This window comes from Anastrepha obliqua, chromosome 1 (assembly GCF_027943255.1).
Source record: "Anastrepha obliqua isolate idAnaObli1 chromosome 1, idAnaObli1_1.0, whole genome shotgun sequence".
NCBI lineage: Eukaryota > Metazoa > Arthropoda > Insecta > Diptera > Tephritidae > Anastrepha > Anastrepha obliqua.
In genome coordinates, this window is record NC_072892.1 from 142,098,300 (window position 1) to 142,149,634 (window position 51,335).

The window sequence follows — 51,335 nt, forward strand, 5'->3', positions numbered from 1 at the left end:
AATTTCAATAAGTCTTTATCTTCTGGTAAATTCACAGATGCTTGGAAACTCACTTCTATAACTCCTATATTCAAAAGTGGCAATAAGAGTGATATACGTAATTATAGACCTATCTCGAAGCTCAATAATGTAGCTAAGCTTTTTGAATGCGTCATCAAAGGTAAAATATATTTCTTAGTTAAGGGAAAAAAAATTTTTTTTTTCATAAAATGTTAATATAATCCTTTAAGAATATGTCAAAAAAATTTTATAACGTAAATTTAAATATTTCTTATATTATATATCGGCAACCGTGACGACTCTATTATTTGCGTTCAAGTGCTGAGAGAGGTAAAGTTACGTTGTATTCAAACTTTAGACGCGTTTTTCTCAAAACTATATTTTTTTAATTGGCGTACACGATAACTCGAAAAGTTATTGACCGATCTCTCTGAAAATTTGCACACATCTTTTTTATCATCTTACTTTCTATGTAAATTTACAAGTTTTCGAAATTTTTTCGAAGCAAAAATAGTAGGAAAATTCGTCCCTAAATTCAATTTTTTTAAGCATTTTACTCCGCGATTTTTTTCCATTTATTGTTAATTCGTATAGAAATTATGACATTAATAAACAAAAAAATTTTAGTTTTTTGTATTCAGGTAGAATTGAGTGATTAAAATAAAAAAAAAATATTTATATTATTTTAATGTATAAATAACCTAAAAAAAATGTATTGACTTCTTCATTTTATATAAGTTTAATGAAAATCAGAGAAAATATGGCCGTTTACAGGTATAGAGTCCTTAAGAGTTCAATTTGTTCGAATCTACACGGATTTGTATCGGGTCGTTTGAGACTTTTTTTTTGTTTTTTTTTTTTTTTTGTCGGGACAACTAGCAAGTGCAGCACTCAGACATTAATTGAGTCCATTGTACTACACTTGGATTCCGTTTTAATTTTCTTTAAATCTACCCGATCTCCGAAGAAATCTGAGTAGATCTTGTGGTGCCAAGGAGACAAGATGGTCGCTTCTTAACACATCGGTGCCAAAGACCTCAAACCTGATTCGAACGAAGACGGGGCAGACACACAGGAAGTGGTCCGCCGTCTCATCCTCCTCTTCACAAGCTGGGCAGAGTACACTGTCTGAGATGCCCAACTTTTCCATGTGCTTTGCCCACAGAAAGTGGCCCGTCATCTGGGCTTCCCTATCCAGGGCTTCCCTATCCACCACCTGGGACGTGCCCGATGGGAGATCAGGCAACTCCTCACGGGCGTTTGAGACTTACAAATCTGGCTGTGGATATTATATCTCATCATTCTCTTCTACTACAACAACTTTTCTAGAGCCTTCTACTTTTCTGCAATGGCTTTAATCCTATTTCAAACGAAAGCGGTGCGTTGCCACCCTTGATGAAGTTCAATTTGAATCTTTTTTCATCACCTCGGCGTACCACAACGTAGTATTCTGGGTCCATTGCTGTTTATCCTGTTTATAAATGACATTGGTTCTTGCTTTTCGTTCGCAAACTTTCTATTATACGCCGATGATCTGAAGATTTATTCAGTCGTTAAGAATACTCCGGACTAGATGCGTTATATTCTTGGTGCTTGAGATCTCATCTTTCTTTAAATATTAAGAAATGCGTCCATATTTCTTTTTCAAAATCACACAGTTTATTAAAAACTCTTTGGCGGAATCTTTTAATCTTCTTCTTCTTAATTGACGCGATAACCACTGAAGCGAATTTGGCAGAGTTTAACAAAGCGCGCCAGTGGTTTCTTCCTCATGCTAACTGGCGCCAGTTGGGCACACCAAGTGAAGCAAGTCCTTCTCCACCTGATCTTTCCACGCAAAGAAGTAGCGCATCGAATACTTTCAGAGCCGGAGCGTTTGTATCCATTCGGATGACATGACCCAGCCAACGTAGCCGCTGGATCTTTATTCGCTGCGCTATGTCTATGTCGTCATAAATCTCGTACAGCTTATCGTTCCATCGCCTGCGATATTCGCCGTTATCAAAGGTCCAAAAATCTTCCACAGAATATTTCTCTCAAACACTCCAAGCGCCGCTTCATCTCATGTTGCCATCGTCCACGCTTCTGCGTCATACGATGGGACGGGCATGATGAGAGCCTTGTAGAGTGTAGGTTTTGTTCGTCGAGAGAGGAATTTACTACTCAGTTGTCTACTTAGTCCAAAGTAGCACTTGTTGGCAAGAGAGATTCTACGTTGGATGTCAAGGCTGACATTACTATCGGTGTTAATGCTCGTTCCTAAATAAACGAAGTCTTTTACAACCTCCAAATCATAACTGTCCACAGTGACGTGGGTGCCGATACGCGAGTGCGCCGATTGTTTGTTTGAAGACAGGAGGTACTTCGTATTGTCCTCGTTCACCACCAGACCCATTCGCTTTGCCTCCTTATCCAGTTTGGAGAAGGCAGAACTAACAGCGCGGTTGTTAAGGCCGATGATGTCAATATCATGGCATTTGCCAACAATTGTTCGGTATTATAAAAAATTGTGCCTGAGCGATTAAGTTCTGCGGCTCGCACGATCCTCTCCAACATTACGTTACCTCGTTTGGTATCAAACGGCTCGGCGAGGTCCTTCCGAATTCTGACGGCGCTGCTCGTATTGAGTAACGTCAACTTGCATAGCCGTATTAGTTTTGCGGGGATACCAAATTCAGACATCGCGGCATACAGGTAACTCCTTTTCGTACAATCGAATGCAGCTTTGACCGCTTACTTCCTTACTCCGGAATCGTGTAATCCCTTCAAGAATTTAAGAATCTTGGCGTTATTTTTGACATTAAATTTTCATTCATCAGTCGTATTAATTTTGTCGTTTCAAAAACCTACGCTAGGCTTGGTTTTGTATGACGTAATGGCACTGAATTTACCGATCCCTACAACATTTAACTGATTGACGCCCTTTCCATCAGTTCCACATTGATAGGATAGAGGGTGCGCAGAAGGTGTTTCTAAAATTTGCCTTACACTCATTGGGTTTCTCGGATCCTATGCCTTCGCTCTACAAAAGAAGGTCAATATTATCTTCAACTTTTATTTTCTTATACAAGGAGTTTATGACTGTCACCACTCACAGATGAGTAAAGCCATGTCAAGTGATCCTCGAAAATTTCACTAAGTCACGGATTTTAGGGCAAGATGTCTTGTTGTGTAGTCAAGGTCATGTTAACGCTGTTCTATGAATATTTCGCGCAAATTCCAATTTTAGCAATTGTTATTAACAATCAAAGTTTTAAGCAAGGTTAAATTGAAAAATTAATTACTCCAAAACTACAATAGATAATGACGTGAAATTTTGCATACCATTCAAGTATTGTCTGTACTATTTTTCAAGTGTTAATAACTCTTTTTATTGTGACAAATAGATAAATAAATAATAACTTTTTGTAATCAGTTGCATTTTTTCATGTTTTCTTCACGCTGTTAAACAATCGGACTTACGCATAATTGTGCGGAAAACGTTTACCTTCAATAATCTGAAAATAGAATTTTGTACTTTTACTCCATTTCCGAGATATTGACTGTTTTGTAACTTGATGCGCTCGACGGCGGCATTGCTGCCATCGGCTGATCGGTCGCGCGGCGGCTTGAGGGACCGCGCAAACTGAAGCAGCGTACAACTAAATTCATTAAAATATTTATATTGTATTAAAAGTCCGAAAGATTCCAACTATAGTACATTTTAACCATAATATGACAGTTGTACATATTTACTTTTTTTACTTTTATTTGCTGATAGTATTTTCGAACAAAGAATCGTCTTTTGAAAAAATTCGACTTTGAATTTTTTTTCCAATCGTAGGTTGAAACTGATGATATTGCTGCCGCGTGTTTTTTATCGCTACAGCTCCTTTGATGCGGTTTTGATCCTTTTTTCATGAGCACCATGCTCAAGTTGAGAGCAAAAATCAAAATCGATTGTTTTGAAAGCACTTTTCGCCCATTCATAGAGAGTTTCAGGGTTACTTATATGATCCCCGCTTACACGTTGCATACTTGCTTCATGTGCTAATCTCTTCACAGCTCCTCCAACTCCATTGCACGCTATTTTCCATGAGACGTTGCTAAAAGATTCCATTCAGCGTCGATCGCAAAATCATTCTTCTGATGGTATAAATTTAGAAAATTAAATTTGTTTTTGTACTGTGAACCTGCCCCATCGGAGAAGTAAAAAATTTTTTTCACATTTCTACATCCAAATTTCTTTTTCAAATACTTCGCAAGTCGTGCATTGAATAAATGGACAGAATCCGCGTCATGAGTCAATTTTCCAGATATTATCACAAAACTAAGATGATAAGCTACTCCATATTTCCGATAATATATAACATAAGGATGGAGAGTAGCTTGAGTATTAGACCAATGATGGGATTGGATTGCATCTTGAATCTGGAAAGTGTAATTTTCGGCAAAATCTAGTCTGCCAACATATTCTCCATCGGATACAGCATTTTCTTTCTCAACAAAATATGCCGCTTGAATTTTCGATAAAAAATCATGTTTAAGGACTGCAGATAAGTCGGCACCAAGCGTTTCTATAAACTTTGCTGCTTTCTCAGTTTCTTGCACAATATCGCATCTGTAATGGAAATATTCTTAATCATGCATGATGTACTATAATGAAAATGCAGATTTTTTTAGTAAGCCACTTCCCACAAAGTGCTTTGGAACGCCTCATAAAGGTTTACAAAACACCCTTCATGGGCACGTGGAATTTTTTGAATTACGCAGTTACCGGTCAGTGTTCACCCATTGACTGTATGTGATTTGTTTAACTTCATTTTCGGTCAAAGTTTGTTTAATGTGTTCCATGACTGCTGATACTCCGGGACATGCTTTGCAATCACGCAAAAAACAATGGGGCGTCGAATTTTGGCAGACACACTGTTTTATCAAATCGCCCATATTCTCCTTGAAATTTACTTTACATTTTTTTAATTCATGCCTGATTCCATAAATTTTCAAAGCCACATTCTGATGCGTTTTACACACGCAAACATTGTGCGTCCCACTTTGCCCAGCGACAAAGCATTCGCGAGGCCGAAGTTCTTTGAATTTTGATAGACCTCAGGGTATTCCATTCTAAATTAGTCGTATAGATCATTCAGATTAAAAAGTAACAACCTTTTTTGTTCTTCTGTTTTTTTGCCGTTATGAAAAACTGTTTTCCAGTCTTTTATTCCAGGTAACATTGAATAATCAGACAAGTAGAAATTACGCACTTTTTCGACAGTCAAGTCTGAAATTTTGTTCCACGTTTTTTAGCTGGCACAAATGCAAAGCCATTTTTTCTTCTCAATTTTTTAGATTTCGATGCCATTCTTTTTGAAACAGAAAATGTATCGCAAATTTTTTTCACGGTCCAATTGTCTGGAATTGTTGTGAGAATTTGAATTTTATGGTTGATACTGTTCTTTTTAAGGAAAGCGTCTTTAATATTTTTCACGAAAGCTGAGTATGGATTTTCTGTTTTTTTCTGATTTTTTAATTCTGCATTTTTTACAATAATATTGAAATATGAAAATATGCTCTACCACCAATCACCACTTAAATCAAACTGACACAAAGCAGTGTCGAATTCAGTCAATAGGCAATAAATCCTGTGCGAGCATTTTCAAACGTGCACGCTGCTTCAGTTTGCGCGGTCCCTCAAGCCGCCGCGCGACCGATCAGCCGATGGCAGCAATGCCGCCGTCGAGCGCATCAAGTTACAAAACAGTCAATATCTCGGAAATGGAGTAAAAGTACAAAATTCTATTTTCAGATTATTGAAGGTAAACGTTTTCCGCACAATTATGCGTAAGTCCGATTGTTTAACAGCGTGAAGAAAACATGAAAAAATGCAACTGATTACAAAAAGTTATTATTTATTTATCTATTTGTCACAATAAAAAGAGTTTTTAACACTTGAAAAATAGTACAGACAATACTTGAATGGTATGCAAAATTTCACGTCATTATCTATTGTAGTTTTGGAGTAATTAATTTTTCAATTTAACCTTGCTTAAAACTTTGATTGTTAATAACAATTGCTAAAATTGGAATTTGCGCGAAATATTCATAGAACAGCGTTAACATGACCTTGACTACACAACAAGACATCTTGCCCTAAAATCCGTGACTTAGTGAAATTTTCGAGGATCACTTGACATGGCTTTACTCAGATGATGCCAGAACGAATTATGCGCGTAATGTTGGAAGGACTTTTTGCGTATTTTAATTGTTAATTAGTCTGTAAGAAATGATTGTATCATAGACTAAAAATGCATATAAATAAATAAAATCATTTTTTTGCATATGGCGAGAATGAATTCGCAAGGAAAAGTTCCGTTATTTTTGCGTTTGTTCATTGCATTGTCTACTCATAAATTATATTGAGTTTCGTGGCAAATTTCGCTTGCTAAAAATGGAGTGGGGAGCTAAGAAAAATTGCATTGCCTAAGTGAGGTAAAATTGCAAGTGAGTTTTAGGAATTGCTGAAAAAACTTAAAATTTCGAGAATTTCAATCGTTTTTCCCAATCGTCTGAAGCGACAGACAGAAAACGAAGTGGTCGTTGTATTTGCGAGACTTTACTGGGGTCAACTTCTTTGTCAGATTGGAAGGTGACTTGAGTAATGTAAATTTGCACATAAATATGCAACTTCTAGCGGACAAATAACTGTTAAGGCAACAACGCAGGCAGAGATATGATCATATCTACCAATCTCATATACATACCGCGCGGCATTATTAAATGCCACATTAAGTTTATGGCAGTATGTGGAGACAAGTTTGCTGTATACTACCTCAGAGTAGATAATGAGAAGCATAATTAGCTGGAGAACTAATTTTCGTCTTTGCAGAGACTTTCAGCTTACGCAATGTAGCAAAATATTCCCCACAACCCTATTTATATGGCCAGCACATATAAGTTTTGTGTTAAGAATAAACCCCAAATTGTTTATCTTATCCGCAAAGGTAAGGAAACTAGTACCTATCCACAATTTAGGGATATTGTCAACATACATCACACTATTACATATAGGTAAGACATATGACTTTGACTCGTTCAAACATGAAGAGTTATCATTAGCCCAAACAGAAATAGCAAACAAATCACTGTTTATTTTAAAACATAAATCTTCAACGAGACCAATACGACTGGACAAGTAAAATTGCATATCATCAGCATACTCATGGACATTCACATACTGACAAACGGTAAAACCATCATTGGCAAAAAGACTGAATAGAAGTGGACCTGGGATAGACCCTTGCGGAACAGCAATGTGTACATATCGAGGTTGAGATGTTAATTTTCTGGTCTTAACCTTCTGCGTTCTGCCACCAAGGTAGGTGGCCATGAGCTTCACCACACTGTCTTTGAAGCCGAAATAGCGCTTAATCTTCAAACATAACAATTTGTGACCCACATAGTGGAATGCTTTAGAAAAATCAAGTAAACAAAGTAGAGTCAAGTCTCCGTTGTCAGAATTACTTCCAATATCGTCCAGTATTTTAACCATTGCTGTCGAGCAACTGTGACTTTGTTTGAAGACAGATTGTAGTGGAGAGAGTAGACGATTGTCCTGTACAAATGATGAAATTTTCGTGGCCATTAAGTTTTCGCAAACTTTGGAAAATATGGGCAGTATGCTGATAGGTCTATAGTCACCAGCATCAATTTGTGCGAAAAATTCCCATCTCGCTCGATCGGCTCCAGTCCGTTCCGCCGAAAATATTGCTGTCGCGGCATCAACTCACAGCTCAACATTACATAATCACACTATCCTGATAAAAATTCTGCATAGATACTTCACCAATACACTTATAATGTTCTAAATTTCTGCCGTTTGGCGCAGCTGAAAAATATTTGGATGAGCTCGGAAAACTCCTGTAGCAGAACAATATAAAAAAGTGGAGGCAAAAACCTATCGGTCGTCACAGCAATTCTCTATTATGGCACAGGAGAGCGGTGCAATGAACTCGACGTTCTCAACAATTAGTCAATCAGAAAACACCTGTTTGATAGATTTTACCTGCAGATGTGCTCATGATGGACATTTAAATGTTGTAATTTTTCACATAGAATTGTTGGAACCGTATTTTGATTAAATATAGTGAAGCCTGAAAGAATTTACATTTTTATATGTTTTATTTGAAAACAACATTTGGGCCCGTTTTTGAAAGACTTTTCATATATGCACGTACATATGTATGTGTTTGAGATACTGAAATAGGTTTAAAAAATAAATAACTATGTAGAAAATCTATATCTATAATAGTTTCTAAATTACTATGATTAATGCCACATTACCAACATTAAGAGTAAATTACATCTAATTAGAGCAACTCCACGAAATTCTAAAGAATATTTACTACTTCAAATTCGACTTCTTCTTCCATAAACACATATGGCATATATGCACCTATGTATACATACAGCTGAAAAGCGGCCAGTCATCAACCAGATATTAGTTGGAAGCAAACCAAGCATACCAGTATTGCGAACTTAGCTATGCATGTATAAGCACATCCCTAAGTACGTATGTACGTACATGGGTTATTGGAGTAAGTACCTTAACCGCCGCATTAGCTCAAGTGTAATAACCGTTAGGTGTAAGTATAAGTAGGGCTAGCAAAAATATTTTTGGCAAAATAAGCATACACGCACACTGAGCGACTGAGCGCCAAATGGAGTGGGCGTATACACAATTTTTTTCTTGTCATGTTGTGTCGTGTTTTGGAGCTGTAAAACATTAGCAATATTCGCGAAGTTGCTTGCTGCTAGCTATTGTTACTTTTACTTTCATCAAATTTGTACTCAAATTTCCTCACATTGTTTGTATTCCTCAGTAGATATGTATATAAATATTGTATAGAATATACACACACATCCACATGCACAAGCAAAATGCTAAGTTTATTGTTGCCATAGTTCTAGCGTAGTCTGGGCTTTGTTAGTCAAATCGCTTAGCCGCTTAACCACTGAGCCGCTCATAGTACCGTTATTATGGAGGCCACATTCACCTTTTGCATTTTTCCTTCGCCTTTTGCCTTTTGCCTTTCGTCATTGCCGTCAACATCGTCAACATCGTCATCATCATCATCACCACGCTCGATTTCGGGTTTTCGTAAGCGCGCATGTAATTCGTTACCCAGGACGAGGCCGAGGTCGTAAGACGTGAAGCTACGAATACATGGTAATCATGCGCCTAGGCGATACGAGTAGTACAATCGCTTTAACGGTAATGGCAACGACGACGGCAAAGGCAACAAATGAGCGCTGCAAAGAAGGAGGACAATAATAATAATAAAACAACAAAAATTCATTAAAAGAGTTGGTAGGCACACAAATGTAAGTGAAAAAGTAAAAAAGCAAAGGCTAAATCTTTCACTTTCTTGCACTCAAGTAACTTCTTGTGAAACGATTTATAGCCGATATATGTATTCGTACAGACTGCCAGTGGAACTGCAGGGGAAGTACAGGAGAACTGTGCACTGTGGACGACCCCCTTTTGTCCAGCTACTTGTTTGCCTACCAGTTTTATATGAGTGCCTACCAGCAAATTTATGAACTCGCACATTTGTATTGGTGAGGTACTACAATTCTCGCCTCGGTGCGTTGGTTGGCATGGCATGGCGTGGCGTGTCAAGTACACCAGGAAGGCGAACGGCGGCAGAGCGGCAATGGTGCGCGCGTTAAGACGAGAACCTACAGAACAAACCGAACTTAAACTTAGAGTTGATGGCGAAAATATTCACTTGCAATCAGAACGTTCAAGCGACAAGTAATAATTCAGATCGACTTCTCCGCAATTAAGAATTAAACAATTTGACACTCTACAGATTTTTGAATACTTGAGGACTCAGGTGAAAAATATAAGAATATTAAAGTAAACAAATATAAATATAAATAAAGTGTAAAAGTATAAAAAGCGCAAAATAATAAGCAAAAAAAAAACTGTGTTAACAAACAGCATAGAAATTAGTTCAAGCTTCCTTCTTGGCTTAAGTGCTGTTTGAACAGAAACAATAAAAATTTTAACAAACCAAAATCAGTAAGCACTGGGTAGCGAAAAAATACAAAAAAATCGAAATATAATTATTTTACGAAACTGTGTTTCATCCATTTGACATACAAACATCGTCGTTAATAATTGCTGGACGAAACTACTCTGCGAGAACAATTTTGCGCGCCAGCCACCTAAACGCCACAACGGATGTGTTAGCTCATTAAATGCGGCGCTGCTGAGGAAACAGAAATTTGCATTAACGACATTGGTTTATACTCGTACAAACATACATACACGCAATTTTTCGATTTATGCGATTACCTAACACAAACAAATAAAAAACGAAAACGAAGGAAAAGTTTTATAGAACCAATAATAATAAAGAAATTAACAGTTATACTCTACTTTTAAGTTAAATTTGAAAAAAGTTGTACGAACCAGTTGCAAACAATGCAGCCTCTAAAACGTTTCACACAATGCGGCAGTCTGACTATGCTATTTGGCGTTTTCATTGTACTCTTCGGTGTCAGCTCAACAGCTTTGACAACATTTGGCAAGACGAATAGTGACAAACCAACACCAACACCAATCAGTAAGTTTCAAATATTTTTAAATAATAAAAGTTCGCTCGCTCACTTAATAATCATTTCAATTTTAGTGTTACGCATAAAATCAGAACACATTCAGGCTAGACTAGGCGCTACTATTTATTATGGCGCAAAATTAGTCATCCACTTTGTTTTTCAATATCTTTTTTAATAAATAAAAAGTAATCATTTTCAGTGATGGAAATCTTTACTTTGACCTTTACGCGCTCCACTACTTCTCTGTTTGTATACTGCCGCTGTGTAGTTCTCGAGTGTTAAATGTGACTGACGTACGAAACTATTTGGCAGCTCTGAAATCGCTTCAATCATGGAAACACTCTTCAAAAACAGTGGTAGAGTATTATTAACAATTAAGAATACTCGCACATTTTCCTCTATATTGTACTATGGATGCAGGGCCACAGTAACATTGAGGGTAATTGTAAGGCGGGTGAGTTAGCTAGACTGAGCACTACTGGGCTCCAAATTACTCAAGACAGAGTTGGTACATCTATGCCCTTCATTATCTTGGCGTTGCAGTCCGGGGTGAATCATTGCCTCCTCTACAATACGCCTCTATTGTTCTCGACAATCCGCTTTCGCTGTATGTTGTGAGATTTTCATCTTTCGAATGTCGTCTTCTACATCTTGCCACCGTTGTCGCCTTGGCCGGCTTCTCCTTCTTGCTCCTTCCTTTGCTTCGAAAATTTTGTTGATCTTTCGCTGATTATTCTTAACACGTGTCCATACCACCCTAATCTTTGCGACTTTATAAACCGCGTTACATTGCGTCCCGCGAATAAAGCACTGAGCTCATGGTTATACCGTATATACGTGTAGGACCGAATATTCTTCTAAGGTTGTTTCTTTCAAATCGCATCAGTAAATTCACGTCATTAACTTTAAGGACCCATGTTTCACATCCGTGGGTGAGAACCGGCCATATTATAGTTTTGTACATCTGTAGTTTTTGTTCCTGTGATATCAATGAAGACTTCATAAGTTTGATATGGCCAAAATATGCTCTGTTAGCTGCCTGAATACGGTCTTGTATAGATAAGGACATATTCTTATTTATGCTGAATACTACGCCTAAGTACTTAAACGCTTGCATGAACTCAAAAACTTAACTTCCGATTCTGATGTGACTATCATAAGAGGATCGTGTCATGTACTTCGTCTTTTTTTTCATTTATATTGAGGGCCGCTGGTTTTGTAGCTTGCACTGAGCGCATGAAAACATTCTGAAGAGCCTCCCTATTTCTCGCAAGAATCACAGTGTCGTGAGCGATGTGCACATTTGTGTCGATTTATAAAATATTGTGCCACCTTGAGCTATTTCGTTTATTGCTGAATGCATTGGTTAATTAAGTAAAAGCGTTGATAGTGAGTCATCTTGCCTCACGCCGGATATCATTTCAAATTCGTCAGATATTTCGCCATTCATTATTACTTTAGCGTTTGAGTGTATAAGAGTCATATTGATCAAATTTATGAATTTTTTTGGTGTACCTTCTGCTCAAATATGAACGAGACGTCAGCAATAAAACGGTCCGCGGATGACATATGGCAAAAATATATTTTTTGTGTTTTGGTAGGACTGTTATAAGCTTACATGGCAAATTTCAGTGTGATATGTCACATAGTTTGTTTTCTGTGCTACTGTAAACGGTCCTCTTTGAACTATTTGTACCACTGGAAAACACGTGCACGCGATAGAGCAGAGTCCCCATAGGTTGTCTGCAACATTTTTAAGGCGTCTGAAGCCGAAATTTTGTTGGAGTAACAAAATCTCAAACAAATTCTTTGTTCAACTTGAATTTCCATCGTTAAATTCGAAGAACACACTCGAGCTTGACTTATTGATAACGTCTCGTTCATATTTGAGCAGAAGTTATATCCAGTATTTTTAGGTGATGGTCGATATATTTTTTGTTGAGTTTATCAAACGCTTGCTTAAAATCTATAAAGAGACAGTGTAGATTAAGGTTGAACTCATAACATTTTTCGAAGATCTGCGACATGATAAAGCATTGATCTGTTGTCGAGCATCCGATTCTCTCCTATGATCTCTTCTGCATATACATTTAGTTTCTCATACAGTATGTTTGATAGAATTTTGTAGCTCACATTGAGAAGAGCTCTTCCTCTTCCTCTATAATTTACACTATTTAATTTGTCCGCATTTTTAAAAATTGAGACTATTAAGCTTGTATGATATTCTTCAGGCATTTTTTCTGTTCTCCAAATTTGAAGTTTTATTTCAAGTATCTGTCTTATCAACTCTTCTCCGCCATATTTTATGAGCTCTGCATTTATACGGTCTCCACCACCTGTCTTGTAGTTTTTCAGCTTCTTTATTGCTCTTTTCGTCTCATTAAAATTGGGATCTTCCAGCCTATTTTCTGCTGTGTATACAGTACCAATAGGCGTGTCAACTTCATTATTATTTAAGAGATATTTCAATGTTTCCAGATATTTCCAGATATTTCAATGTCCTTGGCAATATGTAAGCTGCAAATATATTAGTTAGATACACCTCAAGTATTGCCAACAATCGCTAGAGACAGTACAGACATACCTGTAGCATTAGTAGGCAGACATGGCCAGAATGGAATATGAGTCGCATAAGCAATCTACTTAAATTTAAAGGGGAAGACTTAAGAATATTAGTATGTGTCCTATCTGGCCACTGTCTTATAGGAAGGCATGCCAGTAGAAATGGGGCACCATATTTAGACTTTTACAGAGGCTGTCAGGATGCAGAAGCGGAAAAAACAGTTGAACACCTTCTATACGGAAGCATGGCTCTGCGTAGAAGAAGGCTGAATTTTCCCGAAATCGCTTTTCTGGACAGCATCCCGTATGTTACACATATAAAATTAGCTAGACTAACTAGATTTATAAAGTTCACAGGATGGTTTAAAGAGGACGAGATGAAGTAAGGATGAGATAGGTCTATATTTGGACTAGGTGCGTCGTAAGACAGCCACTTCACCTAACTATTTGCAAAAATTATAAATCTTCTCATAGGGTGACTAGTTTGGCGCCATCTTGTGTCGGGTGTTTTTTAATTGCATTAGAGCTATCGATATCCTGCAATATTCAACAGGCGAGAATGACAAACAGTGTTGACTTTACTGTTCAGTAAGGTTTGGCAATCATCATGAGTCGTTTAAGGTCAGAACAAATCGTCCAGATTGTGGCAATTCATTTAAGAAAAAATCTGTGCGGGAAGTTCATAGAGCACTGGCGGCATCATCGGTCCTTATTTCCATTGAATTTCGGTATAATAAAGTGCCAGTTAAAAAGGGCTTAAAATTCGCGTTGATTTTTTATAATTCTTATTTGTTAATAAAAAACATTTGCATCTAACTCGATTGGATTAGAGTGTCGTAACACTTTTTCGTCTTTTATTGAATCGAAATCTTCTTCACTAACTTGAAAATTTATTTTGATTTTAATTTGCTTAAAACCAACTTTAGTACCAGCTGATGGTGGGTTTAAATTTAAACTGTGGTCTAAATTAGAAGTCAGGTACTAATTTGTCTAAGATTAAAATAAACTATGGGTTTTCTTCAAGCTATTTTTAACAAATATAGAACAACCGTCTTATTTTCAGCCTTGATTACAGGGTCCGGTACTCGAAGTGTAACCAATTAAAATGGCCATAAATTTAGTTTGGAAAATTACTTTTATTCAATTCTAAGTAAAAAATGTGTAAAAATAATACAAAATTAAGAGTTAATTCATTTTTGCTCGATATGACCACCTTTTGCCTGGACTATGGCCTCGCGACGGTCCAGAAATGAATCGCAAGCTGCGCGAATGTAACTTGCAGGTATTTTGGCATACGCGCGGCCAAGGAATTTTTTAAGCGCCTCGAGACTGGTGAATCTTTTAGTTCAGACCTTGCTCTCCAAAATGGTCCAAAGAGAATAGTCCATCGGATTCGAATCTGGGGAATTTGAGAGTCTGGTGAAATTTGAAGTTCGCAACGTTGTTTTTTAGCTATTCTTGGTTCCCTCGAGCTTTGTGAGACGATGCCGAGTCCTGTTGAAACGCCCATGGTCTGCCACCGAAAGGTTTGTCTGCCCCTGGATTCACAGCAAATGCGTCACGGTTTCGCGGTAAAAGCTTCCGTGCTCTTGTAAACAATACTCTGTGCTGTCACTAACAGACAGCTGATTCCCGTGCATTAGCTGCGCGAGCGCTCTGAATTTGGTTACACGTCGAGTGCCGGACCCTGTATACGCCAGTAATAATTGTCTTTCTGCTTTCAAGGGACTATCCTTAAGTTCTGTTAGAGGTTCGTCATTCCTTTGCAGATACTTGCACATTAACTAAAACGTGTGCGCATTTTCCAAAGCTGCTGAGTATTGATGCTTCCTTCTTAAAAATTATCCATTTTACCCTGTTTGAGCGGAGTTTTTTTTATTATCAGCTGACCAACCGCATTTTCTCATGTTTGGTAAATATAGGGGTTTTCAGTAAGAGCGCTTCAACTTTTGAACTTTTTTGAATAAAACACAAACGGTTTGACTTTTTTAACTAATTTTTTTTTTATTATCGAGTTTGAACATATACATTTAAGTATGAAATTCGATTTCTTTTGCATGACCACCGCGTGCACGTTTCACGAAGTCCAATCGTTGAACCCAATTTTCGACCACTCTTTTGCATAAATCGGCCGAAATTCCAACAATTTCGCGTTCAATATTGGCTCTGAGCTCACAAATCGTCGCCGGCTTGTTACTGTAGACCAATGACTTCACATAACCCCAAAACGGGACGGCTTGTTAAATGGACCGTAAAATGGCCGTATTGCTCTTAAAGTAGCAGCAACAGAACGATTATTTTCATAAAAAATTTGCACGATTTGCAATCGTTGCTCAAGTGTGTAGCGTTCCATGATGAAATGTATACTAATGAAGTTTACAAATGACAAGCGAAAAATAAAAAATATTGCGTTGTTCGCCCTCCCTATCGGAAAAAAGTTGAAGCGCACCTATTGAATAACCCTATATAACTATTATATGGAAGAGAAGCGTGAGAGTTCCAGAAGAGAACTCACATTTAGTTAATACTCTTTAAGAGTGGAGTATTTCTCTACGCCATAGCCTTACCGGTGTATGCGAAAAATATTCATATTTGGGCAGCGAATTAGCAATAAACTGATACTGTGACGTCGACGTGATATTACGTTGATTGCGGATGGCTCGCAAAGGAATTCGCTTAGCACATGTCTCAATTTGCTTATGAAATGGTAAGTTGAAAGCAGTCGTCAGATCGTAGCTCTCTGAGCTCTCTCTGAATATATAAGTACATATGTTCCTAATTTCCTCATGATGAATAAGAGTAAAGACGCTCACTAGTAATTATTATATTTATTATGCTACAGCAGCAGCAGAGCATGATTTAAAAGAAATTAGAAATATTTATTTTACATACAAGCATAGGTATGTACATATATGTTTTCTTGCATCAATGATCCGCAGGTACAAAAGGTTAGGTTAGGTTAGGTTATACTGGATGGCCGAAGTCACGAAGAGTACTTTTGGCTCATTGTGATACCAGATCAGAGTCCTATTTAGCGAAAATATCCATCACTCAAGATGCGCGTACTGTTCGCGGATTTTCGGAGTCACTCAAGCTCTTGTTCAGGGATAGATTCTAGTCTTTTAAAACTAAGATCACACAGGTAGCATAGTCTAGTTTTCGAGAGAGCCTAACAGTAGCAGTAGGAAGATGCTCCAGGGTTTCTCTTGTACCTGGCTCATTACATTTCCTGCAAACGACGTTAATGGTTAAATTCTCTTTGTAAGCGTGTGCTGCAACTAGCCAGTGCCCTGTTAGTATACCAACTAAAGCTCTACAGTTTCTTCTATCGAACGATGTAAACGACATAGTATGCCTCTCATCATGTCCGTGTTTACACATGATCCTGGCAAGTGTGCAATTGATTAGACTAAACCATTGCCTTTCGACTGTCTTAACATGAGCTCCTCTATTTCTTTGTGAGTTGTGCGCAGAGATGAAATTATCTGACCTGCAAGTTTCATCCACTCGTCTCGTTCCCCTCCATGCCTTTATGCCCAGGAACCCAATAATCACAAAGCCTGCGGTTACGAGCGAGCTTGTTGATTGCTTCCTTGCATTCAAGGACATTTTTTGGATGATACACAGTATGATATTATCGCTTTTATAGCCGCTTAACCATTCACGTCAAAGTTTATTGCGCAGGTAATTGTTGCGTCTGTGCATATATACAACCTCTGCTGCTTTCTTTGCAGCAAATATCTCAGCTTGAAACACAGTACAACAGTAAGGGAGTTTAAATGCCTTATTGATGCTTAATTCTGCACAATATATGCCAGCGCCAACCCCCTCTTCCATTTTCGATCCATCAGTGAATTGACTGAAAAGTAATGAGCCTTCCCGCGCGGAGCGTTTGCCAAGCGATCAACCGAATCGGCAGGTAGGGGAAAATGATCGTTGGACCTTCCCCTTCCACTAGAAACCGGTCCCAGTTCGCAGGCAACAGCGGTGCAGTCAACATCGCTCCGCGCGTGAAATCTGTTTTAAAAGTGTGTTAGGATTTTGCAGTGGCGAAAATGCAGCGATCGTTGGAGCAACGTTACTCGATCAAATTTTGCGTAAAGCTAAACAGTTTGTACCTCCAGGAAGCACTGTAAACGCGGCATTTTACAAAGAGGTGCTCCTTCGGCTGAAAAACCTCTTCGCTGGGGTTCGGCCCGACCTCGTCAACAATTGGACCCTTCATCATGACAATGTACCGGCGCACACCGCCTTCCCCTGCACCTCTGCATTGGCCAAGATGAGGGTTCCGGTGCTTCCCCACCCTCCTTATAGCCCAGACCTGTCCCCTCCGGACTTCTTCTTGTTCCCGCGCCTGAAAAGAAAGCTGAAGGGGGGGCGTTTAGACTCCATCGAGGCGATCCAAAAAACTGTGACAGCCGAATTGAATGCGATTCCGGCGGATGAGTTTAAAAATGTTTCCGGCAATGAACTCATAAATGGAAGCATATATTCTGAATTGACCTAGTAATAGAGCTATGTGCGAAAGTTCTAGAGGTAAGCTGTTCGGTTGCTTGTAGCCTCACAGCTGAGTTTGCAGCCCGATTCTCTGCATAGAGATCAATCGGTGTTAGGTTGAGGATAGCCTCGAAAGCTGCCGTTGGAGTTGATTTCATAGCTCCCGCAATGCAAAGCGCGTAGAGTCGTTGAACTTTCACCAATGGCCTGAGATATGTTTTCTTCCTTACTGCCTTCCACCGCACCAGTATGCCATGTAGCAACACAAGTCTAACAATTGCAGTGTAGCACCAGTACATAAGAGCGGGTGATAGCCCCTATGTGCTTCCAAGCATCCTTTTACATGCATATAAAGCATGTGTGGCCTTATTCACCCTCTCCTCAACATTGGATTTCCACGTCAATTTATTGTCCAGTATTACTCCTAGGCACTTGGTGCAGGATTTACGCGATAGCGAGACGCCGTCGTGTTCTTCTTTGTAAAGTGTAGTAAGTCCATTTTTTCAGCATTGTCACTGCTGGCCCAGTTGTATATTGTTTAAGAGCATCGCTCATTAGAGCGCTTAGCATAGATAGGCACTTTCCTGTAATAACTATACCAATGTTATTTGCATATGCAATCAGTTTTTTAGCTCTACCTTCAAATCGAGTGAATATTTGGTTTACGACTAGCAGCCAGAGAAGTGGCGATAAGACACCCCGTTGAGGAGTCGCTCTGCGTGCTTCCCTCATTTCATTCCGCCACAATCCTTCTGCAGTTCAGGAGACTTGCAATCCGGTGATATATGGTACAATAGGTAGGTACAATAAGAAAAACAAAATCGCATATCAGTTCCGTGTTATTTAAGGCGCTAGCACATCCCCCTTTTGAATTCAGCGCCTACCCCACAGCCTCTTTGCTTTAGCATGTTATCGGCTGAGGATGAAAAATCACAATCAGTTAATTCTGTATTATAACTAAAAACTTTACCCTTCTTAAGAGCTACTTTACTCTTTTTAATATTCGGAAAATTGAGATTATTCATAGCTCTTTATATTTTATTTATTTTATTATTAAAAATGAGGCCGGATCTGTAAGACCTTTTAGTCTTTTACAATACAAAACCTAGAGATAAATTTAGGAACAGTGAGACACATAAACAGGAACATACAAGATGAGGTTTAATAGTAATTGAAGAGACAGAGAAATGGTGACAGTTTAATTGCAACCACCTGATTACAGCCTTGACATATTCAAGAATTGAATTCCATACCCTCATAGCATTAAGGAAGAACAGCCTTGATAAAGAGAAATAGTTAGACAAATTTGGAAACAATCTGACTTAGACGCCGTTCGGAAGTAAACAAGTTCGAAATAGAGGTAATGAAACACCAAATGATAGAAAACGTTTTTCTCTAATAGCGATCACCCCTCGGCAGGCAATTGCAAATTTCCGAGTGTATTTCTATCATTAAAAGCTCTGTAGGTCCCTTTATTTGTGGAAAAACAGCAAGACGCACACTGCCAATTAGAAAAGGAGCTCGACAAAACAGCCCATAAAAAGTGTAAGCGCCAATAAGAGATATACAAATATATATAAGATTTTACGAAATGATTTGTCTACCAATTTGGCTTAATAAGCTACTTCACAATTGAACATCATTAGTCACTAAAGTGACCTGACTTTGATTTGGTTTTAATTGCTATGCTAATATTTTATTTAAATCATTAATACTTCTTGTCCGATTTACAAATAACTGTACCCACCTCTTTACCTACTGAGGTGGTTATCTCATTATATTTACATCAATCAATATCTGACAGTTAATTAAATATTTTGGTGAACACCATTCCAGACAATAGGTACTTAAGTGTGGCAACTAGCAACTCAAAGGAAATCGAATTTGACCCATAATTCTTATAAACAGAAATTTAGGAAAGGAACAAAATATAAAAACTCATGCAAAATTGAGAGTATGGCTCAGACAACCCTGCAGCAGTTGTAAAGGTCACTATTATCATAGTGAAATGATATAAAGTGTGCCAGCCAGTAATGACATTATTTTTCAATACCCAGATTTGGCAGTCATTTTTTTCATTCTACTTAATTTTCAAAAAATATGACAACATATTACGACAAAAATTAATAAAAAATAAAAAAATGCTCAATTCTACTTTTCTAATAAGTAAAAATAAAAAAAATAAATAATTGGCGCGTACACTTCTGTTAGGTGTTTGGCCGAGCTCCTCCTCCTATTTGTGGTGTGCGTCTTGGTGCTGTTCCACAAATGGAGGGACCTACAGTTTCAAGCCGACTCCGAACGGCAGATATTTTTATGAGGAGCTTTTTCATGGCAGAAATACACTCGGAGGTTTGCCATTGCCTGCCGAGGGGCGACCGCTATTAGAAAAATATTTTTATTAATTTTGCTTTCACCGAGATTCGAACCAACGACCTCTCAGTGAATTCCGAATGGTGATCACGCACCAACCCATTCAGCTACGGCGGCCGCCTAATAAGTGCCTACATATTTTTTGTCAATATACAAGGTGAAGTCCAAAATAAACAAGACTGAGCTGTTATGATAACTTCGAGTTTATTTATTCAAAATAGTCCCCTCTTGCCCGATCTAAAAACTTTTAGAAGTGGTGTTTCAGGTAAGTGACGGGAATGTCATTCAGGACGCCGGTACAAGCGTTTTGGATGGCCGCTACGGACACAAAACGTTTTTTTTTCATGGTCAAATGCAATTTTCTGAATAGGTAGAAGTCACAGGGAGCCATATCAGGCGAATACGGTGACAGAATGATGGTTCAAATGCGATTTCTAGTCAAAAAATCAGGCACAAGAGTGGATCGATGAGATAGTGCATTATCATGCAATGAGCGCCAGCTTCCCGCGGTATTCAGGGCGAATTCGACGAATGCGATGCAAAAAAACCGAAAATTTCATTGATGGTTTGGTCCCTATGGCACGAACTCCTGGTGGACAATTCCCTTGGGGTCGTAAAAACAAATGAGCATCGACTTGATTTTTGACTTCTCCAAACGGTGGTGGGTGGTGGGTCGTCTGGGGCCTTCCATTCGGCACTTGGGCGCCTGTTGGAAACACCACGTTTCATCACCAGTTACAATGTCGTAAAGGAAGGTCTCGTCTTTTCTTGCCTCTTTAATGAGGTCTTTCGATGTTGAATTCTGAGCAATTTTTGGTCCTCAGCTAACTTGTGCGGAATGAAACGTGCACAGAACGTTTATGCCATAAATCGATGTTTTGGAGATTTTCAACTCCGATTCCATGAATTTCAACTACGATTTCGGTTCATTTTTAATAAATTTACGAATAATTTCGATGGAGTTTGCGGTGGTTACTGATTTTGGGCGGCCCGTATGTTTATTGTCATTTATGTCCTCACAACCATCTCTGATACGTGTAAACCACTCATGAGTTCTGGCACGAGATAGACAATCAACGCCATAAAGTGTTTTCATCAATTCAAATGTTTCGGTAAACGTTTTACCGATTTTAAAACAAAATTTGATATTAGCTCTTTGTTCGAAACTCAGTTTTGTATCGATGGCACAAACATACTGACACTTTAGACGCAATAACTTCGCTTCCACTGAACCGAATGTTACCAAGCTTTAAATGGATCTTTACGATCATTTCAAATTTTTAGTGTTCCGCCAGGATGGCGGGCTTCCTACACATTGGGCCATCTCAGATCCATTTCTGGATGCGCCTTTTGAAATGCACGACCTGGCCTAGAACGTTCTTTTATAAATATGCAGCAGAAAACTTTTTGTACGAAATATTATCGATTTTCAACAGAATATTAAAAAAAAGCAAATTCCTACCTCGCTCTGAAAAGCCGTAATTGTTTGTCTATTCAAAAAATAGGATCTGTGTCTCATCTCCCTGCTTGATACTTTGCACAAAACCTTTACTAGTCTTCTTTTAACACGCATCAATGTTTGGGCGGATGTGAACAAAATAATTACTGAAGTTCAAGCAGGTTTGCGGAGAGGATACTCAAGAATAGATAATCTGTTTAACCTGTCTCCAACTGCGCATCTAAACTTTAAAGTTAAGAAGAAAACTTTTGCATTTCTTGTTGACTTCTCATGTGAATTCGATACCATCTCGCAAGATGTTCGTATATAACACATGGGCTGAAAAGTACCGAATCTAACAATGAAATCACTTTTTTGTTGAAAATTAGCTTTAATCATCAACGTACTTCCCATCAATAACAACGCAATCATTCCAGCGACGCTCTAACATTTCAATACCACTTTTGTAGAACGATTTATCTTTTGCGGTTTATCTGATCGTCTTTGGACACAGTCCTGACACCATTAACACCACATCATCAGCGTACGCCACCACTTTTACCCCACCTCCGTCAAGTTTTATTAAGATTTTGCTAATCACACATAGCCAAAGAAGTGGAGATAATACTCCCCCTTGTGGAGTGCCCCCGTGGACCTTCTTGGTTAAGTTGATATTACCCATATTAGCTTTGATGATCCTGGTTTCTAGCATGGAGATGACCCAGTTACTGATGCAACTGTCCACCTCCAGGTCTATCAACGCCCGTTGGATGGCATCTGTGCTAACATTGTTAAAGGCGCCTTCGATATCCAAGAATGCCGCCATGGTATAATGTTTGCTCTCTAGAGAGCCCTCTATTGTTCCGATTACCTCGTGAAGCGCTGTCTCCGTAGATTTGCCTTTGAGGTATGCGTGTTGTGCAGTTGATATACCCGAGCTCTCCAAAGAGCTTCTGAGGTGCGTATCCAAAAGTCTTTCAAAAGTTTTTAATAGGAAAGACGAAAGACTGATTGGCCTGAAGTCCTTCGCTGATTCATGTCCTCTTCTACCTACTTTTGGTATGAAGACGACCTTGACTAGTTTCCAGCTATTTGGAATATGGCCTAAGTTTAAACACGCTTTAAAAATTTCCTCTAGCCATGGTAGGATACAGTCCAAGGTTTCCTGTAACATCTTTGGAATGATCCCATCTGGCCCCGGAGGTTTAAAGGGTGAGAAAGATTTGATTGCCCATGCAACTTTTTCTTTGGTAATAATTTCATTTGCAAGATGCTGTGGATTATATTGGCTCCGCCTAATGTTTCCCCTCTCACTTTCGTAAGCGCTGCATCCCGGAAAATGCGTGTTTAGCAGAAGCTCTAGCGATTCTTCTGCTGTAGCAGTCCAAGTTCCATCAGGTTTCTTGACCCAAGAAGCTTCTTTGGAAAGAACACGGCTGAGCCTAGCAGAATCCCTGGTGGATTCGATTGACGAACAAAATTCCCTCCAGCTCTCTTTTTTGGTGGCCCTGATTGCTTTTATGCAGTTACTGGGAGCCAAATCTGGCGAATACGGTGGATGTGGGAGCAATTCAAAGTTCAATTCATATAGTTTTGCCATTGTTTTGATTGACTTGTGACACGGTGCCATGTTTTGATGAAACAAAACAGTGAGTAAACGCGGCACCTACTTGGAACAAAGCTTTCTCATAGTCAAATGTTCATGCAATATAAAGCCCAGACGTTCTTTTGATATCTTTACGATGCCAGTTAACTCACACAACTTCACTTTTCGATCATTCAAAACGGGTTTGCGGATTCTTCTGATGTTTTCTGGTATTACCGCCTCATTTGGGCCGCCACTGCGTTGTACATCATCGGTGTCTCTACGACCACGTTTGAGCTCAGCAAACCTACGTTTTTTTTGTTGTTTCTGATGAAGCGGAGAGCCCATAACACTTCTCAAGTCATTGTTTCGCTTGAACGGTATTCTTTTCCTTCAAGAAGCTTTACACTGCTTAAAACACGAAATTCGTTGTCATCCATTGTTTTGAAAATAACAAAAGTAGTATCACTCTTAGCACAATAACTCATGAACTAATGAATAGAATATCATGAAATTTTAACAGCTATCTTTTTGAGGTTAGTACTAACTGAAAAAGAGGTGAATGCAATAAAAATAGTGCTATCTATGTGTTAGGCTCGGGACTTTTCATCCCATGTGTTAGTAATCAATTCAGCTTTCGATTCGCTACTTCTCGTATTTGTGAATTCCGCTCCTGGAAAACTTGCCGAATTTTGCGTGTTTGTACTTTTTTTTCCTGTTTTGGATATTTTACTTTTTCATAACAAATGCATTCAAATTCTCAGAAATTTACTTACCGGCTAATAACGTGACGAGAGATAATACAAATTGTTCGCCATGGGCTGGGTGTTGATAAATGCTTGACATTTCTTTAGAATAATTACAGACATACATATGTACATAACAATCAATCTGGCTAGAATGTAACAAATATTACAAAATAATCTATTATGACAACAGTTGTTAAGTAGACAATAGCTGTCAAATGTGATGGAAAGAAGCGAATGTTAAAAAGTGGGATGAAAGGCATTTGCCGAATAACCATAAATGCGCAGTAAGCAATTCTAAGAGTTACGTAAAGTTGTATGCCACAAATGTATCAAACCAATGCTTGCTTATTTACTTATCCACATAAACTTATCTACAGGGTGTCCGGTGGCAAACTAAGGAATCAAAAGTTAAATGGGAAAAAGTATTACTAATGATAAAAGTTTATCGCAATAAACATAACAAAAAAGATAAATGCGGATTTTTTGACGTGATAACGTCTTATAATTCTATGTAGCCGGCTGCACGCACCAAAAAATGCGTCGTTATCTTGCTCATGCGTCGTTACCTTGCTTGAACAGCATGTTATGGTGTGTTATGATATGTTATGTTATGTTATGTTATGTTATGTTATGTTATGTTATGTTATGTTATGTTATGTTATGTTATGTTATGTTATGTTATGTTATGTTATGTTATGTTATGTTATGTTATGTTATGTTATGTTATGTTATGTTATGTTATGTTATGTTATGTTATGTTATGTTAAAGTATATTATGTTATGTTAATGTTACCTCATTCTCTATATCCATACAAAATATCTATCAAACAAATAAAATTAAAATTTTCTTTTGAAAAATGCAACCATTCTATCAGTATTTTCTTATGACGTTATCACGTTAAACTATCGTCAGTAAACCGACTTTACAGACAACCTCATTTTTTTCAATTCAACCTCAATTTTTCAAAATTATTTCCTCCACATGTTGACAGTCACGTTGGATACACTCTTGGAATCTGGTCTCCGTACTCTGTGCTACTCATCGGAGAAGTGATGTCGGGATGCCATTAACCCCGCGAACGACATTTTCTTTAAGTTAGCCAGGTTGCTTATCTAAGACGAGACATACGGTGGCCCTAAGGTATCACAATGCACCTGCATTTGATTTCCATCCCCTAACTAAGTTGCTTAAACCACTTAGATCTGTTTGATTGTTTTGCAAATTTCCCAGGTCTTCAAAGAAATAATCGCCAAGAAATTTGGCACGGATTCTTTGAAATACAGGACATTCACAGGGGGGTTGTTGTACCGACTCAGTTTCTTCTTCTTTATCTTCACAACTCCTGCAGAAGTCATTGTGAGGTATACCCTTTCTACTAGCTAGGGTGCCAATAGAGCAATGACCCTTATAACACCTTTGAGGACGCTGGTTAGAGAACTCTAAGAGAACCAAGCAGACATTTTGTCCTTTTAAGATTCAATTTTAGCCTGAAAGCTTTGAAGACCTTGCAGTTAGTAGTCAGAGACCACCGTCTATTGCTTTCCGCGATTACGATCGCAGTGTACAGGTCGTTTAGAGGCTGGTGACCTTGCAAAGTGTGGTATTGTGTTGTTGGATTAGCGGACCGACCTGCCGTATTCTTTAACACATCTTCAATTTATGCGCTCTGAGGCCAGAGCCTTGATCGGTGCTTGACTATCAACAAAAATCGCTGGGTTTGTTTTACATACTTTACTTTGGAGGTACCCCCATAGAAAAAAGTCCATAGGGTTAAGATTGGGTAACCAGGGTAGCCAGAATATGTCATCGAAAACACTTATCAGTTTGCTAGGGAAGAAATCACGCAATATCGCCATGGTCTCTCTGATCATGTGCGACGTGGTGCCGTCTTACTGGAACCATGTGGGTGTACTGAGAGATGGATGTCTGATAGCCGTTCAACATACAACAGAAGTTGCTTGCCCTCGACAATTTCCAAAAAAAAAAACGTCACTTTTGCACTGTGAAGCTGTGGCTTAAGCGCTTACACGATTTGAATTTTGCAGAGGTGAAGTCTAAGATACTTCTTCAATAGTTTTTAGAAGTCTCAGGGCAGCCGCTCTTCGCTCACTTGCACACGGACTAACGCGTATTATCGTTCAAACTTGTAGCGATGAGTTCCATATTTTCATTTGTTCTCGACTGAGGCTTGGCAGTTAGCTGTTTGCCATCGATCTTGTTGCCGAAACCTCCACACCCATAAACGAATCAAGTCTTCACTGAGAGAATCGCGTTTCGGCGTTTGTAAGATGAACGAAATCTACGGACGAGAAGTCGCACACGAATCAATAGTCCTGAAATACGCTTCGAAAGCGAACGCACGTTGTTCATCCGTGCACTGCGACAGTGTGCCTAAATAAGCCACTCGAATAACGGAGGTAACGTAATCCTCTCCCCGTTCATACGCTCAGCGGTTAGGGATAAACTTTAAATAAATTTAAATTTAAATTCAAGACCGAATTCTGCCACCAAGCACCCTGTATGCACTGTTCGATGTTTTGTCTGAAGTTAATTGGTGTCAGCAAATATGTCGTGATATTTAACAAGTTGAAATTACACACTAGACACTGTGAAAAGTGCTCAGACGAGTTAATTACCAACAACTTAGTAGGCGTACCGAAAGTAATTTATCATTGAACTTATTTAATAAGCGATGCTTGCTCCAAATAAAAAGTTTCACCATTATATTAATTCTAGATAAAAGGCGGTACCGAACTTGAGAAATACATGCATGCATTGTGCGCTGGGCGATTTCATAATAATTATTACTAAGGTGTGGTGAACTTAACTTTGGTAGCTGCAGGGCGCAATTATTTCATTATCTGATTTTGTGTTTACAAACCAGAGAACTGGTTTTCCAGCCTCAGAGAGGACGGGGAGAGTATTGAAAATACCCCTCGCTAAGGCAACCCTGTTACTGGCGCTACAGAAGAAAAGTTGGGGAACGTGTACTGTAGGCTGCTCGAATGTAGGTTAAATTATAAGCAGAGAACACGACGAACTACAGAATGCAGAGGTGTACCCAAGATCGTAGAATTAATCGGCTTTCAGTGATTTTGAAAGAATCAACTGATTTGCTGACGTAATAGGGGTTATGACAGTGGCTTGTTTACGAAACAACTGCGATATACTGTGTTGCTGATATGCGAAAAAAATCCGACAGGTCTCATTCATTTTGCTTCTTTGCCGCCTCATTAACGACTGATTGGACGAGTGTGGGGAATGAGTGGTACTGACAAGGTGGCCAAACCTGGTAATCGATCATCATTAGGTTATAGATAGTATTGGAGCTCTGTAAGGAAAATTTAACGAGTATTTTCGATCGTATTGTTCCTGGAGGTGAGATATAAATTCCTTACAATGACAATATAAGTAAGCAGGAGTTTATTGCTTCCTCATATAACACATGTTTCGTAGGCGGCTGCGAAGAAAGCAATCACCCATCGTATAGCCCAGACGTGTCACAAATGCTAGTACTGAATAGAGTAGCCAAAATGGGCATCCCTCACAAGAAAACACTGCCATAGTTGTAATCAACCGGAGAAAAAGGAAACTATCTTCCACTTCTTCTGTGAATGCCCTATGAAAACGTCGAAGAGCTGGCTGGTATAGATGTAACCAACCATATAAGGTTCCTTAATCACGCAGACTCGATACAGTCGTGAAGGAATATCCCGTATAACTTCTTGATGGTGAGGATGTGGCAACAAAATGTTGCGGAAGCGCTAATTGGATTCTTAAAGAATCACCACTTCAACCAACCAACCAACCACTTGAATAAATTTGTCCATCAATTTTGCATAGAATGTTAGGCAAACAGTTAATAAGGCCTTGGGAATGAAATGCCAAGATGAATATTTTAAAAGGAATGAGCAGCTAAATCGAAATAATTTTTATAAAGTAGCAATTTTGATAAATTTCAGAATTTTTCTTTCAACTAATTTGCTATTCAAATCGCTAAGTCATCAAAGAAATAAAAAAATTGTACCTACTTTCAAAGCGTCAACTAAAAAAACCTGCTTAGGATTCTCGTAAAGCATTCACTGCCTTTATAGCCTCAGCAATAAACGAATATAAATATTAATGAGCTAGAAAAATGCACTCAACAGATTTAGAAGCAATACTCGTAAAAGTGGGTGGTTCCAGTGGAAGCAGTAAAACTACTATTGATTAGAGAATGCGAAGCTAAGCGCTAGCAGCTTTTGATTTTTCTTATTTCTGTTATTGAATATTCGCCATACCAGCGGCAGGCAGCTCAAAGCGTTCGTGACTAATGCTAATTTTTTGTGTGCATACACTCAATTTTTTCGCTTAATTTTCGATGAAACATTGTGTACAATATTGGACGTATTAGCTGCGAGGCATAAGGAGCCTAATTTGAGAAAAAAATAAATAAATAACAGTAAAGTAAGTGAGTGACAGGTTCATTTTGTAAGGCATTAACCTTGAAATTTGCATTTAAAGTCAATAATAATCAAAGCAAATTCTTGCCATTGATGAAGCCAAGTTTTCGTGTATAACTTGCACAAAAAATAAATTTAATCGTATATATGTATGTGCGCACATATGTATGTATGTATGGATGTTCAAGCAGACTTATATAGCACTAATACTTTTCTGTTTTATATATCCATATATGCGCGCAATATTCAGCAAAAAGCAATCACTGAAAATTTACTTCTCTGTCTTCCTTTTTTGAAAATCATCAAAATAAATAGTCAAAGGCAAGGAGTGCAATACCCACGATGAGTGTCTAACGATAGATAAAACCAGCTGCGTCAAGGACCCCAACGACTATAAGCATCGCTGCCTGTGCGGTGACGATTCAACGCCGGTTAATGGGCATTGTCAGGATGTACTAAAAGGTGAGTTGAGAATATTTTGATATTTAATGGTAATATTTTAAGCAATTGAGAAATAAGCCAAGGAACTCTATTTCTACGGAATGGGAGTTTTTGTTAAATTTTCGGAAATTTTTGTTTACTAACTACGAAAACGGCAGGCTAATCCCCTACCCTCAAAATCAAAATATGTATATTAACAAAACCGTCGTAAGACTTAGTCTTGTCGAGGACCTATGCTCCCGTGTGAAAAAAAAAAATACGAAAACAAAAATTTGTTTATTAAATTGAATCTACTTTTTGAAATAAAGGCAATCCATTTATGCTGGGAATTAAATTAAACAAACAGAGAAGAATATGTTTTAGAACTTAACCTAGAGGTCGTTCTCCATCTGGTATTGCTAGGGAGCAAAAGGTCTATGCGTGGCTTAATGCCAACCAGGCTAACTTAACCTAACATCTCGCGCTGGACTTACAAGACTAGCAATGACTTGCAATGTACGCCTGCTTAATTAACTGTAAAAAAGCACGTTTTTTATTTCGAAAAGCAAAACAAATTCCTAATTCTATTAAGAAATAATCATTTTCAAAATTTCGGCTGGACATTGCAGAAGAAATTCTACAAATTGTTAATATTCCTGTATACCCAACATACGGAAGAACTTCTTTCGATAATACACCACTGCGTTTGCAGGCAAAACAGTGGGGGAATTTCCCAAGAAAAATTCCTCTTACACCAAGTAAACAAAAACCTCAACAAAGATGCCAGGTACCGAAGCCTGAAGTACAAAAATCAAAATTTAATTATTTCCACTAGTAATTTAAACAAAATAAAATAATATAAAATAAAATAAGAGTCTGAACAGTGGAAATAAATACAAAGCATTAATTCCTGGGCCATACCTCTTTTAACTTACTCGTTTAGAGTAATAAAATGGTCTCAGACAGATCTCCTTCAGATTGAAACGCTGATACGCACCACATTTACTAAGTTCCAAAGACATTGCCCTCAAAGCGCTGTTGAAAGAATATCCCTTCCTCGAAACGTTGCTTGAGGAATCATTAATATAGCGCGTCTACACTTTTCGCAAACTTTGAAGCTACGTACATATTTTCTAAGCAGCGAGTCTCATCTATTTAAAGCTATCGCTTTGGCAGATAATGGTTTTACACCGCTCAGTTTGATGGAGCTTGATTTCCCAGTACCTGAAGGGGTTAAATCCCCAGCAGAAATGATCGCAGCATGGAAAGCAAAAACAATACACGGTGCCCATCCCAATGATCTCGAAATGGAATGGATAGACGCACAATCATCCAATTTATCGTTGAAAAGAGGAAAACTATTTTCTGAAGCAGAAGGTTTCGCAATCGCTAATTTCCGACGGTCGATACATGGCGAGATAATAGAAGATAGGTGCCGAAGGTGCGGCTTTTACGTTGAAACAATCGACCCTGCAATTGCTGGATGTAGCGTACTTGCCCCCCGTGAATATGTCATGAGACATAACAATATAGCAAAGATAAAAAAAAAAAAACAAAATAAAATAAAACAAAATAAAATAAAATAAAATTCCAAATACAAAACACCAAAAAAGTGAAGAATAAATAAAAAAAGTACGAAACACCAAAAAAATATAAAAAGTAAAAAAAGAAAAAAACATCAAAAAATAAAAAAATACCAAACCCGAAACATAACAAAAATAAAAAGTAAAGACGAAACACCAAAAAAATATAAAAAGTAAAAAAAGAAAAAACATCAAAAAATAAAAAAATACCAAACCTGAAACATAATGGACTATGTTTAAGTTCGTGCGGTTTTTTTTCGAAATTTGAAACTTTATTGACGTAAAATGGTTACAAATTTAATATTCAAAGTATTGTCCATCGCTTACTACTACTTTTTCCCATCTTTCTGGCAATTCACGGATTCCCTTTGTGAAAAATTCGGTCGGTTTTGCCGCAATCCACGAATCGATCCATTTTTTGACTTCATCGTAATTACGGAAGTGCTGGTCAGCCAGGCCATGTTGCATCGATCGGAAGAGATAGTAATCGGATGGCGCAAGGTCTGGACTATACGGCGGGTGGGGTAGGACATCCCATTTGAGCGTTTCTAAGTATGTTTTGACCACTTGTGCAACATGTGGCCGAGCATTGTCATGTTGCAAAATAACTTTGTCGTGTCTATCGGCGTATTGCGGCCGTTTTTCTCGCAGTGCTCGGCTCAAACGCATCAATTGTCGTCGGTAGACATCCCCCGCAATCGTTTCATTCGGTTTCAGTAGCTCATAATACACAACACCCAGCTGGTCCCACCAGATACACAGCATAACCTTCAGGCCATGAATATTCTGCGCCGACGTCGATGTTGAAGCATGGCCAGGGTATCCATACGTTGCCCGACGTTTTGGATTGTCGTAATGGACCCACTTTTCATCGCCAGTCACAATTCGATGCAAAAAACCCTTTCTTTTGTGCCGTTGAAGCAGTTGTTCGCATGCCATAAAACGGCGTTCAACGTCTCTTGGCTTCAATTCATACGGCACCCAATGGCCTACCTTTCGGATCATTCCCATGGCTTTTAAACGTTTGGAAATGGTTGATTGATCAACTCCCAAAGTTTTTGCTACCTCTTCTTGCGTTTGAGCCGGATCTTGATCGAGCAATTCCTCCAATTCGGTATCCATGAACTTTGGCGGCGCACCCTCGCGTTCTTCGTCTTCCAAGCCAAAATCACCACTTTTAAAGCGTGCAAACCACTTCTGGCACGTTCGCTCAGCTAGAGCATGCTCACCATAAACTTCCACCAAGATACGATGACTTTCGGCTGCTTTTTTCTTCATATTAAAGAATTCCCCGCAAAAACACATTATTTGGCACGAAATTCGACATTTTCAAGTGTGGTAAAAATATTGTTGTTTACGCTTCAAATAAAAAACTTATACTGACGTTTGTGCCTTACGACAGTAGCTCTCCAATGAATGTTTGGAAATGTGGATCGATGGAATAATAATCAAGTTACGCCATCTGTTGTAAAACCGCACGAACTTATCGATAGACCTATTAACAAAAATAAAAAATAAAGACAAAATACAAAACACCAAAAAAAAAAAATATAAAAAAAAAATAATAAAAAACAAATACAAAATACCAAAGAGATAACAAAAAAATTTAAAAAATTCCAAAAGCCGGCAAAATTCTCATTAAGCCAAACATGTTTTATAAAAATAAAATTATGAAGCCTTGAAATTCATTGTAGACCTACAATCAATGTCAAAAGAAAGTGTACACCACATATTGATAAGTTTTGACTATTTATTTATTTATTTTGTAGTTTATGTTAGGTATATCTGGCTGATCTAAATAATCTCATTTATTTTGCAATTTCAATTACAACAAAAACCATACAAAGTAAAGACTCGAAATTTGTTTAAAATTAAATCAAGTGATGATCGAGTTCAGGTACGGTTATTAGACCACGGATTAAAACTGGTCACAGAGAAAACAGAGTAATCCTTCTAACCAGCAGACGTATCCCATTAGAAGTAGATATGCAAGTACTCGATGACACTTTATCGGCAAAAAGAGTGGTCAAAGTAAGCGGCATGTTAAGTAAGCTCATGGCAAATATTGGAGGTCCAGCTCAGAGCAAGCGAAAACTTTTAATGGACACGACGAACTCGATTCTTTTATATGGATGCGAACCATCGGCAGATTCGCTAAGGGTGAAATGCCGGCCAAAAACTTTACAATCTGGGCAACGCACCTGTGCCATCAGAGTGGATTCTTCATACAGAACAGTATCTGAAGCAGTGGTTTTATTTAGGAGCGGAACCATCCCTATAGATGTTTTAGCTCAAGAGCGCAAACGGCGATGGCAGGCAAAAATCTCAGGAATTCCAGTATCACACTTCTCCGACATTAGAATTCAAACGCTTACACTTTGGGAATCAAGATGGAACTCTGAACCCTACAGTAGATGGACAGCGAGGCTTATACTTACCTACTTACTTAGGTGGCCATAACAACCCGTTACCGAGTTACGGCCGACCTCACTAGCTCTCTCCAGGCGCCTCTCCTCCGCGCGCGCCTTCTCCAATTCTGTATACCAAGCGAGCATAGGGTTTCCTCCACTTGGTCTTTCCACCGGAGCATTGGTCTTCCTCTTCGTCGGCTCCCTTGGACTTCGCCCTCGAACACCTTCCTTGCTGGAGCTTCTTCATCCATACGCACGACATGCCCTAGCCAACGCAGGCGTTGGATAGCGATGCGTTGAACTACGTCAATGTCGGCGTAGAGCTCATACAGCTCGTGGTTCATTCTTGAACGGTAGTCTTCGCCAACGCGCACAGGACCGAAGATCTTACGAAGAACTTTTCTCTCGAACACCCCAAGAGCGGCTGCATCGCTTTGTGACACTACCCATGCCTCTGCGCCATAAAGCAACACGGGTATGATCAGCGTCTATTAGCAAGAGTGATTCTCCGTTTGATCTCCAGGCTGATATCGTTGTTGCTGTTAACGGCGGTGCCAAGATAAACAAACTCTGGCACAACTTCGAAAGTATAGTTGTCCGCAATGACGTGCGTTCCTACACGCCGTGTGCTCCGCGTTGTAGACAACATATACTTCGTTTTACCCTCGTTCACTGCCACTCGTGATGATTCCTTCTCGATAGCAGAAAACGCAGCCGTGACATCTCGCTTACAGCGGCCGATAATGTCAATGTCATCGGCGTACGCAAGGAGCTGGACACATTTGTAAAAAATAGTGCCATTACGATGCACACCTGCTTTTCGGAGCACCCCTTCCATCACGAAGTTGAAGAGGTTGCATGACAGTGGATCGCCTTGTCTGAAACCTCGGACGGTACTGAATGGCTCGGAGAGGTTATTTCCTACCTTGACGGAGCTGGTTGTGTTGCTCAACGTCATTCTGCAAAGCCGTATGAGCTTTGCTGGTATACCGAACTCAGACATGGTGGCGTACAGGCAATCCCTTATCGGGCTATCGAACGCAGCTTTATAGTCGACAAAGAGATGATGGGTGTCGACTTGCTTTTCATGGGTCTTTTCCAGGATTTGGCGTAATGTGAAAATCTGGTCGATGGTGGATTTACCACTTCTGAAGCCGCACTGATAAGGCCCGATCAGTGTGTTGGCAAACGGCTTAAGTCTTCCACATAGGACGCTAGACAGGACCTTGTAGGCGATGGTTAGAAGACTGATGCCCCGGTAGTTGGTGCAGATCGTCGGGTCACCCTTCTTCAGTACAGGACAAAGGACACTGAGATTCCAATCGTCGGGCATGCTTTCTGCTAGCCATATTTTGCAGATGAGCTGATGCATGCTCCCTATCAGCACATCGCCGCCAGTCTTGAACAATTCAGCGGGCAAGCCGTCAGTGCCAGCCGCTTTGTTATTCTTGAGCCGCTGAATGGCAACTCTGACTTCGGCATGACTAGGTGGTGGAACGTCCAAATTATCGTCGATTGGCGGTATCGGGTCATCTTCTACTGTGTCGGAATTGTGTGCGTCATCGCCAGCAAGTAATATAAATTGCAGAAGTGTTCCCTCCATATGCTCAGTGTGGACTGTGTATCCGAGGCTTATACCTGATTTAAAAAAGTTGGTGGAAAAAAAAGCACGGTGAAGTTAACTATTACCTCATACAGTTTTTGTTCGGGCATTGGTCCTTTCGCAAGTATTTCTGGCGAATGGAAAAGGTGAACCTACCAAATTGCATTTGTGGAGATACTGAACACGATAATGCGAGAGCTAGAATATAGAGAGAACAGCTCTTAAGAATCAATCAAGGAAATGATGATAGGCGCAGAAAAATGGAATGCCGCCACCAATTTCGTTCAGGATATTATCCGAAAAAAAGGCGTGAAATAGAAACTTATGCTTAAGAGCATTAAACGTATGTTTTCAAAACAGGCGACGCAGGGTGAGTAAGTGAATGTATCCTTCTTAGGATCTTTATCTCGAAGCAATGCGGAAGCAGTCTCAGGGTTGAGGAAAAAGTCCAAGAGAAGAAGAGGAATGTTTTTAGTGGAATCACCGCACACGTAGTAACGACGGTACTAATGGCGCGAAGGTATTTTTAATCCAACCTTACCTTCAAGATTAAATTTTAAGATTCAGCTTATCTAAGTTATATGTAAGATTATACTAAAAAATGCCCAACTTTTCGATAAAAATATTGAATTATCATCTCACGTGGTGTTGCCGAAACGTCAAATATAACACAATGAATAAATAAAGAGGTTTGTTAGAAATACATTCGTTGATATATAGGTACTTAGTCCTGACATAAGTTCTGTTACCAGTTAAGCTCGTTATAGATATGAAATTATATTACTTTTTTTAATGAAGTTAGTTTTATTTAATCACGTAAATATTAAAACCAATTTTTTTCAATTTTCATTCGAAATGGTCACAATTTTCAAGCTTTCAAAGGATTAGACCAATCAGCTATTGTAGCATGCAAGTCTACATGGATATTAACGTCGCTGCTTCAACCAAATATTGTTTGAGACTCTCCAAATTTCTGCGAGGTCTTCGGCAGGCCACGGTCTCCAATTTTGACCTCAAACTGTAGTCTAATACATTCTGGTGTGGACTTCCATACGGCCAGTCTTTTTGCATCTTTAGAAGTTTAAGCATAGATTTTGTCGTTTTGCTTATTAAAAACTTCTTCAACAGTGAAAATTTTCGAATCTTCGAAAAGAATATTTTCATGGCCGTTGACCGCGTGTCACCGAAAAAACTGCGACCACTTCTTTTTCTGTCTGTCACTTGAGATGATTGGGAAAATCGATTTATCGTGCGATAAAGAAACATTCTTCAAATATTAATTTTTTTCCGCATTTCGTAAATCCCACATGCACATTTACCTCAGTTAAATAATGCAATCACTGCACTGCGATTTTCCTTAGCTATCCACTCCATTGTTAACAAACGAAATTTGCACCGAAACTGAGTATAATTTATGAGTAGACAATGATGACAATGAACAAAAGCAAAAATAATGGAACTCTGTTTTGTAAATTTGTTCTCGCCGTATGCATTGTAAAATTTGTTACTGAATTTATGGTAAGATATGTGCTAGGGCTATTTTTCCGAGCAGGCAAGATTGAAAGGAAGGGAGAATCGGCACGGACATATGTACCCCTGTTTTCACTGACGGATCCAAGAAGGAATCTGGAGTGGGAACGGGGGTTTTCTCCAAATCAGCCAATATTTCAGTCTCTTTAAACTGCCGGTAACGAGCAGCGTTTTTCAAGCATAGGTCTTGGCGATCCTGCAAGCATGCAAAATGCTTAGGAATCCCTGTTGAGAGAGAACATTAATATTTTTTTCTATAGTCAAGCTGCGATCAAGGCCCTATTGTTGCGCTATTGTAGCTCTCTTCTGGTCAACTCCTCTAAGGAGGAACTCAAACGTCGCGTACGTGCAGGAAACATTTCCCTTAACTGGGTTCCTGGGCGTAGGAATATAGATGGAAATGAAATTGCCGATGAGCTTGCCAGGAAGAGGTCGACAAAACCGGTTTTAGTTGTCCCAATCTCAGGCATCGATGCCCCTTGATCGTTGTTAAGGGGAAACTGCACAATTTCTTTCTCAAAAAAGCGCAAGACAGATGGAGGTCTGTCTCATCGTGTACTATATCGAAAACACTATGGCCTCAATACGACAGAAACAAAAAGCTTAAGATGATAGGGTATTCCCTGCCATTCAATTTCCAAACTCATTGTGGATGGGTGTAGATGGTTTCTCTTCCCTAAATTTTTCGCAGGTTGTGGTCCACATTATGGTATCGAAACGGTAATGCGGTAAATGCTACTTAAAGTGTACCTGTGGTACTCTTGTCATCTAACCTACCTACCTACCTATGCTAAGACTAAGTATATATAAGTAGATATACATATTTATATGTTGTTAAATATATGCATGTATATATTTATGTTTAGTTACGTAAAGTGTTGCTCGCTCAAATTTAGGACAACGATAAGTATTCGCACGTTTTTTTATAGAACACTTCGACATCAAAACAGAGTCTACTTAAACAAAATATTATAATTTACAGGCTAAGTACTATGTAATCATATGTACTTAAATTGACTGCATAAACTTATGCCGCAGCCAGAAACAAAATTTTCCGCTGTGCTGAAATGTGCAATGTTTTACCTTGAATTTATAACAAAGAAACCTTTGTTTGAGTGGTCTATTTTCAGTAAACTTGGTCGAGTTTATATATAGGTACATCAATATAATGAAAAAAAAAGAGGTTGTCTGTAAAGTCGGTTTACTGACGATAGTTTAACGTGATAACGTCATAAGAAAATACTAATTGAATGGTTGCATTTTTCAAAAGAAAATTTTAATTTTATTTGTTTGATAGATATTTTGTATGGATATAGAGAATGAGTTAACATTAACATAACATAACATAACATAACATAACATAACATAACATAACATAACATAACATAACATAACATAACATAACATAACATAACATAACATAACATAACATAACATAACATAACATAACATAACATAACATAACATAACATAACATAACATAACATAACATAACATAACATAACATAACATAACATAACATAACATAACATAACATAACATAACATAACATAACATAACATAACATAACATAACATAACATAACATAACATAACATAACATAACATAACATAACATAACATAACATAACATAACATAACATAACATAACATAACATAACATAACATAACATAACATAACATAACATAACATAACATAACATAACATAACATAACATAACATAACATAACATAACATAACATAACATAACATAACATAACATAACATAACATAACATAACATAACATAACATAACATAACATAACATAACATAACATAACATAACATAACATAACATAACATAACATAACATAACATAACATAACATAACATAACATAACATAACATAACATAACATAACATAACATAACATAACATAACATAACATAACATAACATAACATAACATAACATAACATAACATAACATAACATAACATAACATAACATAACATAACATAACATAACATAACATAACATAACATAACATAACATAACATAACATAACATAACATAACATAACATAACATAACATAACATAACATAACATAACATAACATAACATAACATAACATAACATAACATAACATAACATAACATAACATAACATAACATAACATAACATAACATAACATAACATAACATAACATAACATAACATAACATAACATAACATAACATAACATAACATAACATAACATAACATAACATAACATAACATAACATAACATAACATAACATAACATAACATAACATAACATAACATAACCTAACATAACATAACAGAACATAACATAACATGCTGTTCAAGCAAGGTAACGACGCATTTTTTGGTGCGTGCAGCCGGCTACATAGAATTATAAGACGTTATCACGTCAAAAAAATAATAATAACATTAAAACAACAGGTATTATTAACAAACTTGGTTTTATTTTAAATTCTTCAAGTAAATCAAATTAATAATAATCAATAAGAAGGCATATGCAAATACAAATAAGTGAATTTATATATGTACATATGCGCATATACATACACATATACGCTCACTTAAGTAGGAGAGAGCAAGATGTCTAACGTTGCCGTTCGTTTGCTTTGTCGTTCGTTCCGCGCTTTCGCTTGCAGTTCATTCAAGGTAACGGCAATGAGCAAGGTAACGACATATGAGCAAGGTAACGACTCATTTTTTCGTGCGTGCAGCCTGTTAAATCGAATTATAAGACGTTATCACGTCAAAAAGTGGTTAGAAGTTGGAGACAAGTAAATATTGACGGATTAGCCCATTTATACCCTATGATCAGAAAATACCGGGAAGGTGACGTTGACTCTTTTCTACGATTGCCAAGGCATAGTGCACCATGAGTACCTTCCATCAGGCCAGACAGTCAGTACAGAATATTATTTATCCATTTTGAAGCGTTTGAGAGGGAGCTGAAGGCCATCACTTCGTCGGCTTACCAGGGGTGCATGGAGGACTGTGTTAAGCTTTGGCACATGTGTGTTGCTTCAGACGGGTCATATTTTGAAGAAGATAAAATAAATTTGCCTTAAATTTAACTCTGTTTTGTTTTATTTAAACATTCCTGGTACTTTCCGTCAGGTATAATATATTTCCATTAGCGGCTTGTTTATGAAAATTTCTCCTAACTGCAGCTTACGCGGTGCATTCCAAAGCAAAATGTCTTTGCAGGAGTGTTTGGAATTCATGGAATTTCATGTGAGGTGACCTATTATAATCTGAAATCTCACAAAATCTAAATTTCAATTGAACCTGATTAGCGCAGCACAATTACGACTTCACTGCCCATTTCAACGGGGCGTATGAGTAATGCAGGTACATGCGAGTATAGAGCACAATATTTATGTAATAAGAGCGGCATCAGGTGGTATGAGTAATCTGAAATTGGTTTGGTGCCATAACTGCAATGAAATTTAAAATTACCATTCTCTTTAAATACCGAAATTACTCGGTCGCATATGATGAAATTCCCTTAAAAGCCAAACATACAGTAAAACGAAAACAAAAAAGTTAAAAATAAAAAAATCATCTACAATTTGCCTTATAATTTGTAAACACAATGTAACTTTTACGCTGCATGAAATTCTTTTGCATGCAAGCAACTACCGTTGATTTCTTCGACGACATTTCCAATAAGCGTGTGAAACGCTCATTTAATTGGTTCATTGCAGCAATAATTTCAGTACCAATTAACATTGCCGATGATAAAGTAAAGAAGTGTTTTCGCTTGCATGAACACACACACACACATACATACGCAAATAATTAATTTTGCATTTTTTAACAACATATGCACAAATGTAACTACACCTCAGTTGGGTGTTGCTTTTACTCACTGGGCATTTTACAGAGTAGCCACTTTCATCAATTTTAATGAGCTCATAAAGATGGCGTACGTGCATCTGCTCTTCAAGGACTTTTTACTTTGCACATAGAAAATGAGCTGTTGTCCCTATTACTTAGCTACTTACTGGAGTCTTAATCTGCATATGTTTGCTGGACTTACTCTATACGAGTATTTCATTTTCGTTTTTATGATTTGCATAAATTCAATTTTTTGTTTTGCTACTAATTTCTTTGCCAGCCTAAATGAAAATCAAACAATGCCGTCATATCTTTTGCAGGTTTAATTCTTTATTTACTTTTCTTGTGTCACATTTGGCTTTGTTTCTATTTACTTTGTCATACACATTTTCACTTTATTTACTTAGTTGTTGAAAAGCACTGCTTACCAATGCAGTCTGTGTACCTATGTATGTCGGTGTGTATGTATGTATGTACAGCTGGTTTAATGCTCCAGTGTGTAAGTGGTTTGACTTTAATAAAAATAGCCAGTCATATGACACAGTTTCCTAATACATATTTACATATATTTGCATCAAAAGACATGCTAATAACAGGTGTGTTTTAGATATACCTTCTGCTCAAATATGAACGAGACGTTATCAATAAAACGGTCCGCGGATGGCATATGGCAAAAATAAATTTTTTATTTTTTGGTAGGACTGTTATAAGCTTACATGGCAAATTTCAGCGTGATATGTCACATAGTTTGTTTTCTGTGCTACTGTAAACAAGTCAAGCTCGAGTGTGTCCTTCGAATTCTCTTTTATGACTTCAATTGTCTCAAAATGTTTTCCACGGAGCGGCAACTTGAGCTTGGGAAACAGGAAAAAGTCATATGGAGCCATATCAGGCGAATACGGTGCTTGCGGCACGATATTAACATTATTTTTGTTCAAATAATCGCGAACAAGACGTGATGTGTGAGCTGGTGCATTATCGTGATGCAAGAACCATGACTTGTTGTCCCACAATTCCTTCCTTTTAAGACGAATGTTCTCGCGCAAACGCTTTAAAACGTCTAAATAATATTCAGCGTTAACCGATCGGCCTTGCGGAAGGAACTCCGAAAAAAACAGTCAGCATAACCTTAATTTTTGAGCGACTTTGGCGTGGTTTTTTGGGTTGATGTACGGCCCTCTTTGAACGATTTGTACCACTGGAAAACACGTGCACGCGATAGAGCAGAGTCCCCATAGGTTGTCTGCAAAATTTTTAAGGCGCCTGAAGCCGAAATTTTGTTGGAATAACAAAATTTCAAACAAATTCTTTGTTCAACTTGAATTTCCATCGTTAAATTCGAAGAACACAATCGAGCTTGACTTGTTTACAGTAGCACAGAAAACAAACTATGTGACATATCACGCTGAAATTTGCCATGTAAGCTTATAACAGTCCTACCAAAAAATAAAAAATTTATTTTTGCCATATGTCATCCGCGGACCGTTTTATTGATAACGTCTCGTTCATATTTGAGTAGAGGGTATACGAGGGGCGTTTGAAAAGTACGTGCAAAGTCAGAGAGGACAGTTAGGGAAGTTGCTTCTGTTACTTCTTAAGTACAATTTTAATATCAATGCAGCACTGGAAGGTATACATCTAAAAATACTGCTTGCAATAGTGCATCAAATAGTACGAGGTTTATATGAAAAGTTCGTGCAAAGTCAATGCGATGGCACTACAGGTGTGTATTTTGGTTGTGTTCAGTTAGACACATATGTTGGAAGAGCACACACCAAGTTTCAGCCAGTTCTGTCTACTTTTTGTGTTTGGCATTTGAAGCGAGGAAGTCGAGAGATTCCCTTTTCCTTCGCGACAACGCACCAGGTTGCGCTTCAACAGTTGTGGTGGCAAAATTAATGGAAATGGGGATCCAACTCGCTTCACATTCCCACTATTCTCCAGACTTGGCTACCTCGGAGCTCCCGGATTACTATTTGCGCCCCAATTTTCAGAAATGGCTGGCGGGAAAAAGATTTTATTCAAACGAGGAGGTGATTGCAGAAACGAATGGCTATTTTTCAGATTTAGACAAATCTTATTTTTCAGAAGCGACCAACAAACTGGAACAGCGTTGGAGGAAGTGTATAAGCTTAACCCCAAACAAGTAGAATACAGTGGATTTTGTGCGTCGATTCAACACTATAGAAAATAAAAAATAGTTTAAAAAAAACTAAAAAACACGCTTTTATTGCTAATCGAACTAAAACGTAGAAAATAAATTTTAATGACAAAGGGACCTATATTGAAGTAATAGCAAATCGAACGATCAGTCATAGTCAACTACCTCAGAATAGAATTATAACAAAAATTAAGATACAAATAGAATAATTCAAATTAGAGTTAAAAGCGTGGGATGCCTGATATAGTAAATATTACAATCGTTCTATTGGCAACTACCTATGTACAGAAGGTTATGAAAGTGAAGCAAAATGCATCCCACTCTTTTAACTCTAATTTGAATTATTCTGAAACGGAGAGGTAACAACAAAATATACTGACATAATCAATATGTTAATATACATACTTTTTCCCATATAGATCATTGATTAAAGGTCGAGCCCAGTTTTTCTGAATGAAAATTATTGTTTTCATTTAGTCAGTGATTTATAGCCCGATTTAATTGTGTTATATTTAATTCCTTCTTTACCGATTACATGTCCAAAGAAAGGCCAGCATTGGCCTTGACACAGAATAGATACTCTCAGCACAGAAAAAGGAGACCATGGATTATATTGACACAATCAAAACGAGATGTAAAGGTCCAGTTTGGTTTTTTTAGTTAATTTTTGTTATGAATTGTACTTTAATCGATAAAATTTTATAAATGAAATTATGGTAATGATAAATTCCTTCTTTACTTGCCAAAATTTTGTTCCGTAAAATAATTTCAAAATTTATGTTTTGATTATTTTATTGTAATTAATAAAATTACATCTTATATGAAAATTATTTCATCTTGTATGAACATTGAATAGAGTAAATTTGCGTGTATGAGACTTGTAGTATCTACGCATGTGTAAAGACTATACAAAGTGAGAATGCAACTAGCCTTCTATTCGTACTGCAGTGCCGCGTGCCCGAGCAAGTTCGAATTCGAAAGAGTAAGTCGTAGACTCCCGAAATTAGTAAGAGTAACTCGGAGAGTGCAGGCATGCGCAGACCGCGCGTTAGCTCTGTCTTTCTTACTCTTCTACAGAAGATCTAAAAAAAGAAAATATTAATCCTGGCAATCCTAATAAGGATAATGGAAAACTTTTACCAAATTATTGCAATGTCATCCGTCCTTGATAGGTGTGCAAAATTCCAAGTCAATCAGATTTTTAGAAGCCAGTGAAAATTAAGCTCAAAGATTCCGTCACATACATACATATATACATACATACAACCCGAGCTAATAAAAGTGTATTAAAAGTGATTCATCCTAAATGAAAACAAGAGGCTAAGGAGTGGTGTGAACCTGATTCTTCGGCTTCGAAACGAGTTCGTGTCATGGAATCGGCCAAGAAGTTGTTAGCATCAGTTTTTTGGGATGCGACAGAAATTTTGTTTGTGAATTACATGCAAACTTGTAAAACCCTAAAAAATCTGAAAATTATTCTAATCTTTTTGATCAACCGAAGAAAAAAATTCGTGAAAAAAGAACCAGTTTTCAAAAAATAAAAATTCTGTTTCATGCATCGAATGCACCGAGTCACAGCTAAAATCCATGAATTCGGCGTTCGAATTCGAATTTTTGGAGCATCCACCGTGTTCACCAGATTTGTCCCCACGCAACTGCCACCTGTTTCCAGACCTAAAAATAATATGCGTGGAAAGCGTTTTTCATGAAACGATCGATTTGAATATTTAAAGAAAATAGTTTAACTGTACTTTCCCTTTTTTAATGCCTATTATGCTTAAAATATGTCTACTTAGCCTATAGGAATCTATTACAGTCTGTGTCAGAAAAAAGGAACGGCGATTATTCGTGAAGTATAAAAGATATATATTTAAAATTTGAAAAAAAGTATGTACAAAACTACCAGTCGCAATTACTCAATAAGCCGTGTAATCTTCATCGTTATCGAGTATCACCGGATTTACACACGGAGACATCTGGAAATTCTCTTTTCATGTCTCATTCGCGGCCACACGGGCAAAATTGTTTTCGGCCACATTTTGACGTTTACTACTTTAACATCTTCTGGTTCGAATATATTCTACAACCCGCTAACATGTAAAGCGGTAAACGTTCGTCAACAATTTCTTAAATATATGAATGAAAAATGCAAACTGGTTAAATAATAAATAATTTGTTGTTTTTTTATTTAATTATATTTATAAATTGTTGTACTTGAATAAAAAAATTAAATTAAAAATACTTCATATATAAATAATTAACTTAAAATTAACTTGAGTATCTAGAAATGCGGGGAAAATTAGAACTCAACATAAACATGCCCCATAATATATTTTAAATTATACCTACTTTACTAGCAAAAATAATCGTGCATTTCCCAAGCAGCGTTCGGATGTTTGTCATCGTTATTATCTTCCGTTTGATTGAAAACCAACACATAACTCAGAACTTTCTCCCACAAAAGAAGAAAACAAATGAAGCAACTGTCAAAAATTGCTTTAAGATTGGAAATACGAATAAGAAGAGCAAAGCGTGTCGCCAGTACAGGAGACAAATTCCCTTCTCTCTTCCGCGGCCGTCCTTCACCACCGAACAAAATGTTTCCCTTTCAAATGTTTCCGTGTGTAAATGGGCACTATAGCTCGGCATCTTCTTCATGCTTTGAACCAGCTTTTCTGCGTAGCTCGTCGACAAACAGCAGATTTTGCGAACTTGACGGACGAGTTGCTTTGAATCGTGGACTGGCTATCCGATAAGATGCGTTTTCATAATTCCCCACACATTTTCAATGGGGTTGGCGTTCGGGGAGTGGAAGGGCCAATCCATTACTGTGGTTTTGTCGAATCCTTCAGTCGTCGTTCGATGGTGTTGATACTCACATCTATTCCCTTTTTAGCAGGAATTGTGTGTGCTTGGCGTAGTTGCAAATAAGAGGTCCGCTTAAAGTTGAACGACCACTTTATCCTGTTTTTTTGTACATTTTTTTACACATTATACCGCTGATTCCACATTACAACAAATTTTTTTGATTTTTTTTTTACGGCATTAGATAATTTCGGCCCTTTCGAATGCGTGCATAAAAATACCGCCTCAAAATGCTTCGCGTACTTCTCACTCATTTGAGTTAGCACTGGCGTCGTAGCCCTTGAGTGGGACTATTACGCAGCAAAAAGCAGAACGAAGTATATCTTGAAGTTACAAGAAAAAAAACAGTACTTTTTTCTGGCACAGACTGTATATTCATTGGCTTAGTACATAAATAAATAAATAAACATATTTTATATTTCTATATATGTATGTGTATGCACGACTGTTTATATGTGCATTTGTATTTCTGATTTCAGGTTTGCGTCACAAATGCAACAGCAGCAACGAATGCGAGGATGGTTTGGTTTGTCAATTTGAAAGTGTCAATCGTACAATTAGTGTGGCTAAATTCATTTCCAAAACAAAACTTTGTCTTTGCGATAATGAGAATGGATTTTTCGAGGATGTTTTAAAAGACATTTGCAGTGGCGGTGAGTATAAGTTGGGATAAAATATAAGGTTTCCCTTTCAAATGATAAAAAATTAGGTTTTTCAGCAAATATTTTCGTTGGTTTTCGAAAATTTTAACACTAACGACTCCCAATTGAAAGGATTGTTTTTGTTCAAGCTCAATGAAACTTATTATAAATATTGCCATTACTTATTTAAAAATGATAATTTTGTGCAAATAATTGCGAATCTGATTTTGCCTTATGTCAGGATGTAAAATTTGCATTTCAACTGACGAATCAAATTATTTCTTTGTTTAGTTACTACCCTGAAGAAAAAGTAGAGTGGAACTACTTAAAATTTATACTAATGTGGGCAAAAAGTAAGGTGAATTTGGTTGTAAAATGAAAAATCTTTATTTATTCTTGTAAATCAATTTCACCCCCTTAAAAATAATGAAATACACTTATGCCAACGATTTTTCCAATCCCCGAAACATGCCAAATAGTCCATTTCCGGTATAGCCATCAGCACCTTCTTCGATTCAGTTTTTATCTCCTCAATCGACTCGAAACGCGTTCCCCGGAGTGGTCTCTTGAGTTTTGGGAATATCCAGAAGTCACACGGAGACAAATCAAGCGAATACGGTGGTTGCGGAACGATATGCGTGGAATTTTTGATGAAATGGTCACGAAGAACGAGTGCAGTGTGAGATGGTACATTATCGTGATGCAAAAATCAAGAATTGTTGGCACATAATTCTGGTCTTTTTAGACGAATTGCTTCACGTAAACGACGCATAACGCTCAAATAATATTCCTTATTAACAGTTTGGCCAGGGGGAAGGAATTCATAGTGCACCACACCACGAAAATCGAAAAAAACTGTCATCATGACCTTTATTTTTGAACGACTTTGACGTGCTCTTTTTGGTCTGGCCTCGCCTTTAGCACGATATTCGCTTGATTGGTCGGTTGTTTCATGGTCGTAAGCATAAATCCAAGTCTCATCTCCCGTAATGATGCATTTGAGCTTGTCCTGATAGTCTGAAAGCATTGTTTCACACACATCAACGCGACGACTTTTCTCCAAAAAATTGAGAGTTTTCGGTACCAAACGAGATTTGACTTTTCGTAGGCCCAAATGGTCTTTCAAAATGGTTTTCACAGATCCTTCTGATATTCCGATCATATCAGTAAGGTCTTTAATAGTCAACCGACGTTTTTTGAGCACTAACTCCTTCACTTTATTGACGTGTTGGTCATCTGTTGACGTTGATGGTCGTCCGGAGCGCTCCAAGTCATCAACACGTTCTCGACCCTCTTTGAGATCTTTGTACCACTTATAAACATTTTTCTGCGACATGGTCGAATCACCAAATGCCTTCTGCAACATGCTAAACGTTTCCGTGGCCGAAATTTCATTCCGCAAACAAAATTTGATGGCACTTCTCTGCTCAATCAAATCAGACATTGTAAAAATCGAAAAATGCACTCTTGGTCGTTTGGTAAACACAAGCGTAAATATATTACTGATAATGACATTCACATGAAAGTTGGCCCAGATGTTATTAACAGTACTGCCAACTCATGAAAAAAATAACTAGATTGAAATTTTAATCCCGCGAAGTTTGACTAATAAATTCACCTTACTTTTTGCCCACAGAGGCTTTTTAGACTCAGTTCAGTAAGAGCTGGTGCACTAAGTACTTTTGCCAGACGCAAAACCACTCTGAAAACAGTTTTCCATGATACTTTTAAAATGTTAACAATATCAGTATCAGATCTCTAATTGCCAAAGAATGATTTTTGAGCACAAACTTCGCCGGTATTGCCCATAATTTGGTGCCAGCTCACGTCTCCTAGCTTTGGCTCTTCACTTCCAAGCTACTCTTTGACGGTGTGTTGTTCCATAGCAAGCAAGGGCTCGGGTTCTTCTAATAACCAGCTTGTGGCCTCTCTAGTCAATGCATTCGCTACTTCGTTCCCAGTTATACCCCTGTGTTTTGGAGCCCATATGAGCCGGACGCGTTTGTGCATTCTAAATAAATTCATTTTCTCAATACACTTAAGGGCTAATGAGAACTTAATCTCAAAGGATGACAACGCCTTTAACACTTTTCAAGACGCTTATCTTACCCGTGCTAGTCTATGGCGTTGACGCATGGGTTGTGTCGCAGACTAATGCAGCCGTTCTTGGGGTATTCGAGAGAAAGATACCTCTGAAGGTCTTTGGTCCTCTTCGTGGTGGCGATAACTACTACCGCCGAATAAACCACGAGCGCTTCGATATTCAGCGTCACTGGCTTGGCCCTGTCGAGCGTAGAGATGCAGAAGCTCGAGCAAAGAATATGTTCAGCTGGCAAGTTAGAGGACAAGGATGTAGGGAAAGACCATTGCTCCATCAGAAGGACCAAGGGAACTTTATTATCGCTTGGTGTAACAAATGAGAGCAAGCGTACGCAAAGCAGAGACGCCTGGCAAGACTTGTTGCAGTCGGTTAATCCGATAACGGGTTGTGATCATTGATCAGGCCATGGAAGTAAGTAAGTAATGATATAATCACTAGGCAACTGGGAGCTGTAGGCTCAATGATTCCTAGTCATGTTCAACAGGGTACGCTTAGCTGATTGCGGAACAACTACGAGGTTTGTTCAAAAACTAAAGTGAATTTTCAAATTTCGCGGGCTACGTACATTCGACTATTGCTTATTTATTTATTTTTGTGTTGGTACACTCATCTCGAAGATATGTTCACAGTTTTAGCAATATGGCATTTTTAGTTTGTCTGTGAGAGGCATAAATAAGACAAGTGTTTTGAGTGTTCGGCGATTTTCTGCTATCGAAAAAAATGGATCAGAGAAGTTGCATCAAATTTTGTGTAAAAAATACAATTAAGTGCTCAAAAACACTTGAAATGTTGACAGTGGCATACGGTGGGACGACGCTCGCTCTGGACGCCCCAGCACATGAACCACCGATGAAAATGTTGAGAAAGTGAAGAAAATTGTTATGGAGAATCGTCGAATCACAATTAGAGAAGTTGCTTAAGATGTCGGCATATCGGTTGGTTCATGCCAAGCAATCCTTTCATAAATTTTGGGCATGAAGCGTGTGGCGGCGACCAAAAACAACTTCGTATGAGCATCGCTCAGGAATTGTTAAATGACGTCAAAAATGATCCAGATTTGCTTAGAAGGGTCTTAACTGGTAACAAATTATGGGTGTATGGTTATGACAACGAAACCAAAGCCCAATCGTCCCAATGGAATAGTCCAGGAGAGTCAAGAGTCGATAGCTATTGCTAATTCCGTGAACATATTTTCGAGACGAGTGAGCCAACATAAAAAAAAAATTAAATAATAATCGATAGTCGAAAGTACGTAGCCCGCGAAATTTGAAAATTCGCCTTATTTTTTCAACTGATCTCGTATATGAAGCGGTATCAGCTCGAGCATCACTTCCGACGTGCCCGTGATACACAGACATTCTCAGCGTTGAAGCTTAGTCAGTGCTGCCTGCACTGTCGAAAAAGCGGTGCTCGATACCCACGCGACCGCTGCATATGTTATCATTGGCTTATTATCATGATGTACATCCATCTCAGCATTCTTGGACTACAATTCCAGGATTTTCCTGATACACGATTGCAACCCATGAGAGCCTTCGACGACAGCTTTCGACAAGGTTGCATCAGCATGCCTTTTCCAGTTAAGCTTGGCACTCAGGACACGGGCAAGATACTTAACTTCGCCCCCCATTCCAATAGCAACTCCGTCCGTGTTGAATTCTCTCATTCCTCGTAGGACTCTTTTTCTGGTGAAGGGGAAAATGATCCCCTGAGACTCCATAGCAAACAGGTAGAAATAGCGCGAAAAATGTGATGTGATGGTTGATGTAACACTGGGATGCTATAATCTCTTGACAGCCAATGCGGAATGAGTCTGCGCGTTTTCTATTGGTGGAAAATTCATGAATTCTCCTTCCACTATTCCGGTCGTTTTTTCTTTATTATTTTGTGAATTTAAGAAAGAACGGACGAAAAATATTTGGTTGAGACAAAAGAAATCCATTATTTTCACGGTAGATGGCTGTAGGGATCAAACAATTGTTGACAAAACGTTGACATTTCACGCATTAAAAATTTTTGTTTACTATTTTTTGTTTGTACCATTTAGTTGTGAGTTACAGGGTGTTAACAATGAAAGTCAATAAAGGGAAACTTCGGTACATTTTACAGTTTTTCTTTGATAAAGACGAAAATGCAATCCAGGTCGCTGAAATTGTAAATAGTGTGTTTGGTGCCGTTACTGTAACAGTTAATTACGTCAATTTTAGTTTTGTCGATTCTGTTCAGGCATTTTCGATGTTAAAGATGTAACTCGCACAAGTTATGTATAAGCCTCTGTTAATAACAGAGCTAATGTTATTAACTGACAATAACACAATAGTGATGTTAAACAAATGTTAAACAATATAAACGATGTTAAATGTTAAGAACTGTTAATGGAAAAACAATGTTGGAGAACCTAAATTAAACAGTTCTAGTATCAACATATAAACAATTAGTAAAAGGGAATGTTGGATGGAAAATACCATTGCAACTGAGCTTTTAGGTGGCGTGATGCTTTTTGTTTAACTGTTCATAAAATGCAGCTTTGTTGTAGGTACTAAGCAATTTATTTTAGAATGTACAGATTAGTCTTAAGTTGACGTTGAAGATTAAAATCATGTTTTCTGCACACTACTCACTGTTTCATTTTAAATATATAATTCACATGCAGACCCGTCGTCGAAAATGTCCATAAAATCACCGAAATAATCGAAGTTGACTGTCATGTTAGTAATCGTTGCCACGCTCAGGGGCGACTGATCGACCATAGAACAGTTTTAAGCCATTCGCGCAAAAATTTTACTCAAAAATAATGGATTTCTTTTTCCTCCAACTAATATTTAATATTGAATATTTTAAATTTAATTAAAATTTTTAATTAATTAAAAATTTAATTAAATTAATTAAAAACCGGGCTTGACCAAGCCATATCCGGCCTGAAAAAGCTACGAGCTAGGAGCTGGATATCTGTTGCTATGAACCGTGCAGATTGGAAGAGGATTGTGGATGAAACTAAAGGTCACCCTGAGCTGTAATCGCTACTTGATGATGATGATGATGAATTAAAAAAAAAATATTTAATTTAATTAAAAATATATAAAAATAAATAAAAATAAAAGTAGCTCTGTTATTAAAAACTATTTTCTACTTCACAGCCTCGCTACGAACAATTGCAAACATTTTGTTCTCTCTGCTCTCCACAGTGGCGCCGTTCTTTGTCTATGCACGCATGAAGCCGCATTTCTAAATGGATCAACAGTGAAGCTAATATTTTTATCTTCAATACAAATTGTGATTAAAAAAAATTTTTGTTATTATTTATACAATATAATCGTTTTTCAAAAACTGCAGTCATTATCACTGATTAATGTATTGTCAATTAGCATGTAAACATATATTATTTTTATTTGTATGTATTGCATACAGTGAGTTATGAGCTTATCGATGCAATTTTCAATTATTTCGTGGCTTGAAAAAATTATGATATGCGAAAGCATTGTATTGCTCATTGACCCTTAACACAGAAAAATCATATACATAGATATAGATACATAAATACTAAATACTTTAAGTACCACTAAATTTATATATATGTGTACGTCACCCACTGTTGTGCCTCTTCAAGTGAAATGAAAATTGCAAATTTATCTACATACTTGTATACATTTTATTGCTCTATATACCCACATACATGCATATGTACTTTTAAGAGTGTAAGAAAAATTTTAGTAATACATAAAAACGTACATTTTAAATCATTAAAATTATTTGTTATAAATGTAAAGTTCATAACATTGTACCACCGCCAATTTTATCTGCCTTTTCACAAAGGCCCAAACGTTTAACGAATATACTTTATATACAAAACTAGAAAAAAAAAATACGAAAATTTTAAATAAAAAATAGCAAAGCAAAGCACGCACTTGGAACTAG

General features: G+C 37.8%; 1 protein-coding gene across 1 annotated transcript; it reads left to right on the plus strand.

Moving 5' to 3' along the window:
* Positions 1 to 9,782: 9,782 nt before the first annotated feature.
* Positions 9,783 to 50,723, plus strand: LOC129236351 (uncharacterized). The gene is made up of 4 exons (XM_054870693.1): positions 9,783 to 10,610; positions 28,565 to 28,711; positions 45,158 to 45,331; positions 50,558 to 50,723. Exons 1-4 carry the CDS (start codon positions 10,469 to 10,471, stop codon positions 50,647 to 50,649), a joined length of 555 nt encoding a protein of 184 aa, XP_054726668.1. The 5' UTR covers positions 9,783 to 10,468; the 3' UTR covers positions 50,650 to 50,723.
* The last annotated feature ends 612 nt before the right edge of the window (positions 50,724 to 51,335 follow it).

Excerpts from the sequence above, each read along its gene's own strand:
- LOC129236351 (XM_054870693.1), top strand. The coding sequence starts at position 10,469 with ATGCAGCCTCTAAAACGTTTCACACAATGCGGCAGTCTGACTATGCTA. Across the intron at positions 10,611-28,564 it reads ACCAACACCAACACCAATCA|TCAAAGGCAAGGAGTGCAAT; the intron begins GTAAGTTTCAAA and ends CAAAATAAATAG. Across the intron at positions 28,712-45,157 it reads TTGTCAGGATGTACTAAAAG|GTTTGCGTCACAAATGCAAC; the intron begins GTGAGTTGAGAA and ends TTCTGATTTCAG.